The sequence below is a fragment of the Sycon ciliatum genome, chromosome 10 (assembly GCF_964019385.1).
Source record: "Sycon ciliatum chromosome 10, ocSycCili1.1, whole genome shotgun sequence".
NCBI classification, from domain to species: Eukaryota; Metazoa; Porifera; class Calcarea; order Leucosolenida; family Sycettidae; genus Sycon; species Sycon ciliatum.
Window position 1 is genome coordinate 16,386,766 of NC_088652.1, and position 70,815 is coordinate 16,457,580.

General features: G+C 47.8%; 4 protein-coding genes across 9 annotated transcripts in view; 2 read left to right on the plus strand and 2 right to left on the minus strand.

The window, feature by feature from the left end:
- The first annotated feature begins 6,101 nt into the window (after positions 1–6,101).
- LOC135825811 (AF4/FMR2 family member lilli-like) lies at positions 6,102–15,664 on the plus strand. 2 transcript variants are annotated; one of them, XM_065338436.1, is made up of 5 exons: positions 6,102–6,319; positions 7,076–8,078; positions 9,345–9,545; positions 11,960–12,157; positions 13,784–15,664. In XM_065338436.1, the coding sequence occupies exons 1-4, from the start codon at positions 6,213–6,215 to the stop codon at positions 12,119–12,121; spliced, it is 1,473 nt and encodes a 490-aa protein (XP_065194508.1). In that variant the 5' UTR covers positions 6,102–6,212; the 3' UTR covers positions 12,122–12,157; positions 13,784–15,664. The 2 variants fall into 2 exon arrangements, with proteins under 2 accessions (XP_065194508.1, XP_065194509.1); XM_065338437.1 differs by lacking the exon at positions 9,345–9,545 and having other exon boundaries at positions 6,103–6,319.
- Positions 15,665–17,016: 1,352 nt separating this feature from the next.
- LOC135825810 (cell adhesion molecule DSCAML1-like) lies at positions 17,017–33,283 on the minus strand. Its single transcript, XM_065338435.1, has 13 exons — positions 33,269–33,283; positions 31,097–31,154; positions 28,839–28,939; positions 26,720–27,076; positions 26,267–26,361; positions 25,689–25,863; positions 25,107–25,253; positions 24,716–24,880; positions 23,397–23,699; positions 21,194–21,466; positions 18,928–19,014; positions 18,362–18,539; positions 17,017–17,577 (listed from the first exon to the last, which is right to left on the minus strand). Exons 3-13 carry the CDS (start codon positions 28,900–28,902, stop codon positions 17,214–17,216), a joined length of 2,208 nt encoding a protein of 735 aa, XP_065194507.1. The 5' UTR covers positions 28,903–28,939; positions 31,097–31,154; positions 33,269–33,283; the 3' UTR covers positions 17,017–17,213.
- Positions 33,284–33,764: 481 nt separating this feature from the next.
- Positions 33,765–48,834, minus strand: LOC135825808 (cell adhesion molecule DSCAM-like). Of its 3 annotated transcripts, none has more exons than XM_065338432.1 (11): positions 48,575–48,834; positions 47,839–47,939; positions 46,151–46,507; positions 45,417–45,511; positions 42,238–42,406; positions 41,690–41,763; positions 40,889–41,150; positions 39,592–39,900; positions 38,544–38,786; positions 35,866–36,121; positions 33,765–35,072 (listed from the first exon to the last, which is right to left on the minus strand). In XM_065338432.1, exons 2-11 carry the CDS (start codon positions 47,921–47,923, stop codon positions 34,646–34,648), a joined length of 2,277 nt encoding a protein of 758 aa, XP_065194504.1. In that variant the 5' UTR covers positions 47,924–47,939; positions 48,575–48,834; the 3' UTR covers positions 33,765–34,645. The 3 variants fall into 3 exon arrangements, with proteins under 3 accessions (XP_065194504.1, XP_065194503.1, XP_065194505.1); XM_065338431.1 differs by lacking the exon at positions 48,575–48,834 and adding an exon at positions 48,299–48,568; XM_065338433.1 differs by lacking the exon at positions 48,575–48,834 and adding an exon at positions 48,440–48,566.
- Positions 48,835–55,652: 6,818 nt separating this feature from the next.
- Positions 55,653–70,815, plus strand: part of LOC135826136 (cell adhesion molecule DSCAML1-like) — a 26,538-nt gene continuing 11,375 nt past the window's right edge. Inside the window, exons 1-5 of one of the 3 annotated variants that reach the window (XM_065338779.1) lie at positions 55,653–55,829; positions 60,331–60,431; positions 64,051–64,404; positions 67,057–67,151; positions 68,561–68,729. In XM_065338779.1, the coding sequence (XP_065194851.1) occupies positions 55,804–55,829; positions 60,331–60,431; positions 64,051–64,404; positions 67,057–67,151; positions 68,561–68,729 (745 nt within the window). In that variant the 5' untranslated portion in view covers positions 55,653–55,803. Of the gene's footprint in view, positions 55,830–56,264; positions 56,802–60,330; positions 60,432–64,050; positions 64,405–67,056; positions 67,152–68,560; positions 68,730–70,815 lie in introns of those variants that run through there. The other 2 variants (XM_065338776.1, XM_065338777.1) reach the window with 2 other exon arrangements.

Genomic DNA, 70,815 nt, shown 5'->3' on the forward strand with positions numbered 1-70,815 from the left:
TGCTTGAGACTGAAACGGAATTTTTTTTGAAGTTATTAGTTTGGGCCGCTGCATGGATTATACTTCAGAATGCTCTGTCTCCATATCAATGTGTTTGGCTACTTGTAGTTTCCTTAGGGCCTGGTCAGACTGCGGCAAAATCGAAATAATCCTTGGATTATAATCCGAATCTCCATAGTAACTTGCCGCCAGAGCGGCAAAAGCGAGAGTTGACGCTCCAAAAAAAAAGCAAGAACGGACCACGCTTTTCCGCTCCAAACAGGATTTGACGCTGATACGCCATTGACGCTGATAATCACTGATTTTTTCATCTCGATATCGAAGAGCTAATTGGCCACGGACAACAATAAAACTCATAAGGATGGTTGCAAGGATTGCACTGAAGGTGTTGGCGATCCCCAAGGTGAAGGAATTTGACGTCGTTCGTGGAGATTACCACTTGACGCTCCAAATGAAGTTTGAATTTTCACTCTCCCCACATGTGTAGTGTGATCGCGATTCAAATTCTGGACGCTGTTCTGTTTTCGTCAGGCAACCAAAATTTGCCGCAGTCTGACCAGGCCCTTACTCTTGATAGCTTTTTTGTAGTGAAAATTCATGAATTTTGTGATTTTATTTGAATCCTTGGTGTTAACGCATGCGTGGAACACCAGGTTTCGTTGATAAAAGCCCTTGTTCCCTCTATGTTCTTCGGCCTTTTTTCGCTCGAAGTAAGTTTCTTGGCAAGCTGTTCGATCTCGTTATCGACTGTTGTCTTGCACAGTACTTCCTCTTGATTGTATTTCTAACTTGGTGTGTCTCTGTGCTTACTGTAGACCGCCTTTCAATCATCAAACTGTCAAGTCCACTCTCAAGGATGGACTCGTCTGCAAGCTCCTTTACCTCTCCCGATGCTGCTGGTCAGTCATCGAGGATCATGGCGGACATGATGGGCCAGTTTGGAAAGGTCTCGCAGGTGATGGAGCAAATCGGCTCAGACGTTTCAAGTATTGCGGAACGAGTGTCTGCTCTGGAAGCGGCTCAATCCCGCCCTGACCCGGCACGAAGTGCCTCTATTTCGTTTTCCGCTCTGGCGCCAAGAGCTTCTTCAACACCGGGTAAAACCCGTGAGATCCCCAATACAACCCCTCGGACTGTGAGTCTGAGGAAATGGACGAGTCAAGCTTGCTTGACAAATCGTCTCAGGATTTCAAAGTGTCCTCGGATACTTTGGAATTCTTTCGGGAGAAATTTACAACAACTACCTCGAACGAAGTTCGGCGCCAATGGCGTAGTCGTTTTGGGCGCCCCAAAGTAGATGTGGCCTCTGCGCCCATCATGGACAAGATGGTGAAGTCCCGATTACACCCTGCGACCAAGTCGCGAGACAAGGCCCTGTCGAAACAACAGGCCTTGCTTTTGGACGCCGTAGGTCCTTTGACCTACGTACTAGAGGAAGCTGGGAAAGAGACTCTCACCGTACAAGCCACGGTCGAAGCATGCCAGCAGACGTTGGCTTTTATTGGCAATGCAAATATGCATTTGAATAGAGAAAGGCGGCGAAATGCCATTCTTTGTATGAATCGCGACCTTGCCGAAATGGCAGAAGATGACGATACGTTCAAAACGTCTGCACCCCAGTTGTTTGGAGATGGCTTCTCCAGAAAAGCGAAGGAACGGAGCGAAGAGCTCAAATGTTTGTCGCAGGCGGCGTCCTCGCGAGGTGGCAAGGCTTCCACCGGATCGTTTGTTCGAGGAGGCCGAGCCAACCATGCCCCACGGGGAGGCCATTCAAATCGGGGCAGTTTCAATCAGAACGGCAACCGGTTCCGACCTTACAGCGGAAACCAGTACAATCCCCAGTTCAACAGGAAGCCCAACGACAGAAGTCGTCAGGAGTCAGCAAAGTGAGCCATCCGCCTTTACCCCTTCCTCTAAAGGAAATAAGTTTTCAAAAGGAGTTTTCAAAACTACTTCTGTTGTGAGTGCTCTCCAGCAGATGGGTGTAAAAGACATGACAGAAAGTGTCGTATTTCACCAGTTCTCGATTGCGGGAAGAGTAGCAATGCTTGCACAAAACTGGAATGCAATCAGCTCAGACCAGTGGGTCTTGAAATGTATTCGGGGTTACACAATTCAGTGGCTTCAGAAGCCCTTTCAATCTCACTCTCCAAGAGAGATAGTGTTTCGGGAGGAGGAGAAATCAAAATCTCCCTCGAAATAACTTTGATGGCGAACAAACAGGCCATTTCAGAAGTTTCAATACCCGAGCTTGGAAATGGGTGTCAGAGACCTGACACAAAAGTGTCTCGACCCAGCATGGTTGCGGGGTGTTCAGGGTTACAAAATTCACTTTGTGCAAAAACCCTTTCAAACCGTCTCCCCAAGGGAGATTGTATTTCAAGAGGAGGAAACGAAAAAGATCTCCTCAGAAGTTGTCGCAATACTGAGCAAACATGCGATTTCCGAAGTAATGCCTGCAGATCAAACGAACAATCAGTTTGTGTCTCAACTCTTCGCTGTCCCGAAGAAAGACAGAGCGATAAGACCGATTATCAATCTGAAAGCTCTGAACCATTTGTGGAAGTGTCCCATTTCAAAACGGAGGGTATACACATGTTGAAAGATCTGCTGAGACCAGGCGATTTCATGACGAAAGTCGACCTGAAAGTTGCGCACTTCATGATTCCCATTGCCAGGGAATATTGCCGCAGACCAGCGAAAGTTGCTGCGTTTTGCATGGCAGGGAAAGATGTATCAGTTCAACCAAGAGTACATGAAAACCCATGTACTCTTGGTTCAACTGTCTGCCGTTCGGACTATCGTCAGCCCCGCGGGTTTTTACCAAGACCTCAAGGGCGGTGATAATCACACTCAGGACTGAGGGTGATCATTCATATCGACGATATCCTGAGCTGAGATGATGGCGGAGAACGAGACAAACGACCACACGGCCGGTCTGATTTTCCTCCTGGAGAATCTAGGGTTCATTGTGAATTGCCAGAAACCACAACCGAACTCCACCAAGGAGATAGATTTTCTCGGCTGAATACCGGTGAACTCCGAGAATCTGACAATCAGATTGCCGGGAGATAAATTTACCGTGAAGAAAACACGATCAGATGCAAAAAATTGCGAGAGGAAAAAACACACTCAGCAATCAAGTAACTTCTGTAACTCACCTGTTGGGCAAACTGAGCCATGCTGCACATGCGATTCCACCAGGTCCTTTGTTCTATCGAAACCTTCAGGGCTGTTTGCAGAAAGCCCTAGAGGAGGGATCTCAGAATTACGATCATCCTTGTCTCTTGAGCAGCGAAGCTCTGGAGGAATTGGACTGGTGGATCGATCACCTGACAGACTGGAACGGTCGTCGTCTTCTCACGCCGAAACCAGACCTGGTGATAGAGACGGATGCCTCGACAGTGGGCTGGGGATCATCTTGCCAGAACTCCCAAACAGGCGGTCCGTGGAGTTGTCAGGAACGAGAGATGCATATAAACTGCTTGGAGCCGTTAGCAGCCTTCCTGGCTGTAAAAGCATTTCTGAAGTCAAGTCGAAATCTTGTGGTTCACCTGAAGATGGACCGTGAACACCACAGCATTGACGTATATCAACAAGTTCGGAGGCACTGTGTCTCCCGACCTCAATCGCCTCACCAAAGAGGTGTGGACATGGTGCATGGCAAGACAGATAACTCTCCAGGCCACTCACTTAGCAGGATCACTGAACACAGTTACAGACGAGGAGTCTCGCGTGATGAAAGATCGATCGGACTGGATGTTGCATCCAGATGTATTCCAGGAGATCTTTGCTCGAATGGGTCCCATGAATGTAGACCTGTTTGCCTCTCGGCTGACACATCTCCTGCCGATGTATGTGAGCCGGCGTCCCGATCCAAATGCGATAGACGTGGATGCCTTCTCGGACTGGACAAAGTGTCAAGGTTATGCCAACCCACCTTGGAACCTGATAAGCAGAGTAGTAGCACAGGTCTGCCCTCAGAAATCTCGGATAGTGCTTGTTGCACCGGTATGGCTGAGTCAACCGTGGTATCCAGCCCTCCTGGACCTGCCGGTAGAGGAGCCCCTGTTGCTTCCCAGCACTCCAGATCTGATTCAGCCGACGCACAGCGTAAACGAACCGGAGATAGTCCCTCGTCTAGCCGCGTGGAATATCTCAGGAGAAAGTACACCAGTCAGAATGTTTCTGAGGAAGCTTCAGAACTCCTCCTTGCATCATGGAGGCAGAAATCTACGAAGACGTACGACTCCCTATTCAAGAAATGGATGGGCTGGTGTCGTGAACGGAACAATGATCCCTTTTCAAGTGATATAGCCACGATTGTCAACTTCCTGGCATCATTGTACAAAGCTGGTTATCAATACCGCTCTATCAATATTGACAATAATTACAGATCAGCAATTCCTGCCGTCCAGGAAAAAAACTGACAGGTATGACACTGGTCAACACCCAATGGTATCTCGTGCGGGTATCGATACTAGTATCTTCAAAGCACACTCTGTGCAGAGTGCTTCTGCATCCGCAAAAGCGGATGCTGGTACTACTACGAATGATATCTTGAAAGCAGCAGACTGGAGCAGCCAGTCGGTCTTTCGGAAGCTCTATTATTAAACCCCAGCATGATGAGAAATATGCTCAGGCAGTTCTCTCGAAGCTGTCAACCACTGGCAGAGAGCTACAAAATCACATTGATATGGAGACAGAGCATTCTGAAGTATAATTACAGAATGGCTCAGACCACGCAGTGGTTGCCAGCTATTCTGGATTATATGAAGAATGCCGGTGATGTCGAACATATCAATGTCCCAACCCTGACCCTCCCTGTGTTATAATGCACATAATATGCTTGTTCCGAGGCTCGCTATTCAAAAGGCCGAAGAACATAGAGGGAACAAGGGCTTTTATCAACGAAACCTGGTGTTCCACGCATGCGTTAACACCAAGGATTCAAATAAAATCACAAAATTCATGAATTTTCACTACAAAAAAGCTATCAAGAGTTAGGAAACTAGGCCAAACACATTGATATGTTCGACATCACATTCTTCATCTATTCCAGAATAGCTGGCAACCACTGCGTGGTCTGAGCCATTCTGTAACTATGTTACCTCTACTCTACAGTGTGTGTGTTGTAGTCTATGTAGTCTAGTCGTAGTCTCACTCGTAGATCTACAAAAAACTTGCACTGCACAGCCTAGCCTACGTCATTGTGTACAGTCATCATGCGCGCATGCATAATTATCATCGTCATGTAGCCAGACGAAAATAATTAATTCAAATAATTTTTACAAAGAGGCTGTTTTTTATCTCCAAAAAAATGGCACGTCACATGTACGTACGTGACCAGCTCAGCTGGCTGCACAGTCATAAAATCATTGCACAAACCTCAGTACGTGTACAGTGCATGCTGGCAACTGAAATCCGACCCCGGCCCCCCGGGCGGCGCGGCACGCCGTACTGTATAACCCACCGTACTCTTGCACAAACTCAAAGCGGCCCTGCTGCTGACGTCATCCATCTTCCACACAGTACACACAGACAGTATGTAGGTCTACCATGATCCTGATGATGTGATGTACAGAGTCTACAGACTCTTTCCTTTTTTTCTGGTGATGTACGTCATCACTGCTTGCACTTTTGTACTTCTCGATCTCACTACTTGTAGTGACTTGTCTTTGCACTGCACTTCTTCTTTGCTGTTTGCATTCACGTGCCTGGATCAGGCTCAGCTGGATGGCCTTGGCCTACCACGTCACAAATAAAATCGGCCTCATCAGCGACTTGGCGGATCGACTGCACAGAGCTAGAGCTAGAGAAGACTGCACAATGCACGCACAGTGCGATTGCTATTTTTATGCGAATTTTTGGGGATCTCTGCATATGGCATTCACTGCACTGCATGCACTGGCGGGTAGGATTTTTACATAACCTCTACATCTGCACTGGCGGACAAGCCTGATTCCAGTGATTGAAAAGAAAAGTGGATTGGACTTCAAAATTTCCCAGGTGGAGACCAAGTTTACGTGTGAAATCGAGTGCTGTCGTGATAGTGAGTCTAGAGTGTGTGGGTGAAGAGTCTTCAGAAAACGCACAGTCGTCCTCAGGCTCAGTGCAGTGATTGCGAAGTCGACTGACAAGCACTGGAGTGTGTGACTGTGAGAGAAAGAAACACTGCTCGCGCAAACGCGTCCAAGCGCGATCCTGGAAGCATGGAGACGAAGAAGGAGTTCACGACCATGGAGAACGGATGGAGGCGCGAGGTGGTCTATCGCAAGTCGGGTGCTACTGCGGGTCGTGCTGATGTTTACTACCACAGGTAGGCCTGGAAAGCTGCAGGGCAAAGATTTTTTTCAGTGCCAACTGTGGACGGCTCCGAGGGCAAGGTCCCCGAAGGGCACCTTTAGTGGTATATTGGAGGCTGCATGTTTCTTGATGAGCCCGAGCAAAGGCCCAACCAGTGTGCCCAGGCATCACCTAGAGCTTATCGGCCGCCGGGAAAGCCGCGGCCGCCATGGCTGGTAGTGTCCTGGTGCGAGGTCTAGAGTCTGACCTGGACAAAATGGCGGCCGCCTCAAGCAAGTTGGCCATTGTGTGAGCTCTTGGAAATCACGTCCAGGCTTTAATTTGCCCTTCCGCCGCCTCGTGGTGCTTGCGTAGCGTATCACGGCATTCGCGCATGTTTCCCGGCTGGTTGCGCACACCTATCTTGAGTATATTCTTACCTGGAAAGCCTGATTTTTTGGTTGCACAGGTAATGCCTTGCATCCAGCTCCGGTGCGGTGCACTTTCCGAATGGATCTTGAAATAGTGGTACAGCTGCATAGCTCTTACATGCAGTTCTGGACTTAGAGGCCACGCCTGGGAATATTTTATTGGATTTTTGCCAATGGATACATTTTACATCGCATTTGTTTCTGTTTCTTCTGTTTTTGGTTTTTTGTGTGTTTGTGATTTAAATGCATGTTGCTGACTTCATTGCTTTTGTGTTCTGCGTGTTCCTGTGTGTGTGTGTGTGTGTGTGTGTGTGTGTGTGTACGTGTGTGTGCTCATGCATGCGCTTACGTTTCCGCAGCCCGTGCGGGAAGCGCTTCCGCTCGCGTCTGCAGGTGCGCGAGTTCCTCGGCGAGGCGTTCAACCCGGCCGAGTTTGACTTCCATGCCACGCACGCGGCGGGCTACGTACCGCCAGCACGCACCAGCAGTAGCAGCGGCGGCGGTGGCGGAGCGGGGAAACCCCACCGCGCCAGCGCTCAGAGTCGGGCGCCGCGCCACAACGACTCGCGGCTGGCGCGCGCCGTGAAGAACCTTCAACATCAGCGGCCCATCAGCAGGCAACCGCAGCTGGAGCGCAACTACTGCGGCCTGGTCCGGCAGCCGGTCACCTGCCTGCTGCCCCAGTCGCACGACATGGTACTGGCCAAGTGCGCGCCCGCATCGACCGCGCAGAAGACCACGTTGCATCTGCGCGACTCGCAGTGGATGCACGAGCAGCGTCTGCACCACCTGCACCCCGTAGATGGCCTCACCGGCGAGGCCGTACCGGTTGAGCAGCTCGCCTTTCACAACCGACCCATGCCGCAGCTGCGCGCGCTAGCACCCAACGGCATGCCCGTATCGGGAGTCAAGACGAGCCCGGCCGCTGCCGTCAAATCGCCGTCGACTACAAGCGCCGGCGCTGGATCAACGGCAATGAACTCACCCGCCGGTCGGCAACACGTGGCGGCAGGAGTGGTAAAAAGAGAGCCGAATGTAACTTCGCCCGCCGCCAAACCCGTCGTCATTAAGTCGCAGACTGCGACGCCACCTCTGCATTCGCTCACGCCGCTCGTCAAGGCCGTGGCAGGAGCGTCACCGTTGCTATCGTCCGCAAGTCCCAAGCAAGGCGTGCCCGTAGCGTGTCGGACGAATGGACCGCAGGCCACTATCTCGTCAGCTGCCGCAGCGGCAGCAGCAGCTCTCGCAAACTTCACCGGGGCTCATGCGGACGCGAACGCATGGGCGGGCGCAAGAATAGGAGCGGCACCGGCATCGAACAGTCGGCAAATGGTCGCAAGTGTTGCCACGGCGCACGGCAAAGTAAGTCTTCTCCACCGTGGTGCAGGGAGTGCTCTGTGTTGGTTTGGCCCGTAGTCATTTTTTGCGCAGACTGCTTCTTCGGCAGTGTGCGAGTGTGTGTGTACGTGTGTAAGGGGGAGTTGATAAACTCTGTAAACTCCGTAAATTATATGTGTGTGTGTTGTGTGTGTGTGTGTTTTGTGTGCGTGCGTCTGTGTGTAAGGGGAGTGGACAAACTCGGTAAATATTTTTGGGGTGGGGTAGACAAACTCGGTGAATATTTCTGCCTTTGCTGCACTCGGCGCGCTGCTTTTCTTTCCGTTCATATGTCCTTGAACCCGGAGTGAACTCACCCTGCTTATGCACTGCAGCCGCCTCTGGACTAAACGAAATATTCAAGGTTTTCTTCGGTGAAAAAATTATGATGCCATATTCTGCCTACTTTAATGATTGATGAGTTTTAAATAACTAAAATAACTAAGTTGATTTTTGCTAATATGTAATGTGCTAGCACTGATGCTAATTCTGATTCTGAGGCTGATGTTGATGCTGATACTGAGGCTGAATCTGATGCTACAGCTGAATCTGATGCTAAAGCTGATGCTGTGGATGCTGAAGCTGTTGATGCTGATGCTGAAGCTGATGCTGTTGCTGTTGAAGCTGATGCTGATGCTGACAATGGCCAGTACCATAGCAACCACACCCTGCTTTGAGCGGTGATGGTCAGGCTGTGATACAGCTGTACACATGGTTTTTTGACGACAATGCTGCTGGTACTGGTGCCACGGCTGCTGACGGTGCAGGTGACCAGTTGTTGGTGGTTGTGGCGCTGGTGCTGCTGGCACCGCAGCTGATGGCAGCGGTGGTGTTGGTGTTGATGATGGTGATGGTGGTTGTGTTCTTGGTGATGAAGGCGGTGCTGGTGGTGATGGTGGTGGTTGTGGTGTTGGTGATCGCAGCAGTGGTGATGGTGAGGCGATGGTTGTGGTGATGCTGGTGCTGGTTGTGTTGATGGCGGCGGTTGTGTTGGTGGTGTTGGTGGCTGTGGTGATGGTGATGGCGGTGGTTGTGCTGATGGTAATGGTGATGCAGGCGTTGTGTGTATGCACATGTTTGCACCTCAGCTATGTTTGTACCCAGCTGATTGCAATTCTCTAAACTAACCATAATTTGAACCGAACATTGCTAATGACTTAATGTCTCGTGTCTCACTCCTCCTAATATCTGTACTATCTGTAATAGCTGACAGCTTGAATAATTGCTTTTCTTCTCTGGATCCCCTAACAGCTAATACTTAACTCTACTATCACTGAGCATGCGCTGCAGCACATACATTACATTCCACAGCAGCAGCAGCAGCTGCAGCAAGAAGAGCAGCAGCTACAGCAGCAGTTACCCCAGCAGCTACAGCAGCCGCCGCTGCCACCAGCAGCTCACTTTCAGCTAATCTCTACCCATGCTCAAACCCCCACTCTGCTCCTTCTGCCTGTAAGTGGCCCGGCCCGGGGCAAAACATGTTGTACGGGCTATCTGGTGGGTGCAACTCGCAGTCTAGCTGCTCAATCACCTGTGGACTCCATGGCCTCTCTTTTGCGCTTGGGCTTGGAGTCCTGGTAGGGGATCCTCCATGATGCATGCGTACACAGTCAGACCTCACATAACCGCACACATCCGTTTTCCACAAAAAAATATCCGGATAGGCGAGGGAACAGGATAATCGAACACACACACTGTATGTATGCATGGCATATGCTGGAAATCGGTAACCAACGATTTTTCTTCCGGATGGCAAGGGATCCGGATAACAGAAGACCGGATAAGCGAGATCCGACTGTACATGTCTGTACAGTCAACCTTGTGAATATCGTCGTCGGGTATACCAACAACTCCCGAGTAACGACACAATCTTCAGACTGTGTCACCTTTTCACTGCATCCTGTGAGCAAACAGATATTCGGCGCATACCGTATTTTCCCCAATAAATGTACAGTACTTTTATTTTTTCAAAGGTGGTCAGACCTGTACTACTATAGGAGACTGTACTAGTATTGGAGACGTGTACTTTTATTGTTTCTGGGAAGATTGATTGCCTGGGTGGGGTGGCAAACAACTCGTGATAATGATGCTGTAAGGCTGTAAATACACCCAACCATGGTAGGAATCAGTGTACAAAGACACAATGACGATGAAAAAACGAAGTAAGGTGGACCCTGGTATCTGTACCCCACTAATGCCCATCACATCATTCCGGCATGTACTATTATTAGAGACGTGTCCTTTTATATTTTCGATCCACACCCAACATGTACTACAATTGGGGACGTACTAGTAATGGAGACGTGTACGTTTAATGGGGAAAATACGGTATCTATTTTCGGCCAGGTCATGTTTGGCCAAAAAATTTGCTACGGCCGAAATTTTGTTTTGCAGGGGGGGGGGGTCGTGTTCCTCATTGACAAGACCTAAGCGCTGTGGTGAGCACTCGCTGTTTTCTTTTGCTCAGGGGTGACTGGAAAGTGCACTGCAAATCCAGGTGTATTGTGTTTGTTAGGAGTGAACAGGTTGCTGGCTGTGCATAGATGCCAAGCTCCTGGCGAGCTACAGCAGCTGATGAGTACCGTACTGGCAATATATGTTGCCGCGTAACGCGTAACGCAGGGGGTGCGGCGTAACGCGCGACCAGGCTAGTGCGACAAATTTTTGTTGAGTTCGTAACGCGCGTCCGGCGGGGTGCGGCGATCTTTTTTTTTGAAAAGAAAAAATGATGCGGCAAAAGCAAAAAAATGATGTGGCAATAGCAAAAAAAGTGATGCGGCAATAGCAAAAAAAGGACTGCGGCAATATAGAAACCTGTGTAACGGCTCCTGTGCGACTTTGCATGTAACGCCATGCGCGCGGCAAACATGTGCCAATGTAACGCTTCATGGCCTCACTGCGGCAACATATATTGCCAGTACGGTATTATGTTGGTTCCTGTGAACTCTACGGTGCTGTCGGGTGTCGAAGAAGTGGGCGGTCAGCCTCGTAGCCTAGGCCGTTCTTATTTTCATGTACAGCAGTCCATGCGTAGTGGAGTCACCGCGCATATTGGTATGCTCTATTCGTTCTTCGGCGCCCGGCAGTATTGTACTTGAAAATTGTCTATCGGCAGCTTTCAGGCCAGGTCGATGTACTGATCGGAGTGTATGGGTGTGGGGGGAATGGGGTTCCTCATGAACGAAACCTGACCCCGATGTGTTGTCTTCCCTCGACGTATGACTATTCTAGTATTGTTTTTTGTGCAATGTGCGAGGCCCAAGGTATTTTTGCATTAAAAGAATTATTCCCTATTATTATTATTATCATGTTGACTACTCCCTCGACAGCCATATGAATATTGTATTGACTGGTTTGGTTGTTCCTAGTTCCGTGAAGAATTTCCACTGATGTATATCACACGATCCTTGATCCTTGAAGGGTGGCGGCGTTCCTACGGATGCGGAAAACCCGGTTTCCAGCCGAGTCTCGCGCGAACCGTGAAATTTTATTTTTATTTTTTATATCACACGAAGCCGTGTTTGGAAACCAGTGCAGTCTGACCTCGCTTAACCGCACGCGTCCGTTTTCCGCAAACGAAATATCCGGATAGGCGAGGGAACCGGATAACCGAACACCGGTTATGTTGGATACGCTGTAAATCTGTAACCAACTATTTTGATGCGGATGGCGAGGGATCCAGATAAAAGAGGACCGGATAGGCGAGGGATCCAGATAAAAGAGGACCGGATAGGCGAGGTCTGACTGTACAAGTATAATCTTTCACATTGTTTAAACTGTGATGGTTGCACAGTTTGTTTTGTTCTTTTGTTGCCCTTAAAAAAAATATTCCTTGTCTCTCGTGTGTTTTGATTTACCTTTTACAGACGGCGAGCTTGCCCCGGACGGACGCGAGCACAAGTCGTAGCGCGGACGCGAGCACAAGTCGTAGCGCGGACACTGCATCGATATCCGATATGGACATACACATACAGGAGGAGCGCGTACGGCAGCTTAAAGAAAAGCTCTTACTAGCGGCGGGCAAATAGCATACGCCCAGCCGGCCATCAGTTCTTTATCATAGAGTAAGTCCGTTGTGTGTGTGTGTGTCTGGGGCGGATGTGGGATGCGTGTCTGACTGAGTGAGTGTGTGTGTGTGTGTCTGACTGAGTGAGTGTGTTTGTGTCTGACTGAGTGAGTGTGTGTGTGTGCGTGTGTCTGTGTGTCTGAGTGTCGGTGTATGTGTGTTTGGCGTATGCTTCAGCCGATTGAGTATCTAGTGCTGCTGCTGCTGCTGCTGTTTTTGTCTGGGGTCTTGGCACTGAACATTTTCTTCTTCAATAAACTTCAGTGTCGCTCAATGAAATCTGATCATCTGATCAAGGTAGTGAATGCTGTGCCGGGCAGCGCTGTGCGGCCCTAGACCAGTGAACACTGGGATGATGAACTGGTGCAGGGCGCAAACTTTTAAATTCACGTGATCGGATTTCAGTGAGCAGCCCACTACCTCGTGTGTGCAAGTACCGTAAAGCACAGTTGATCCCCCCCCCCCCCCCCCCCCCCCACGCCGTGTCGCTTCCCAGCTAGTTTTTAGGCAGGGGGCGGGAATTAAGCAGGATTCACAGAAACTTTTTTTGCAATGCGACGGCCGCGAAACCGGGAAATCCCCAAATCGCATCCGTCTCACAGCTCACGCAACTGGGCCATCGCAGAAGTTCAGCTTGGCTCAGCTTTCGCGATGCGACAAGCGATGAGGCGCACAATTTTGACCTTTCCTGCAGCAAAGTTGTACGAAAGTTCAAGAGTTGCTTGTAGGTTTGTAAAAGTTGTACCAAGCCACACGAATACCATGGTGACATACTCACCTGCATTGAACGTCGCGCCAAATTAGCAAGGTGTCGTCGCATCGTTGACTTCTTCTTCTGTGAAAGATATTTCGCGAGTTCGCGTCGCGCATCGCATCGCAAAAAAAGCTTCTGTGAATCCCGCTTTAGATCAAATTGTTCACGTGCAGTACGATGTACAGCAAAGCAGAAGATCAGACCTGGAAAGCTGGATTGTGCACATTTCCGTCCTGCACCCGCACATGTTGTGTACAGCAGTACATGCGTCGGTTCAACATCGTACTTCGTTGTATACGCCAACGTCGCTTCACAGGCAGAAATTCGACAGGGGGCGGGAATTCGAGCCGGGGCCGATTAACGGTCCAGCAAAACCTTTCTCAAGGCCACTACTCGGATAAGGCGACCACCTATCCTAGAAGACCACTGAAACCAGGACCAAGGGATGCTATTTCCAGTCAAATGACCCTGGATAAGGAGACCACTTGGTAACGAGACCACGTTTTGAAGGTCCCTTGAGCGGTCGTCTTGGACAGGTTTCACTCTACTTGTTGTTTTTACTGTCATGTGTATGCCTTCTCCTCGTGTTATTATTGCTGCAATAGCGTGTAGGTTTGTCTGTCGTGTGAGCGCACCTACCATCTATACTGGGTGCACACTGGCTTGGTGTGGGGTTGCCACGGATACGGGTTTTGGGGTATTTTGCGCTTTTGCGCGCACCCGCACGCGTGTGTGTGTGTGCACGTGCGTGTCTTTGTGTATGTGTGTAAGTTTGCACGGCGTATGTATGTGTGCACACGCATCATTGATTCACTGTACGTACTCGTGCCCTGATCTCTGGTTCCACTTGTCTGTGTTTGTGTATCGCAGGGATCAAGTCTCAGCCGTAGTAGCCCTGTCAGTTGCTAACTCCGTAGCGTGCAGAATTCCGTCGGCCGGGCGCTACGCAGAGTGGATCTTTGCCGCGCCGGTGGTACACTCTGCCAATCCTGTTTGCCGGGCCGTTGGGCTAGAATTCCACACTTGCCCCATAGTGTGCTCGGCTGTTGATCCTGCATTCGTCTGTGTCTAGAATCGTATCCGCATCACACTTTGCAGCGCACGCCGAGGTTGAAATAGGGCCGCTGTGCCGTGCGCTGGGAAGAGAAGAGCTCTGCTGGTTTGGGTCCAACGCCAGCAGGATTTGATTGTGACCGAGGCACACGCGCCAGGGCGTAACACATGCCGCCACGCGTACGGGATCGTGTCCGCCGGGCATCTTCACGGTGTTGTTTGACCAATACTGCCCCCCGGTCAGTCCGCCGGGTGTTGGCCGTTAAGTTACCGTCTGAAAGCTCGCTCGCGCTTCTCCTCGTGTGTGCTGTGGAGCCCGCCTTGCCGCTGCTATTACGGTCCGTTGTCATCCGTCTTGCGGCGTAGCAAACGCGCACTTGAGATGTATCGCCGCTTCACGTCAACTATGCCTGCTTCCGCTTACCGCCGCTAGCGTTTGCCACCGCCGCTGCGTCTGGATTTCACATATGGATATATTGGTGACTACCTGCTCACGTGATGCGTGTGTGTGATTGTTTTTGTTGACGCATTGCTGCCGCTGTATTCCGCTTTCTCCCCTTAGTTCTTTTCCTCCTGTCTCCGTCGTCGCCGCTCGTCGTTCATCTTTGACAAAGCGTGCTGTGCCAGAGGCCTCTGCCTCCCGGACCATCAGCCCTTGTCCCAGCTTTAAGGAATGTCTGCACTCTGAGGACAAACCCTAGTTCGTCGTGCTACATCCCGCGCTCTGCTCTGTTCTCCTGCCATGCTCTTTCTTGTACTATTTACTTGTGTGCGCCGAGTTCTTCCTTGACCTGCGCTTCTAGATCTATTGTTTTATCTCCTTTCACGCGCTTGTTTTTTTGGTTTGCTGGCTACTTTTCTATCAGTGGTGTACCTCGTGCTTGTTGATGGATGCCCACCCTTGTGTGTGTGTGTGTGTGTGTGCGCGCGCGTGCGTGCGTGTGTGTGTGGCCGTGTATGCCTGCGTGTGTTTTTTTCTTCTAGTACCAACTTTATAGGCACCGACTTTCTGGAACTCTCCAACCCCTCTCCCCATGTTGTCTCTCATTCATGTCTTGCCGTTGAGGTTGCATTCTATCATCTCTTTATGAGTTCAAAGCCGTATTTGTGTGTATTCCGAGAGTACTATTGACATCTGGTCCCCCAGCCTTCCACTGCCTGACCGCTGCTCACTTTCATGTATGGTTTATCAGCTGTCTGAGCTTGTATTGTACCGCGTAACCGGTGTGCGATATTCTTACTTCGAAGTATTTGGCAAAATATTTTCCGTGCAGTATCAGAAGCAGCGTGTGTGCACCATTTACTGCTCCCTCTCTCTCTCTCTCTCTCTCTCTCTCTCTCTCTCTCTCTCTCTCTCTCTCTCTTTCTCTCTCTCTCCCTCTCTCTCTCTCTCTCTCTCTCTCTCTCTCTCCTGAGAACCGCTCCGCTAGGCCGCTGCGCAAGCCACTTCCTTATACGTACGATCACTGCTCTCTCCTTTCGCAGTAGGGCTAGGTGTAGGCTGCCTTTCATAAGGATCCCGTTGCGCACTGCTTCCTTATACGGATTGCCGCTGCTCTATCCTTTCTTGAAATGGCTGGTTGTGGTTTGACGTTTACCATTGGCTTGCAAGTCCTGTAGACTATTGGTCTCCAGTGCACAGCATTTCCGGCGAAGTTATGCAGTCGGTGACTTGGTCGTGTTACTGAACTCATGCTAGTAGTATTGTTGTCTTGGTGTTCACTGCTGCCTGCCTGCCTGTCGCCGCATGGCCCATGCAGCTGCACGGGTGACTTGCCACTTCAGCGCCACTGTTTCAGCACGATACATTTCAGCGCAGGATTTCACAGCGCCAGCTTCTTCAGCGCCATGACTGTCAGCGCGGTAAAGTACAGCGCCAGCAACCCCGCGCTAAAAAGTGAGGCGCGGTAGTTTACACCGAGAAAAAGTTCAGCGCGATCAAGCACAGCACAGTGCAGTTCAACGCGGTACAGTTCAGAGCGATAAAGTACAGTGCGGTACAGTACAGTACAGGGCGATACAGTAGAGCGCGGTACAGTACAGGGCGATACAGTAGAGCGCGATAAAGTACAGCGTGACACAGTAGAGCGCGAAGTCAATACTTGTACAGTCATAGTCATTACAGGCGATGTGACAATGTCCATACATACATTGTACTATAATAAAAATTAATGGCACTGAGTAACATGGCGCTGAGATCTGTCGCGCTGAGAAAGGTTGCGCCGACGTATGTGGTGGTACAATACATGGCGCTGAGATATTCGGCGCTTATCTGCTGGCGCTGTAGAATTCGGCGCTTATAATAATGTAGGTTCACGGCGCTGAAACGATCGCGCTCACCTGGTTGGCGCTGAACGCGGGGGAGCTGAGATGGAATCACTACACACACCACAGCTTGCCGGCTGGCTACGAACTCATCCACCAGCTTCCAACCTCTATAGTCTAGAGGGTATGTGATTGGTCACGTGACAGCATGTTTTCATCCTTATATGGTTTTGCCATCAGTCTGCCACCACTGAATCCTGCCAAATATGGACAGCGAAGCCAGATTGTCTTCCATTACTGGGTGTCGTGGGTGAAGTGTGCACAATCACAAGACTTTGATTTTCGATTTTGACAGCATGTTACAAGGCGAGGACGCGTAGTGCTACCAATCAAGGCTTCTGTGTTATTAAGAATATTGATGTAAGTATTGTGGGCGATAATTATCATGGATCATGGAACCTTATGGCAATGAGGTCATCATTCAAGCAAGCTATGTGCGTCTCTGTTATGGAGTGGCACACCGATGCTTATGCTCTCAACAGGGAAAATCAGCAGGATCATTCAGAAATCTGCGCAAGGACCTGCGGAGAAAAGTGGGCAAAATAGCGGGCCAAGTAGAGTACGTTCGCGGAACCTGCAGTATCAGAGCTCAGACCTGGTATGTGGACAAAAATGTAATGGTGATGCTTAGTCTTGGCCCTGAGAGCACTACAATAATGCGGTGCTCTTGGAACACACATTTCATTAGCCTACTTAATTTAAGCTCAACTTTAACAGCTGATGAGGGGGAGATATCCTGAAACATTGTTCATGCAGGGAGTGCTGCTTTCTTGCAGGTTTGCCAAGTGGAAGGCTCCATGGACTTCTCGTGTGCTCTACATGGCCGTTGTGGGTCAGACAACAAGCAACAAGCAACACGCTCACTCTCATACAAAAAACAGCTCAGTCACTCGAGAGATGTACAAATCCACTCCGCTGGCGTTCAGACCATTTGTTCGGCTTCGATCACTGACTGATACGAAGGTGGGTTGACTGGCTTGGGGTTGTTGGAGCCAATGCTAAGACTGCTAATGCTGCTGATACTGCTGTATGGGGGTGGTGGTGGCCGTGATGTAGTGCGGTAGGGCAAATATTCGGGGCCATGTAACGCATGTGCCGTGCTAAACAATGGCCTCTCATTGAGGGAGGCATCAGTCCCCTGTTGGAGCGCCGGATGCGACGTCCGTTGTTGTGCTCCCACCTGGCGTGATGAACTTGTCCTCCGTGGCGGTCCAGACGGTGTATCTAGGGCTCTGGAAGGGTTGCTGAAACTCGGGTTTCGCAGGCCTATGGCGGCCATGTTGTTCCTATGGCAACACACAGAATAGGTATTGGCAATCTTCATTGCTGCAGTAAACCTCATATTCTGATCCTGAGAGCACAATGGCGACAAGACTCCATTGTAATTGTTATAATAATTATTACTGTACAGGAGAACCTGTAACTAATGACCACCGTGACTAGCGACCAGCCTGATTCTACAGGCCACTTTGCCAGGCACGGACGGTCTCACATTCATAATTGTTATTGTTATGGTGGTGCGGTGCAAACCTCTAACTAACGACCACCTGCCACTAAAGACCGCTTTCTCTGGGAAGGTCGTTAGTCACAGGTTTTACTGTAAGTGCAAGAGTGTGCAACCGTATGTACCGTATGTACCGTGTGTACCGTATGTACCGTATGTACCGTGTGTATCCAGTGCGGCGACAGGAATGTTTCACATCATGCGACGCATCTAGTTCCGCAGGGCACGCAGCCAAAAACAGTCACCGCGGCAAAGTGGCCGGCAGAGAGTCGTAGCCACCACCGTGCCAGTGTATTTAACCCTGTCACCACGGGTACAGTCAGACCTTGCTTAACCGCACACATCTGTTTTCCACGAAAATATCCGGACAGACGAGGGAACCGGATAACTGAACACACATACTGTATATGCATGTGGCACATCAAAAGGGGTGGCATCGTACATACATGTATACGGGTCCTATGCAGTACAACTAGCGTGCACAATAGTGTAAAACAAGTGAGAAAACACACAGTATCCCCACCCACACACACACATCATTCACCGATATCCCAAATCTCACTTACGCGTCCCTTATGGCGTTTAAGTTGCGTTGGCTCTTGGATCGTTTGAGGCACTGACAGATTGTAACTATGAACACTAGGAAGAAAAGGGCGGCAAATCCAGTGCCTGCATAAATATTGATATGGTTACTGATGACTGGGTTAGAGGTGGTTTCGACAGCGGCAGTGCTGGGGCCGATTGCTGCAGAAACAAAAGCGTGCCCGAACAGAAACATTGCAACGGGCGTATTTATAGGAAAGAAAAAAGGACCAAGAAACTACAAGTTACGCAATAAATGACCATTTTCACTCTTCTACATCGCCCTCCACTAATTCTTGTGATCCTTGACTGGTCCTATATTACCCATATCGCCGTAATATCGACCGCTTGTATTGACCACTTAGGCATTGTAATCTTTCGACTTTGGAGGGACTTAGAAATTTTCTCTCCACTTCAAAAAGAAAATTTGAAAGAAAGAAGACAAAGGAAGAGAACAAGCAGGATTCGAACCCACAACAGTATGAATCTCAAGTAACCCCTTATACCACCCAGCCACTGTGCTGCAGACGCTGAACCATGTTGTTCTTACAAAATCCAGTGCCTGCATAGATATTGATATGGCTGCTGATGGCTGGGTTAGAGGTGGTTTCGACAGCGGCCGTGCTGGAGCCGATTGCTGCAGAACCAAAAGCGTGCCCGAACAGAAAAATTGTAACAGGCGTATTTGTAGAAAAGAAAAAGGACAAAGGAACTTCAAGTTACGCTATAATGCCCACAAACACCACCAGTCAGTAACAATCAGCTAATGCGATAACATTATAGCGTAACTTGTAGTTCCTTGGTCCTTTTTTTCTTTTCTATAACTTTATCCTTGGCTCTCCTTCCGAGTCCACTCAGGCGTACTTATGCTACGACATGCGTACAGTACACAGGTCACGACATGAATATACTGCTGTGCCCACTAGTGCATATTCACTGCTACCTTGCCTGTAATGATTATCCAGAATCATCCATTCGCTATCCACCAAAGGTGTGGGAAACGTAAATCCCTTCCAGTGGCGTGCACCGAGTCTTGAAAGGGGGGTTTCTAGAATTGGTAATTTTTTTCTGGGGCCCCATTGTATAATTATGAATTTTGTGCACATGTCATGCGCATCCCCCGAACATCCCGTCGGAGATAACGGCGAGGGCAGCCGGCTAGGGAGGAGGGAGGAGGGGGGACTCAAGATCAGGGGTGCAGGGCACCAATGAACACTGGTGCTGATGAGATGCGGGGCTCGTCCGACTGCTATCATCAGATCATGCAGGCACAAACGCGTCTGAGAGGGAACCAGGTACTAGGTACAGGGGTAGAAAGGACAGAAATCAGAATAAAGAGGAATGGAGGGAGGGGACGATGCCAGTTACATGGAAATGTTGGTACATGTATAATCGATAGCAGGATAAAACGGGTAACCTTTTACATACCAGCACTTCAAAAAGCATTTGCAAAGAGGGTGCAAAAGTCAATGTACACACTAGTATACATGTTTGTCATATTGAACACGTAAAATTTTTGATAGACCTAGCCGCCCGGGCTACACTGCAGTATAAAAGGTACTTCACTAGTCCACTCCAGGCATGTTCGTTTCATCAAAACACTGATTACATTCGACGTATCTTTCTTTCTGTTCTTATGACGACGTTTTCAGCATGTATTGGCAATGTTCCACATGATTTCAATAGAGAGTTATGGACCTTGCTTCGATGGAAACGCGCGGAAGAAAAGCGAAGCCCCGCGTCCTTGAGTCGCGGCCGGAGTAGCGCTTCGTTCTGAAGCAGCGCAAGTGGATCATGGACGCACATTTTTACGTCTTCCAGTCGACAACGTTTTTGACGAACATCTCTGCTGCGCACATGAGCGAGAACGAAAGGCTGTGGCGATCTTGATTTGAGGCAACGGTTTGGAAGGAGATATCGTCAATCATATCCTTGAACTGACTTGCATCGCGCGTGCTTGACTCAAATTTCGAGACAAAACGGATTTCTAGAACGTCATTGCCAATCCAGGAGCGAACCAGAGCTAGAGATCGATCCCTCCGTGGCTACTCTCCACTGAAGAAAAAGAGAATAATGTATTTCGAACTGCATGCAAAGCAACTCTCTCTCACTTCGAAATAAGGACATAGTCACTGTACTGTAAACCGCCCGTCGATCGATACGTTTGCAGGATCGATAACCAATCCAGTACTACACGCTTTTCTTTTGGCAAGATTGCCCGAAAAAAGGTGGTTTCCAGACACCAAAAAACTCATACGGTGCACGCGCCTGCCTTCACAACATATTCCGGCAAACAGCTCAAGAAGGGCTGTGCAAATCTTCCTGCAAAGTCACCTAGTATGGCAAAGTAATTTTTTTGTATAACGGAAAATAAGTACCCCTATGTTTCGTTGGTTCTGTTTGCTTGGATTTCACTTCAAGAGACTGCCCGAAAACTGATTCATGAATTTCCGAGTCCCTATTGCTGATGATGGTGAAGAATAGCTTGAGATTTGTAGTTTTCTTTCCCTGATAAGCTTCCTGTCTCCAAGAAAGTTATTGAAAACAAGTACAGGGAAACCTGTGTGAAGGACAGCTTCAGGGACCTTCAAATCACCGTCTCTGATACCAGGTGGTCTCCTTATCAAAAGTTAATGGATAAGAAGGCCTCCTGGTATCAGAGACCATGATTCCTCAAGCGGTCGTTTGGACAGGTTTCGCTGTACGAGTACATGTTCTGGAATGGTTATTAATAAGGCAGGAGTGGATGTTCACTTCCCGACAACTTAGTACCCGAAGCCATTCGATGCGGAACTTCTCTCAGCCGGTTCACTTACTGGGTGTTACGGCGACGGTGATCACCGCTGTGCTGCTGGCTGAACCCCACACATTCTCTACCGTGCACGTGTACAGACCGGCATCGCTTGGCTGGATGTTGGACAGGACCAGGCGGCCATCTGGGTCCATCCCCAGTGTCCTGGCGGACGTGGACGGCGTGTCCCAGAGGGTGACGGGGACGGGGTCCCCTTCACTAGAGCAGGGTAGAGTGATGTCTGTGCCCAGCGACACTGCCATTGTCTCCGGCGGTGGGTCAGTGATAATCGGGAATGCTGCGTGCAAGTAGAGAGAACATTCAGACAGGAGGACATGTTTCAGGCTATGTTGTCAAAATTATTCACTACTTGGACTCGGATGGAAAGCCAAGGATAAATTTATAGAAAAGAAAAGGACCAAGGAACTACAAGTTACGCTATAACGCTAGTAGACACCCTTAGCAAACAACGGTAACGCTATTTTTTACGGTACTCGTACCTTGATCACCCAAATAGCGTTGAAGCTGCAGCGTATAAATGTTATGGGGGCTGATTTATCGTTGTTACCAACGGTACGTGTTTTGGCCAAATATTGCATAGTCCGTACGCATTTCACCTTGTATCGCGTATATGGTGACAAAAATGGTTGTACCGCGCGAAATCAAAGCTATTCTCGTGGCAACAGCGTACTAAAAATAGCGTGCATCTTGCTAAAGGTCGAACCCAAATCACGGTATTTTCCCCCTTACGATAATACCGTTACAATGTAACGTTTTTTGCTAAGGGTGTCTAATATAACGTAACTTGTACTTCCTGGGTCCTTTTTCTTTTCTATAATTATAATCTATTTGCTAGGGTTAAGCGAAGGTTTGAGTCCTGGTGAGGATACTAAGTTTTTTCTTCAGACTTTATCACTTTTCCATTCCCACTACTAATGAATATATGGGTCAACTTGTTAATCGGCGAAGTCGACTGCTCCTATGTGGTGGTTGTAGCCCTTCCAGCCAAATCCGCTGACTCTAATTGCGTGACTCATGACTACTATTCGGAGCACAGAATGAGCGCGGACCAAAATGCAAGTTTTGCTCGTCACAAGTGGATCTACAGCTAGACGTGAACGTACACATAAGATCCAATCCAACCGCAGCAGAACTGTGATACCTGAACATCTGCCCGACGGGGGGGATCACAACTAGACGGCAAATACCGTAGTGTCTTGTATTAAAGCCTTCTATAGAAGCCTGTTTTCAATACACCCTGATTTTCGAGATACACTGTTGGCAAAATAATCATTGCGTTAGTGCCGACATATATGAAGTGCCTGGCATGAACAGAAGCCTAGACCAGAGATCGCCTTTCACAGGAATAAGCCCAGTATTGATACGCGACATTACGGTAGTCAAGATCAGACACAACTGTCCTTCCTAGAAAAACACTCTGTGCTGTTTGGATTGTCTGTCGGAATCGCATACAGTGGAGATTGGATATAACGACGCTCCTCCGGGAGAGAACAAAATGTCACTATATTCGATCTGTCACTAAACCCGATCTTCACAAAGGACTTGCTATACGACTTGGGCAACAGAATCGTGTCGCTGAACTCAATCTGTCGTTATATGCAAGGTCGTTATATCCGATCTCCACTGTATGTGAATGCACTGATGAGGCCTAGACGGCCGAAACAACTAGCTGTGTGCACAGCATGGTTGTGTAGCTGCTATTAGATTGCTGCATCTAGCTCACTACGAAGCCGAGACCTCAGGCCGGCCGAGTGCCCTAGGTCTCACCACCCCTTTGCTCCTCGATTCTAACCGGGACTGGAGCCCATGGGCACTTGTAGCAAATAAAAATAAAGATAAAGTAATTCCACCTGCGCCAAACGCCCTCTTTGGCCGGCCTCGCACACACCAGCAACATGGCTTCAAGCTTGTAACGGAATCGCAGCCATTCCGGTTCCCCGGGACGCAGGACACAACCGGGACAAGACTTGTTTGTTACGTTATCATCATTGACATGACGGAAATGCAGACTACACTCAAAGAGACGAACAAGAAGACTGACAAAAGGGCTGCCGTCTACAACATCGCTCATGCTCATATCACACAATGCATGCGACTAGACGAAGACAGTTTTGGGAATGTCATCACACAGGAAAACAACACATCATTTTACAACAAGCTGCTTGGCCTTTAAAATAAAGATGGATAGCTTAAAGAGAAACTCTTACCTTCTGTGGTGGCTGTTGTTGATGTAGCTTGACTGGCCACGCCATGAGAGCTAACGGCCCGGACTGCGAATCGATACTCAGTCAGCCGTCGCAGACCCTGCACGCGAACTTGGATGGCGGAACTGCCCGTGTTCTCTACTCGAAGAGTTTCGGGAGCGATCGGATGGTCTACGTGCACTGAATCGTACGTCAATTCATAATACTGCACATCATCGTTCGGTTCGAGCCGCACCCAAATAATCAGCCGCAAGCCGCTAACACCGTGCTCTGGAAAAGCTTGAACTAATGTCGGTGGATCCGGTACTGTAGAGATGGGTTCGATACCATCACATGCCCACAAACAGAGAGATGAATCGAAAAGATGATACACACACGCAGACGATCACATGATACACACAGACACACCGACATGCACACGTACATACACGCACGCACACACACATAATTATGTGCACATGCTGCACACATGCCGGTGCATGTGCGCGCATATACAAAGTTACAACCCGCCCCCCCCCCCCCCCCCCACACACACACATGCACGCACACACAAGCACACACACACACACACACACACACACACACACACACACAAATACACACGGACATACACACACACACACACACACACACACACAAAACACACACACAAACGTACACACAAGTTACGAGTTACCTGCTTTATCCAATAACACTGGTTGGAACTCAGACATCCCCGCATCGTGGCCTCATCTCACTCATAGAGACCTCAGCTAGCCAGCTAAGATGGTGAGCTATCCATAATTGCAACACATTTTTCACGAACAAAAGGACCAGTACATCCTTTGTTCCTAATGAACGTACCATATCTTCCGGAGTACATGGACAAGCCGAACTAGAGTATAAGCTGCACTCAGTTTTTTTGTCGTGAAATACTGACACCTATTCTGTATATCACCGTTCGTTTGATCATCATAGTACACGCCGCATCGACCTTTCTTTTTTTGAGTGAACAATGAGTGTTTAAAGTGCGCTTACACTCCGGAAATTGTGGTACACCTTCCTGTGACAAACAATTGGGAGGAAAGGAGAGGTCTCCAGGTTCCAGTCTCTGCGGAGGCGTGGGTACAAATCCCACTGCTGCCGCCAGTGTAATACCAAGAGTAGGTAAACAAGAGTGTGCAACTCCCCATCTCTGCTGCACAACCTGCAGATACCCCGGCCCATGGCGGAATGTTTTGTCGACGTCGCCTTTTTTTACAGAGCTTGCACATTTTTCCGCAAAGCAGTTGTCTTCAATCATGAGGTTGGATTTCTTTGGCCAGCGCTGTACATTCACTTACCATACTGCAGCATGACTGTTGCAAAGGCCGGCTGACTAACAGTGGAGCCCAGTGCGTTGATGACGGTCAGCGTGCAAGCGTACAAACGACCCGCGTGAAGCTCACGGAAGACAAACTGGTGTCGATCTGGTGGAATTAGAGCTGGACGGGAAGTGTGCAAGTCACCTGCCAGCAGAATAGAGTACCAGACATGATCATATTATTATTATTATGCTAGGCTTCAGAATACATACACGCACACTGCCGCACATGTGTATAGATTCACACACGCACGCACACGCACACACACACACACACACACACACACACATGCACATACACAAATATATACATACACGTGTACAAACACATTCAACACAACCCTTTTCTCGTATCCTTCGACACGACTTACGGTGAAATCCCACTCCAAAGCACTGTGTGTCGAAGCCTATTATCGGTGAGTTGCCATCAAAGACACCCGTCGGCCATTGCAGGATCAGTGTTTGACTGCTGTTGGAGGTAACTGTCAGTCGAAACGACCTAGCAAAGAAAGGCAACCCTGCAGAAACACAGTCATGGTGTTGCCATGAACAACATCATACAGATCCAAACGGGTGATCAGGTCGTGTTGGCAGACAGACGGATATACATGACATACACGCACACGCTTGCACACACACGCGCACACGCACACAAGCATGCGCACATAAACACACACACACACACAAACAAGCACACACACGCACACACACACACACACGTGCGGGCACACGCGAGGCTTTAGTTTGGCACCGTACGCCACGGAGCAACTCGCAGTATTCAAGAAATCACGCCACTTTTCTGAAGCGAACAGATTGGCCTGATTGGGCTGCAACTGCTTTGCGAAGACTCAAACAAGACTGCCATTATTGCCATGGTTACACATCAAGACAATTGCCTTCCACGTTTATTCAGGCCATTGGAAAGGATACAGATTCTGCATGTGATCTCTTACCTTGATTCACTACATTGACGACGGCTGAGCTGTTCGCACTGCCGAAGCGGTTGGTAGCGCGGCACGTATAGTTGCCTGAATCTGTGCGACTGACATTGGTCAGTGTGAATATGTTATTGTTGTTGTTCACTTCAGCTGTTGTCTGCAGAACGGTGCCGCCTCGACTCCACGTAAACTACACAGCAGAGAGGAAACAACCATGACACCAGCTGGAACATTTAACCGAGAAAAGGGCAAAGAGCCTATACATGTATTTTCAATTGCTACATAGCCTTTTTCTCGGAAATGACGATAAGAAAGGTGTGAAACATGGGACCAAGCGCCTCTCCACCAAACGACACCCGTTTTTCAGCTACTCATAACCTCTATGCAAGCTATTGTCCTTCAAAACCTTGGAGGCATTGGGGTGGGGTGGGTGAGGGGGGAGGAACATGCTGTAACATCACTTGACATTATTGGTGAGTTTTTTTGGAAAGGGGGAGGGGGGGGGGGGTGTTTTGACATTGCTTGGCAAATTCGCCAGTTCTTAGGGGTTGCGTGTAGAATGTGTATACAGCTGATGTCAAAGTGTGACTCACATTGAGAGGTAGCGTAGCACGCGTAGTGCAAGTCAGTGTGACCGTTTTTTGCAGTCCAACCTGCGCATCCTCCAGTGTCAATACTTCAGGTCGTACTGTACATGTACATGATTGTACAGACGTGCACGTGCACACACGCGCACACACACACACACACACACACATACACACACACACACACACACACACACACATACACACATACACACACGTGCACACACACACACATACACACACACACACACACACACACACACACACACACACAGTACAAGGTACTTCTGGTATGACCTACAGACAGGACGGGGTGGACCCCACCTCCAAAACACGGCCAAGGGATTGCGGTGGCGGTGGGGCTCTCTAGCGATGCCTAACGGTACATTTAAATCGACGAAATCGGGCAGTTAAAAAGCGCGGACACAGTAATCGGCAGTGTGGAGTCATCGTACTCACTATTGACAACCAGCTGGAACGTCATAGCAGCAGGTATCTCGTCGGTGTCGTTGGTTCGTGCCGTACAGCCATACGTTCCTGCATCAGCTTCCAGCCATGTTCCACGGACATTGAGATCTAGAATATTGGTGTAAGTAGTACGATTGCTCTCGAAAATGGTCTCGATCTCTTGTCGTTCCAGTGGAAGCGCTTCTCTATTGAAAGTCCATCGCAGCTCCAGCGGCAGGGCGTTATCATCGTCCATTGACACATTACAAAGAACAGCAAACCCCGTACTGCTATCTCCTTCCACCAAGTCCACTAACAGATCTGTGTCTCTGGCATCAATGCTTGGTGTAGTCGGGACTTGGCAGAGTACTGGAGTGAGAAAGAACGAGAGAGAGAGAGTGAGTGAGAGAGAGTGAAATAGAGAGTGGATGAGAAACGAGATTGAGTGAGTTAGTGAGTGAGAGTGAGTGAGAGAGGGACAGAGAGTGAGAGAGAGGAGAGAGAGAGAAAGAGAGAGGAGAGAGAGAGAGAGAGAGAGAGAGAGAGAGAGGGACAGAGAGTGAGAGAGATAGAAAGAGAGAGAGATAGAAAGAGAGAGAGAGAGAGGGACAGAGAGTGAGAGAGAGAGAAAGAGAGAGAGAGAGGGACAGAGAGTGAGAAAGAGAGAGAGAGAGAGACAGAGAGTGAGAGAGAGGAGAGAGAGAGAGAGAGAGAGAGAGAGAGAGAGAGAGAGAGAGAGAGAGAGAGAGAGAGAGAGAGAGAGAGAGAGAGAGAGAGAGAGAGAGAGAGAGAGAGAGAGAGAGAGAGAGAGAGGGACAGAGAATGAGAGAGAGGAGAGGAGAGGAGAGGAGAGAGAGAGAGAGAGAGAGAGAGAGAGAGAGAGGGACAGAGAATGAGAGAGAGGAGAGGAGAGGAGAGGAGAGGAGAGGAGAGAGAGAGAGAGAGAGAGAGAGAGAGAGAGAGAGAGAGAGAGAGAGAGAGAGAGAGAGAGAGAGAGGGAGAGAGAGGGAGAGATAGAAAGAGAGGTAGAAAGTGTGAGTGAGAAAGAGAGGGGAGGGGAAGTAGAGAGTGTGAGAAAGACAAAGAGAAGAGGCAGAGGAAGAGATAGAGGCAGAGAAGGAGGGAAGGGGAGGAAGAGAGTATGAGAAAGAGAGGCGAAGCGACCACGGAGTGCTGGCCATGCAGCCGTAGACACTGTCGGTCCATTTTGCAGTGTTACAGTGCGTGTACCTGCTAAGCAAGTAGGGGTGCCGGGCTGCCCAGGTCATTCCATTGGATTTCCATGTCCAAAACAGTACATGCTCTGTGCTTTAGCAAACATGTCCTGTCGCGCGCCGAAGAACTGGGGGGGGGGGGGGGGGGGTCAAGGTTCTAGCCTAGACCGTTCTCATTTTCAGCGAACACAGCAGCTTCGTTCTTCTTCTTCGATGCTACAGTCTTACATGTACATTTATGCAGAGCTACACGTCTGAGTGTACATTATAGTGTACATTACGGTCTTATCTGCAAGAAATCCAGCCTACGCCGTTCTTACAGATTGGTGAAATTGTAGCCTGGCCATTCTTAAAGATTGGTGAAAATCTAGCCTGGCCGTTCTTAAAGATTGGTGAAATTCTAGCCTGGCCGTTCTTAAAGATTGGTGAGATTCTAGCCTGGCCGTTCTTAAAGATTGGTGAAATTCTAGCCTGGCCGTTCTTAAAGATTGGTGAGATTCTAGCCTGGCCGTTCTTAAAGATTGGTGAAATTCTAGCCTGGCCGTTCTTAAAGATTGGTGAGATTCTAGCCTGGCCGTTCTTAAAGATTGGTGAAATTCTAGCCTGGCCGTTCTTAAAGATTGGTGAGATTCTAGCCTGGCCGTTCTTAAAGATTGGTGAAATTCTAGCCTGGCCGTTCTTTGGTGCCCGGTAGTACTATACCTGCCAACCCATGCAAATCTGAGATTGGGACAATGACATAACTAGGTATGAAAATGTATACAAAAGTACAAATGTAGCTGTGGGGCATGCGAAAAATGCACTTTTGGGTGCCTATTACCACCCTTGATATTGGGACGGTCCACGGCAGCCAAATCGGGCTGATTGGCAGGTTATGCATAAGCTGTGGCTGCACCAATGTCTACGCCAACACTTACCAAGTCCAAAGAGGAGAAGTGACAGGGTGAGGGTGCACACCAGCATACAGTATGGGGCGGCCATGGTGTGATGTCTCCGTGCCGTGATCGCCAGCCAGAACCTGTGAAAGTGGAATAGCGTACGAAAGGGATTTTATTTTTGTATTTGTATTTGTATTTATGGATTCTCCACAGGCCATAGCCTAAATCGAGGGAGTCTCCGTTTAGGACCATGTTTTATATTAATTGGGAACTCGTGGCCTGGCACGAGGAAAACATGGATGCAGTGAATGGGATTTTCGGTCTTTGACCACTTGCTGGTGAGCTGATCTACTCACCTCCCACCGCTTGAGGAGCTACATCTGCGCCTTGATCCTTGAAGGGTGGTGGCGTTCCTACGGATGCGGAAAGCCCGGCTTCCAGCCGAGTCTCACGCGAACCGTGAATTTTTTTCAAAGGTGAACTACTAAAACAGACCACTGCGTGCGTTTTCCCACATTAGTCCAATCACTATAGTCCTGTGCATAGTGGTTTTCCCCCGGGCTCCAACTGCAAAGAGGGGGGTAGTGCTACGTGACACCGATACTGTAAGACCAGTAATGTTAACGAACATTACTGGTCTTACAGTACTGTCGGGCGCCGAAGAACGGAGCGCCGAAGAACGACCAAGCTAGAATGTCGTCAAGCACAGCATACCAATGTATACACGGTGTCTCAACTGCCCATCAACTGTAGTACATGAAAATAGGAACGGTCTAGGCTAGGAGGCTGACCCCCCCCCCCCCCCCCCCGTCCAGTTCTTCGGCAACCCACAGTACTGAACAGTAGTTCACATTTCTTTAAAAGCTCGTAGCTGTACAGATCGGGCCTGCTGCAAGTCTACATGTTTCGGCCCATTCAAATTTCGGCCTCCCAGGGCGAAATGCCATTTTGGCCACATCAAATTTTCAGCCTGTTCTGCTGCCGCCTGTATACACTGTCACACTGAATCTTGCGAAACAAGATTCGGCCAAACGTGACCAGGCCGAAAATACAAATGCGGCGAATATTTGTTGACTTGCAGAAGATGACCGAAACAGCTTGCTGTCTACACGCTACTTGGCATTTGTCGTGTTGAGCACTCTCGGTTGGTTGCTTTGCTGCTGCTGAGTTTTGCATCGCTCGCTACTTTTCCTACTTAGTAGAAGCACTCTGGCACTAGAGCGGCGACGAGCTATCTTTTAAAAATATCCGTGGTGCCACCCTTGTGCCATGGCCGCTAGTTCGGCTTACATTGAGACCGTACTTGTAGTTGTGCTGATCAGGCCTAGATAGGCCGATGCGGATAATGCCGGCAGAAAAATTGGCAGAATTCGGTACTTTTTCTGGTAAGTTTCATGCATGTTTGGCATATGGATAAAGAAATGGAGAAGAATTCGAGGAATAGCCCGCCATAAGGTTTGTATGGTTCTGCCAATTTCACTGCTTTTCGAGCAGAATCTGCCAGCTTTTCGAGCATTATCCGCCAATGCCTAGGCCTAGATGGCCGAAACAGCTTGCCGTCTGCGGCATTGGACTTCATCTCTACCCTGTTTATCCGCACCGTTCATTTGACCGACATAGTAATAGGCATTCATTACCCTAATGACGGGCCAGGCGCGGAAATTTGGTGTAATGTAAATTTGAAAATGAAGCGCAGTGAAGAGACCGGTTTTGGAGTTTGGAGTTGAGAAGTGAAGTTGATGTGTAAGTGACTGCGTTGGAGTTTGGAGTTGAGAAGTGATGTTAATGTATAAGTGGCTGTGTTGGAGTTGAGAAGTGAAGTTAATGTATAAGTGGCTGCGTTGGAATTGAGAAGTGAAGTTGATGTATAAGTGGCTGCGTTGGAGTTTGCGGACAATTAGAATACTAGTAGAAATAGGCACACCGATTATTGGGGGGGGGGGAGTTCCGAGTGTTTAATCAAAGTGAGGCTTATACTCCTGAAAATACAGTACTTCTAAGTAGATGGGACACGACTTAGTCAATAAGTGGACTGGACATTAGATAAGGTTGAGTCGCTAGAAGGGAACCCCTTTTCAACTGGCACATAATGTCAACACATACATGACTGACTGTACATGACTGTATAAATTCCCAGAAGCACAGTCATCATCATTGTAGTTCATGCCCTGGACCTAAACCTACAATGTCCTCATATAGGGCTTGAAAGTGCTACGTCACAGCATAGCAACAATTTCAAAAATTCAAAAAAAAAGTTTTTGTATGGATCCAAGCACATTTCAAGCGGTCCTACTCACAGCAAGGTGATGTAGCCAGTGAAACTGACTGATTTGGCTAATAGGGGCGGGGTGACACCTGGTGGCAAAGTAAAAGTCACACATGCATACGACATGAGTGGGTTGCTATGCACCCACATACTGAGGCAATAGCAAAGTCACACCTTAGTGGATCCAAAATAGAAATCTGATGTCAACTTGCTACTCCCTGGCCGTTTTTGACGTCATCACTTTCAAGCCATATTGTGCTGCTGTTTGCTTGTGCAGGGCTGTGGGACCATGCATGTGCATGTGTGTACAGTCAACTTCGCTTATAACGACACTGGGCGGGGCATCAGAAAAGTGTCCTTATTCGCGAAGTGTCGTTAAACACGAAGTCTCATTATGTGTCACAGTGTTGGATGGGACTTTGCTTTGGGCATGAAAATTATGTCGTTATTCGCGAATTTTCGTTATATCCGCAGTCGTTATTAGCGAATTTTCGTTATATCCGCAGTCGTTATTAGCGAATTTTCGTTATATCCGCAGTCGTTATTAGCGAAGTTGACTGTATGTATATAATATAACCTAACCAGTTGATTATATGGGAAATATTAACCTGTATACAAACCGAGGCGAAGCCGAGGTTTGTATATTGGTTTATATTTCCCATATAATCAACTGAGTAGGTTATATTATGCTTATACTGAGCTGATATACAAACTCCCCTCTCCCCCACAAGGGTAGAGATTGGAATTCCAACCCACAACCATGGCTCGACGAGTCTTCCTTTCACCAACCTGTGCGGATCAAGTACAAGACTACCACTGACTCTGTGCAGTGCATGCAGTGCTAGTGCAGTACCATCACACACTCTTTGTGACTTCAGTTTAGTACTGAAGTACTAGTTACATCGGAAGTAACAGCTATGCGCCAAGTAAGTTAGTTTGAACCTCACAGTGCTAGTGACCGTTACCGCGCGCAGATCTCACCGCGGGCTCTGTAAAAGAACCGTTTGCTCATTAGACTTTAGAGACATAGAGTTCGTCTCCTTTCCAAAGTAAGAGTAAAATGAATCAGCACGAGCCTGTTGAATCGACTCCCAAACGTTTCTTCTGAGGACGACCACGAATCACGATGCCATTATTCAAGCAGCAGTTTCTAAGAACACTGGCAGTGCCACGGATTATGGCTGCGCATGTTCCGTCCGCTCTGCGAGGGATGCGGAAAGGAGAACATCGATTGGAAAACCATCAGTAGTGAAGTTCCGTCGCCCCTGCTATCTGCATTCTATGTCCATGCAAAAACGCAGGAGGAGCGGCACGCGGGGCTCTTCAGCCGCACATGTCGAGTGCTGCGCTTGACAGACGGAGTGCTGAAACAGCGAAAGAAGGACAGCCTCGAACGCCAGGTGCAGCACAAGGCACATGTTACAAAGGACGACGTTGTATTCTTCATCGTTGACGGGAAAGAGATCCTGAAGTTGGGACCGTCGTGCATGTCGAAAAACCATCAAGGCGGACTGCAGGTCACTAGTGTAAATCCTAAAAAAAAAAAAAAAAAAAAAAAAAAAAAAAAGGAGTTTATATACCAGTTTATACACCAGTTTATATACCAGTTTATATACCAGTTTATATTCTCGTCATCGAAGTACCTGTTATATGCAAAATACAAGTCTGGAGTGTTGTGTGGGGAGAGATGGGAGTTTGTATACAAGCTCAGTATAAGCGTAAATATGCAACGCATAATGGTCATGTTTGAGGACAATGTCAGTCGATAACCATTCGATCGTCAATCGATATTTTTAGAGATTCACGGATAAGGGCCAATCGGTTCACCCCTACTTCTAAGGCGCACCTCGTTCTCAAAAAATAATGCTGAAGAATCGGAACTGAAAACCAGGGGTAACACTAACAGACAACGCTGGCCGATGATCAGTCGCGATGAGTCTAACCGCATCTTGCGTGGACCGAGATCCTGACACCGTGGCTAAACTCACTTGATCTCAAGCGGAGTGAGGACAATAAAAAATATTTGAAATAACTACCGCAACCGGCGGTTAACCATGTTTGCGACACCGTCAGTAGTCGGAGAATGGATGTGGGTAAGTGTACTACTACTAGTTCACTCCAAGACAAGTACCGGGAATATTATTGCTCACCTGCCGATTAGCCGCCCTAGCCCTGAACCATGTGAAGGGATACCAGTAGTTACCTTGGCCACGAATCCGGTGGACTTGTCGCTGGTACCGGTCGCCTTAGAAAACAGGAAGCCGCTGAAAGGAAGGTCGTGCATCCGGAATAACAGCAGGGTACCGAATGCTGCGGAGCAAAGGCGGCACCGACTTGCACCATGTCATAACACAAGAAGTACACGACTCGCTAAGATATTGATTTTCGTATTTCGCTCCGGATAAAATTCTTTTCTTCCCACGGCATGCAGACGCATGCAGACGTAGACGCACGATATGCAGGCAAATACCGGTAATGCTTCCGGCTGCGCTGTAGCTCCAACTCCAACTCCGCACGCATGGTGCACACATCTGAATACAGTCCGTGTGACAGCTAGCATGGCATGCATGGGGACGCTCTGTCATTATTATGCAGCAGAACTCTGGACTTCGGTTGGTGTCGGAGCTCTGGTCTGAGTAAACTGAGTTCTAGGCAGCGCCAGGTGCCGATTGACGGATTGTACTGTCACAGCGCAATAATTGAAGTGTGGAACAGTTACACAGTCAGTGAAGTACAGTACTTTCGATTAGTTTCGTACTTTGCTGAGGTCTGGCAAAATGGTTCCTGCGCTAAACGATCCACTTGATTTCGTTGAGCGCAATCGTTGGCTATCATAATAATATTATAAAGTGTGGATGTGACATAACAACAACGCACGCACTGTACCAGCGCGGTGTAGTACGAGAAGATTTACGTACAGTCAAGTGTTAGTTCAGTATAAAGTGACCTAGATTAGTGCAGACTAGATAGCGGATAGATGAACCTAGATTTAGTCACTGTAGTAATTTAGTGCAGACTAGATTGATTCAGTGGATGGATGAACACATTAATTATAATAATGTTTATTTATATATAATAATATTATTGTTAAAAAAAGCCAGACTGTGATATTTTAACGCCTCTAGCCTAGGCCCTGCGTTATTATTCAGCCATGTGTGTCTGGTCAGTTGTATAAAAACTTAGTTTCATGCCAGGTGGCACTCCTCAGACAATTGATAGCAGCAATGTACAGTCGAAATGGTATAATTATATGCTGAATGGATTGATATAGAAGGGAGGTCTCGAGTAAATGTGGCGAGTCTTGGAGCATAAAATGTGCTTAGCCGAGTAAGCGCTTTGAATAAGTGATGAAATAATTTCTCTATAATGCTGTGTGTGTGCGTGTGTGTGTGCGTGTGTGTGTGTGTGTGTGTATGTGTGTGTGTGTGCATGCTTGTGTTTGTGCTTGCGATCACTAAAAATGAATGTACACTCAATATAATTGCTGCCGGGAAACTGTCATTGGTTATTTCCTGTGCTTCTCTCACATCAACCGTCTTCAATTGAATCTCTGCTGAGATGCAGATGCTGCTGCGGTTGTTCAAACGGGTTGTTCTGCTGCAAGGACAGATTCGTACGACGGTGGGTTTGACGGCTTGGCGTTGTTGTCCACAATGCTGTATGGCGGCGGTGGCGCCTGTGACAGAATGCTGGGACCTTCTGGAACTGAACCGCGTGCTTCGTACCCACGGCATTCACCAGGCATTGACGACTGCGCAGAGACGGTTCGATGCGACCGCATACTCCTGCGGACATCACTTCCCTGCCGGCGTGCGGCGCCTGGGACTCGCGAGTGCGCTTCGTCAAGGCTACACGTCGTCCTCTCTTGCTCCGGCGCCAGTCGTGAGCCGCGAGGTCGGCGCGGATCCATGTCCGTGCCTGCTCTCTCGGAGTGCGACGGCACGCCAAGCTCTCCGCCGGGGTCGTTGAAGCTCGGGCTATCCCAGCCTAGTGCTTCTGCATTGTGCCTGTGGCATCACACATAGCACACATGGCAACAAGCACCAGCACCCAGTAGAGTTAGCGCTCTGTTCACCGTTCACACAGTGCTCAGTTCAGCAAAGCTAAGCTGAACTTCCTTTCACGCGTACGCGATCACTAGGAAAATAAACATTCCCCCAAATCATCAGGCAACAAGCGACTTATATCGATTCTGTCATCGGTCATCACTGAGAATATATTTTCCCTCCTGCCCTAAAATATAAGTCGCTTCAATAGGTTTCGTCATCCTTGCCTTGGGAGCTGGTCTGACTTTGGTGAAATTGACTGCTTATCCCCCCCCCCCCCCCCAACACACACCATTTCATTGCTCTAACTAGGACTACAAGCCTCAGGCTTACATAGATACATTAGAGACATAGGAACGTTGCTCCACAATAGCCTTTCCAAGCGAAATCTACTGTCAAGGAGAAGAATTCTGAGCACATACCCGGTAATAGCTCAAGTAGTGAGGCAAGGCAAGGCATGGCAATATCACCACCCTCTCTTCCCTCCCTCTTGTGCAGAAAGATGCTACTTTGAAGTACAAGGATCAGAGAAAAATTTCACAATTAATAGTTGTAGTACTGAAGCGGTTGCTGGAAATGGCATTGGTTTGAGGGGGTACTAGTGGTTACTGACAAGGTATGTTCTATGGGAAAGTCTCAACACAGAGAGACAGCTGAATGCACTGCTCATGTTGCGAATGAGTATCGTTGTACAATTACCATTGCTGCCATCATATTATGATCACCCAGCCCAACTTTCTAAGATAAAATTTACCCTGGTTGGTCGGCTTGAGTGTTCCCGGATTGCATCCACTTTGAGAATCGCTTGCGGCATATCCAGACCGAGATGACGATGGCCAAGACGAACAGCATGCTCATGCCGATGCCGGTGTACAGACTGACGGCGCCCATCCTGCCCGGGCGCGAGGTCGTCCTGACGGTGGGCCGAGCGCCCGGGATGCTCGGCAGCGGGAAGCCATCCAGGAAAGGTGGCGAGTGCACGACGGTCGGACGCGGGCGGAAAGGAGAAGCTGGAGCAGGAGAAGCAGCCAGAAGACATGTCATATCAGGGATCGATTTAGTTTGATTTTGTTGCATAGCAGTCACTGCTACACAGTTTTACAATAGCTACTCCCAGTATTGATCAGCAGTTTTCCTTCATCAAAAGTTTACATGATTCTATATCTGTACAATAGCGTTAGCAGCAGATTTTGTACAGAAGAAGACAATAGCAGCAGTTGCTATTTGGGTTGACCTGAATATTTACGTCAGGGTTTTCGCTTGGGCTCGTTACATGTTCAGCGTCCATCCGACTTCGAGTTCTTCAAAACACAATGTCCTTGAACAGGGCAGTTCCACTGATTTCTTTGACAAAGAAAGCTCAGGAAAGTGCTCAAACGATCGTGACGCTGCGTGCAAAGCCCCCAGAATGTTCGCTTTTCTCCTTTTCTTCATCAAAACGAATCGACACTCCTGGCGCGTCCAGTTCTTTTTCAAACTTCTGGACAGTGATCAGATTCACTGACATGTTCGTTACATGAGACTAAGAACCATCTACTTCAACCGTGTCTTGTCGAACAGAAACAAACCGCATTGAGCTTGACAGTGAAAGAAGCAAGGAGAACTAACTTCAGGGAAAGTCGCCGCCGCGTACAAAACTTCAAAAGGCTGCAGTCATGTACGACCAGTACTAGTGCAGTGGACATAATCATGCAGAGTGCGACCCGCGACCCTGAGCTGCGCGGACTGAGCAGGACAGGCCTAATCAGCAGTGTGCACAACAGTCGCATGTAAACTGCACACAATCAGTACAGTTATGGTCTCTGTACATGCCAGTCGCGTGGCCAGTGCATCGCAGTTGTGGGCGATAAAAAACGAAAAGCGAATCGCAGTCAGTGAATTTCGGTTCGCAAACTGCGATGCAAACCCGGATAAATCGATCCCTGCGTATCTAGACTCGCATGGAGAGCCGAGGATTAATTTCTAAGAGAGAAATGAGGACCAAGGGTCTGCACGTTATGCTTTAATGTCTGCTAAATCCTTTATTTTTATTTCTCTCCTCAGCTTTTTCTTCTTCTTCTTCATAAGCTGTTGATGGAGACTCCCTCGATTTAGGCTAAGGCCTGTCGAAAATCCATAAATACAAAACAAAAATCACCAGTTATTGATTGGAGCGTAAATTGTAGCTCCTTGGTTCTTTTCTTTCCTATAAACACTTCATAGGGTCAGTAGAAGCCACGGCAAAGGCACGAAGAAACTTTGCTTTGGATTTCATTACTATAGTACAGCATGTCTTCCTTGAATAGTACCAGCCACAGGAATCGACTCCGCATGCACCAAAGTTTGATGACAGACTCGTGCAAGAATCAGCATAATTGACCCATTCACCAATCCGGATCAAGGTGCCACATGCAACACATGATGCTGTGTGGTTGAGTAGACTGGAAAGTGGTGTAAAATGAAATCGTTGCACGCACGTCCAGGCAGAGCACTTCGAAACATTGCTCTCAATTTGCTGAGAGCAAAGAGCAGAATACACAAACGGGAGGACGAACAGTTGCTATTTCAGTTGTAATTATTCGGCGTGCTTGTACACATCCTGAAGTGATGGGAGACAAGTAGTAGGGATCTCAGCGCGTGCAGTGCGCAGGGTGTTTCCGCATACATTGCGTCATCGAGTTTTGAGTGCAGCTCGCGGACACAGCAGAAAATGGCGACAGTCGATTTCCTGGACGCAACATTCAGCCATTTCTACCGTCTTCTTCAACTTGATTTATTTCGAATTTTTTTCTTTTCCACGGTTTCTGCACTGGACGCGTTTGGGATCGAAATCTCACCTGCGCAGACTGGCTGCGCAGTTCACGCGCTGAGATCCCCACTAGTAGACTAGCCCACCTCTCTAGGAGCTGCATCTGCGCCGCTTTGATCCTAGCATGGTGGTGGGGTTCCTACAGATGCTGAAACCTCCGCGTAACCGTTCTGCTAAGCGCGTAACACACGCTGGAGCCATTATGTGGAATAGATTGCCATCAGCAGCAAAATGTTCAAATAGGTATTTGGATCTCAAATCTCAAGCCTTGCAGTATCAGCTATGTAGGTTTTCCATAGCTCACTGGATTGATATCTGTTCGTTACAACCAACTTTCCGTTTTCCTTTCTTTCTTTTTCCTATCTCTACTTTTCCACAATAGCCATTAAAATTCTATTCACAGTGGGTCCAATGTTATAAGGCATTATGCCTGTTTTGATTTCCACTATAAATAAAGTATACAACAACAACAACAACAACAACAACAACAACAACAACAACAACAACAACAACAACAACAACAACAACAACAACAACAACAACAACAACAACAACAACAACCTTATTGGCCACTGGCTATCGTGAGAATAAAGATTTGAAACAACCGAGTCTCAAGTGAAGCGTGAATTTTTTTGTAAACTTACGGCGTACTATGATCCGTGTCACATGGGTGTCTTCACCCCACTTGTTCTTCGCCTTGCACTCGTACGTTCCAGCATCGCTCGGCTTCACGTCCACCAGACGCAGGTTGGCGTCGAGCGACGGCAGCGACGGCGTCACCCAGTACACCAGGGTGTCCGGCGTGCCCTTGCTGGTGCAGCGCAGGACGGCCGTGGCGCCGCGCCGAAGCTCCACTATGCTTGGCGGGGAAGTGATGACCGGGAACGCTGAGCGAGACAACACAAATTCTTGGTCAGTGATGGAAAGTTTACAGTTGTTCACATCGGGTGAATTTATGGTTCTGAGATCTTCAGTAAAGCAACACATTCATAATTATGCCCATTATTCCAAGGATAAGTAAAAGTGTATTAACCAGGTTTTAAATACAGTCGTCCCTCTCTAATCCGGCACTTGTTTATCCGGAACCCTTGCCAACCGGCGCACTTTCTGACGAAACCGATATTTTTCGTTCAATTCCTACATCTTAATCCGGCACTTGAATTCCACCTCCGGCAGTGACTTTTTGAAACGAATCGCTCAAACTGTACGTAGTTTGATTTCATAATCCGGCAGTCGTAAATCGACTGTGCGTGTGTGTGCAAGAGTACGTATACATGTGAACATGTTCTCTGTTTTACTTTATCACTGTGTATATTCCTGGAGAAAAGTTGAGAATATAAAGCCGTGCACCAAATACTGGGGTCGACACGGAAAAACCCTGCGTTTTGACGTATGATACATGCATGCAATTGGGTAGGGTCGGGTCAGAGGGCAGGATTTCTTAATCCAGCACCCTCGTTAATCCAGCAGAAAATGCCGTAGCAAAAGGTGCCGGATTAGAGAGGGACGACTGTATATCAAGACAGGTTTGGGGACCATGTACTCTTGATCACATGATCATTGATGACAAAGAATGAAACCTGGTTGATAGCTGGGGCATGTGAGTACTGGTATGCCAGCTGTTGATACTTGAGAGATTCAAGCTTGGAATTGCCATGCAATAAAAAAAAAACTTAATGCTTTAAGAATTACCTTCTGTAGTGCCTTCGATAGTCGCAGGTTGACCACGGCCGTACGAATTGACGGCACGCACTGTGAAGAGGTACTTTGTCAGCCGTTGCAACCCCAGCACACGCAACCGGACGGTAGCTCGACGGCTAGAAAACCGGCTGATGCTGTGTGTGATGGGAACAAACTGGTGGCCCGGCTCTAGAGACACGTACGTGAGCTCGTAGCGTGTGATGCCGCCGCCGAGTTTGGGCAGTGGCGGCGTGAAGGTCACTCGTATTCCACGGGCGCCCAGCTCCGGCCTGGCTTGAAGCGATTTGGGTGCATCGGGTGCTACATAGATCAATGAGAACCCCATGCAGCACATGGCCAGACAGACAGACAGACAGACAGACAGACAGACAACCAGAGACACAGCAAACACAGGCAGACAGCAAGACACCCAGAGACACAGGAAGAGACACAGCCAGACAGGCAGAGACACAGCCAGACAGCCCGAGACACAGTCAGACAGGCAGACAGTCAGACAACCAAACAGCCAAACACAGGACCGGCTTTTCGTGATATTGAAGCCACACATGCAGGTGGAGAAATTGACCATGACGGCCATTCCGTCAGAAACGTACGCATCATTTTTAGTGTAGCTCGTTCGCGAGAGGTCAAACACATTTACATGCACACTAAACATGATTTTCTTTATGAACAGTAGTTCGCCGCCATTACATGACATTTCCCACAACAGCCCATGCAGTGTACGCAAACGACCAATCTCTTCCATATGTGCATGATACTAGTAGCCGTGCATTACGCAAATCTACACATAAGTCTGGGTTCGTGGATTCGGAACTAACTTCGAAAGATAGAAACGGGCATCCTAGCATTGCAAAAGGCAGAGAGAACTGCCCGCGCAATTGGCGAAGTAAAATATAAGCAGGACATGATCCATGATTTATTTATCCATGATGATCCATGATTTATTTATCCATGATTTATTTATCCATGATTTATTTATCCATGATTTATTTATCCATGATGATCCATGATTTATTTATCCATGATGATCCATGATTTATTTATCCATGATTTATTTATCCATGATTTATTTATCCATGATGATCCATGATTTAAACTCGGATGGAGAGTCAAGGATTAACGGATAACTTGTAAACATATGGTCCTCTCTCTTTTCTTATTTTGATCCGTGATCCATCCATGATTACATTGGCCCATCATCCGAGTTCATCTTTAGAATACAACTCAACAATAACAACAAAAAAATAAATATTTTAAAAAGGTGATCATGGCCATGATCAACACTCACTCGCTCGGTTAGTCCACGCAGTCTGCGGCGCGCTGCGGGGTCCAGTACCGGCCTTGTTATGCGCCGCAACCGTGACGGAGTACTTCGTGCCGTGATGCAGTCCTCGCAGCGCATGCCGGAGCGGCTCTTTCGCATCGGTGGCAATAGACCCGTTGCTCTCGCACAGCGAGCGCCCGCAAATGCCACACTGCTTGCAGTTGATGGTAGTGTAAGCGATCGTGTAGCCTTGAAGGTCTCCAAATGCTGACTCCAGGGGAATTCCCTGTGGGGAGAAGATGAACGTCAAACGTTCAGAGAGAAAACACCAAATATGTACTTGGGGAAATTCCCTGGGGGAGAAAATGAAAGCCAAACACGGAGACTACAAGAGCGCCGTAAAATGACTCAGGGGAATTCCCTGTGGGGAGAAGATGAAAACCAAACGTGCAGACGAGAAAATACACCAAATATGTACTCAGGGGGAATTTCCTGTGGGGAGAGGACGAAAGCCAGACACGCAGGCAAAAACGTATGTAACTTTGATCAATCGGTGTGTTGGTGTCGGTGACAGGGTGGATGGAAGGGCTGGGGATGTATGGATGGATGCAGGTTTCTGCTTGGTACATGGTTGAAGATTGACAGACGGAGATGGGATGGGGATGTGGTGTGTGTGTGTGTGTGGGGGGGGGGGGGGGGGGCGGTGGCTTCGTTAAACATACGAGAAAATCACGACTGAAAACACACAAAGTGCTTGTGTATGTGCCATTGCAAGAAAACTGGATCAGAACATGAGCAACAGTATACTGGTATACTGGCACTCACGGTCCATTCTATTTGCAGAGACCCGAGAAAAATAGGCACAATTCTTGAAATCGATGGGCGTGCATCCGGAGCAGCTGCATGAAAGAAAAGCAGAGAAGAATTTCAACTCACCACTAGTGTATGTGTGTGTGTGTGGGGGGGGGGGGTGTGTGGGTGGGGGGGGGGGGGGGGGGTGTCGGGGGGGGGGGAGGGGGGGGGGTCCGTCGCCAGTACATATCACATGACTATGCAGTACACCGCCCCCTCCCCCCCCCCCCCCCCGCCACCCACCCCTTCCACATGATTGTACAGTCCCATCTTCAGCATCCGTTACCCGGAAGCAAAGCACAGTTGCAGCCCTCCCCCCCCCCCCCCCCTCAATACACACCACTCAATGCACAGATAACATCCTCAACCCCCTCCTCCCGGACGCACGTATACACCTTCTACGCAACCTTTCCGCAGCTCCGGAAAACACACACACACACCTCCCCCGAAAAGTTGAACCACTTTCGCCAACATTCATATCTTGAGATACGACATCAACACTTGGTAGCCCAAAGCCTCACCTATCAAATTGACGACTGCTGAATCGCTCGCACTGCCGAAGCGGTTGCTTGCACGGCATGTATAGTTGCCTGCATCTGCGCGATTGGCATTGGTCAGCGTGAACGTGTTAGTGTTGTTGTTCACTTTAGCTGCTGTTTCCAGAACGGTGCTGCCTCGACTCCACGTAAACTGCACAGCAGGTAACGTAGAACGCACAAATAGCAAGAAAATGTCGCCGTTGCCATGACGACTACACCATAGCTTAATGGTAGAGAATCGGTGGCCGTAACCGTGGTAACTGGTTCGAGTCCTGGTGGTGGCAGTCAATTTTTTTTCTTCAGATTTTTCCCGCTTTCAACTCTCTCAAATCTATGAGCAATAAATCAGTCCTGGTGATGTCCTAGATAGGACATCACGGAACCCAGCATGCCCCAGCATACATACTATGCTGTTCCCATAGTAATCGTGACACGTGACTCAAAACTTTGTGTCGCGTCCGAGGAAGATGAACATTTCGCACTACGCAACGAAGGCCTTTCGTCTCAAAAGTAATTATTATTAGTTGTCGTTCTCCTGGCGGCTTGCCTCAAGCGAGTCGAGATTCGTTTCTTGCCTCTTGCCTTCACGAATTTTATTTTCCTCGTTGTGGAGTACGCCTGGACAAATGAACTGGCAAGCGAATCGTTTTGGTCGCATTGAAAATTGCAAGTGCACAAGAGGATTGGCGAAGCAATTTGTGTTCGCACTTTCAGCAGAGCAGTAGCTGCTGCTGCGATAAAGTTTTTACTTTCGCCATTGGTTTCAGGCAGCAGAAGGATCTGGCTGAAAGCGATGGCGATACGTCCATGACCACCACGTCCTGGGGTGATATCCAAGAAAGACCGTCCAAGGTCCAGTTTTAGCCAAGAGCTGTCGTATCCAAGAAATCAAAAACGCCAACAGCAAGCTTTGGCCAAATACTATCTTCCAGGCAGTAATTTACGGGCCTAGCGCCTGCTGCCTCGTCTTCCTCCTCTGCATGGCCAGTTTTTGGGGCGAAATGAACGCACGGGGCGTGAAGAAACATTCCAAAGGCAAAATATTCAAAATAATAACCAATCGTTTCCAAAGAAGCGCCGCGTGGCTACGAGAAACCCCACATGAAATCCCCAAACGAAAACGGCCATTCGGTCGGGTATTCGATGGAGAATCGAATATACACTACCTCAATCCCCGCCGATGTCTGATATTCTCCGCCTATTCCCTCAAACTTGACCAATTCGGAAAGAAATCCATCGCCATTACGATCGTGCATCCTCCACATACATTCAGAAATGCTCACGCAGCACTTCTTTTCATCGCGTGTGCGCGACCGACGCTTCCATGACAACTCTGGGACAGGTAACCAATCAGACTCATTCAGAGTGCGATGTCCTAGATAGGACATCTCCCCGACTGATAAATTGATGTGTTAAAAACGTTTAAAGGGGAAGTAAAGCAAAAATTAAAATTTCACCAGTTGTAGTCTTCGGGGTGCTGAGTCGAATGGTCTTGGTCCGAGAAAGCTGAGACGCTTCCTTCCTACTTGAATCCCAATCGAACTCGCACACTTCCACCGAAACTGGGTGACTGCGCCCTACTAGATGGGCATTTGTATGCAAAATGTCACTAAAAGTAGTGACTACACCCAATTTCCAAAACTTGCTCCGATCGCTTCGATTTTGGTCTCATTCGATTCTCCCAGGCGTAGTACATAGGAAATCTGTAAATATTATTCGAATCGGCCCAGCCATTCTTGAGTTATAGTCATTTGAAGTGCGCCAACTTGGACTTTTGCGGAAACAGAAATGAATGGGAGCGATGGGAGAATCGAGAACGACTGCACAGTCCGTGCATGCAGTACAGTGTACAGTGCACACGCCTCGTCACTCGAACTGCGCGTACGAAATTGCATACTTAGGTATGCTGGCGCAGAACAAATTCGCTCGTAGAGGAAGACGAAAGCGTCTCACCGCCTTGTAATTTCACATGGCCAGTAGTTTTTTTTTCGACGCTGAAGACGATGGAATAGTCCGCGACGCTGCGACCCGACCAGAACAACCCGAAATTCATACCCTGAAAAAGCGCTGAGCGCAGAGCTCCTAAATTTTGTCGTATGGAAACGGGACTTCGGGTCTCAAGGGCACGAACATCTCCTCTCTCAGATAAAGCAATTCACTCGATGCGATATTCTACAATTTGACCTGGCCACGCCGAAATGCACTGCCATGTCGGATTCTCCCATCGGAAGTATAGAAACTTGTTCCCAAAAAATCAGCGTCTGGGTGCGAGGGAGTAAAGTCACTACTAAAAGCGCTATTTCGTTCTTATAAAAGCACGGATGACCACGATTGGCCCATATGTTGTAGTCTTTTGGACGCTGAGTCGACTGGTTTTGGTCCGAAAAGGCTGCGATGCAGCGTTCCTCCTTTATTCCCAATCGAACATGGTTGAACAAGCGGTCACGTGGTCCTGGGTGCCCAAATCACCTCGTCACCACGCCAGCAGGCGACAACTTTCACACCAAGGTTCAACTCGAGTTCAGCTCGAGTGACAGGACTGCACCCAAAAAAGGTCAAACAGGCTAGTAAGTTGTACCCTGCAGGCACGGTGACCTGGTGACTGGTGTACGCAGGAGCACGTGACCGCTTGTTCGACCATGTTCGATTGGGAATAAAGGAGGAACGCTGCATCGCAGCCTTTTCGGACCAAAACCAATCGACTCAGCGTCCAAAAGACTACAACATATGGGCCAATCGCGGTCATCCGTGCTTTTATAAGAACGAAATGGCGCTTTTAGTGACATTTTGCATACAAATCCCCATCTAGTAGGGCGCAGTCACCCAGTTTCGGTGGAAGTGCGCGAGTTCGATTGGGATTCAAGTAGGAAGGGAGCGTCTCAGCTTTCTCGGACCACGACCATTCGACTCAGCACCCCGAAGACTACAACTGGTGAAATTTTAATTTTTGCCTTAACTTCCCCTTTAACATTGCTTGCATCGGACAGTGTCACAGATGTGCCGCGCCCTAAGCAGGTATGATTGACACTACACACCAGGCTGGGGACTACCTGTAGCACTGTGGATGGGGCACGGGCCTTCATATCCACTCCTGGGATAATCGTGAACTAGGTGTTGTGAGTATAGAATGTGTATACAGCTGCTCTTAAAGTGTGACTCACATTGAGAGGTAGCGTAGCACGCGTAGTGCAAGTCAGTGTGACGTTTTCTTGCAGTCCAACCTGCGCATCCTCCAGTGTCAATACTTCAGGTCGTACTGTACATGTACATGATTGCACAGACGTGCACGTGCACACATACACACACACACACACACACACACACACACGCATATACACACACACACACACACATGCACACACACACACACACGCACACACGTACACATGTACAAACATCCTCACAATCATTATACAACCACAGACATACAGAAAGGCAGACACACAAACACACATTTACATGCTCGCACACACGTACATATACACGCATGCATGCACACACACACACACAGCAATACATACAACAAGAAGAGAGAGCATTTCTTCAGACTGGGAATGAGGGGAAAAGTTGATGCATTTAGCTTTCCTAACAGAGAAGGATTCTCTAGTTGCCATAGCAGTAACACACGTTGAAAACCATCGTCTAACAAACTATGGCTGTTTCCAGAGAAGCTTCACTGATACTGACTGCACTAGAACGTCCCATAAGAAACACCGCAAAGTAAAACAAAAACATGATCACATCCGATTGGACGCATTTCATTCGAACAGGCCATCTACCTCATGCTTCTGGTGTCTGGACATATGCATTTCACACACGGGGATTACACGCGAGAACTCATCAAATTCAGCAATTTCTTTTAAGATAGCAAGCAGTGTCAATCGATCACACTCACCATTGACGACTAGCTGAAATTTTCCGGGGAAGGACGTCTCGTTGGTGCCAGTGATTCGCGCGGAGCAGCCATACGTTCCAGCATCAGCCTCCAGCCACGTGCCTCGCACGTTGAGATCTAGAGTATTAGTGTAAGAGACGTGACTGCTGCCATTGACTGTCTCAATCTTCTGCCGCTCCAGAGGGATCAATTCTCCATTGAACGTCCACCGCAGATCCAGCGGCACGGCTCCATCGACCCGTAACGATTTTTGGCAATGCACAGTAAATCCTGTACTGCTATCTCCTTCCACTAAGTTCACCAACAGATCTGTGTCTCTGCTATCAATACGTGGTGCAGCGGGTCCCCAGCCGAGTACTGGAAGGAGAAGGAAGAGAGATAGGACAGAAAGGTTGCAGGCTGTCCAATAGAGTGTTTCATGCCTGTTGTCTTAAGATCGTCTACTTGTACATGAAATGTGGAGTTACAACACCCTCTACCCCCTCTTCAGGTTCAACTTGCTTGTTGGAGCCAGATAGCTCCACTTTCTTCCTCCTCATTGTGTAGGAGAGAGAGATTGATAGATAGAGAGAGCAAGGAGAGATAGATAGATTGGTAGATACTAGATAGCTTGTACCAGTTGAGCACTCCCATGTGGGGTAGTGCCTTTGCTGTTTGCGTTATACAGAGCTCACTGACTTGTCAGTTTGATCACTCTGGCAAAGTACGTTCGGGTCTGGTTTAAATCTGGCTTTGGAAATTTTATATTTTATTGCTATCAGGTTCGGCCTCATTTTCTCTGTGCTGCGCTGAGGAGTCCACAAAGGACGAAACAGGTCTGTCTGCAGATCGAGTATTTTGCTCCTGCTCTCGTAGCAGTTGAGCACTCCCATGTGGGGTAGTGCCTTTGCTGTTTGCGTTATGCAGAGCTCACTGACTTGTCAGTTTGAGCACTCTGGCAAGGTACATTCGGGCCTGGTTTAAATCTGGCTTTGGAAAATATATATACATGTTCGGCCTCATTTTCTCTGTGCTGCGCTGATGAGTCCACAAAGGACGAAACAGTTCTGTCCGCAGATTGAGTGGATAGATATAGAGATAGATAGATAGATAGATAGATAGATAGATAGAGAGAGAGAGAGAGAGAGAGAGAGAGAGAGAGAGAGAGAGAGAGAGAGAGAGAGAGAGAGAGGAGAAACATTGGAGAATTTCCCTCCCACCAGATCTGGTGTACACCCCTGAGCATGCTATTCAACTGGTCCATAGAAAATACATCACCGCTGCACACCGTCTCACACGTTTTTTTCGGTGTGACTTTAATGGCGGTAATTTTGGTAGAGAAACCCGACAACTAAGTTCACATTACACCTAAAATGCACAGGAGTGTAGGGAGATGCTGGTCGCCTAGCTCAACGTTAAGCCTGACACTCAGCAGGTGTATGACACTGAAATTAAAATTGTTTTAGCGCACAGAAAAATCTTTCCTTTGGAAAATGTGCCAATGCAGGAACTTCATAGCGAGGAAAACCCTACACCGTACACCATGGTACCATCACCAATTATTGGCCAAAGGAAGTCAGTGATCTCCTTGCTGCCAAAATATTCATGTCTCAATTGAAGTAAATGTTCTCCTAAAATAATAATCACAGTCATATCCATGTACTTGTATACTGGTACTCCTGGTTGTGGACTCTTGCTGCAGCACTTACCGAGGTCAAGCGAAATCAGCGATAGGATGAGAGGGCACACTAGTAAACGGTGTGAGGAGACTGTGATACGTCGTCGCTGTGCCATTGTTGCGCGTCCGCATCTGCGAGTGTGACCAACAGGAAAAGAAGAAAATTGGGGACCGATTACAAGCCATCTGATTAGTCCTATCCACGGAACGACGTGTGAAACGTCTCCAGCGGATGCGTAACGTTAGTATCCATTTACGGAGGGCGCCTGATATTCGTTCCATCGCCATTGACATTGTGCAGATGCACAGCGGGTCAAATACACATGCATTCCTAACAAACTAACAAAAATACGTCTCAGCACAACGACGAAGGCTCAAAAGTCGGAAGCCCAAACCCTGAGCGTTTGGTTTTTAGTTTCGCATACCGGTAATAATTATTATATCTTGCGTGGTCGCGACACGCAAATTGAGCGGTCCCAAACTCTGCTTACCGTTCTTCGAGCCCAAAACGGAGCGAAGACGATACAACTACAGCCTACACTGCCAGTAATTGCCACAAATGTTGTGAGCCACGCTCTGAGCTATTTTGCCAGCGTACTGGAGGTACATGTACATCTACAGCGCCTACAAACCTCTCGCCTGATCTCCTCCGACCTGAACTAGTGAATTGCTCCCATAGACACAGCACTCAGCAGCCAGAGCACCTAGCTAGAAGCTGCTCGGCACCTAGTAGCACTAGTAGCAGTCGTTCGCTGCTATGGACTTACCGGCCATTAGTCAAGATAGAACATGCGGAACAGAAAGTACTAAGAGTGTGTCTAGGAACGACAGCTAGCAGCGTGTCGCATGCTGTGAATGGCACAGTAGTAAGGCTGCATTGACTTGCACGATGCCAACCAAGAAATGTTACCGGTATCTCGCTACGATACTCTGATTCATATCTTGTTCTGTATTATTATTCTGTCATCTTCCACCGGTACGCGATATATATGCAGTCGTTCCAGCTTCCAAGTAATACTAATACTTCCAGCACCGGAAGAAAGCTTCCAGAATCCTTACAAATCAATAATCATCGCATGAAAATATTGAAACGCAGAAAATCTGAAGCTTCACTATGTTACTGCATAGCGCATGCAATCCGTGAAAAGTCGTTGCACTTGAATGGAAGAACAGTGAGCTGAGTAGTGAGCTGAATAATAATGAATCGTTTTGTATGATTTTACAAGTCATGTGTGCCTACTGGTCATGGTCGCCCCCGCCGCCTCGGCTTTTGGACTCGGAGTTCTGTTGTGACAGGAACGACGTTACATGTATCGTTGACGTCAGGTCTGGGATGCCACACCTGCCGACAGGTCAGTAGCGTGCTGATTTTTGAGGCCCGTCAAGTGTCATGACCTGCAGACAATTGACCTTCTCCTGCCGACAACAGCCATGAAAGTGTCCAAGTAGTTAGTTTGACCTTGTGCTTGGTTTTGAAGTCCCCACTTCCATCCAATATGCCACCGCCCCCGCTGTGCAGCATCTGATGGTTCTGTGGTATTCAGAAAAAAAGAAGAAGAAAAATGATCCAGATTTTCGCTTTTGACGAGTGTTTCCATAGCTCATTCCTAAGGTGCTTAGCGAATCATCAGCTGTCTGGGATTAGGGCTTGAAAGTGATGACGTCAAAACGGCCAGGGAGTAGTAAGTTGACATCAGATTTGGATCCACTAAGGTGTGACTTTGCCGCCTTTGCTATTGCCTAAGTATGTGGGTGCATAGCAACCCACTCATGTCGCATGCAGGTGTGACTTTTATTTCGCCACCAGTTGTAACCCCGCCCCCAGTAGCCAAATCAGTCAGTTTCACTGGTTACATCACCTTGCTGAGAGTAAGACGGCTTGAAATGTGCTTGGATCCATACAAAAACTGGATCCAAGTGGATCCAATTTTTGAATTTTTGAAATTGTTGCTATGCTGTGACGTAGCACTTTCAAGCCCTTAAACTCAGCCTGAGTCTCACACAAAGCCATGGCTGGTTAAAATCGCCCACATCACATGCTTATTGGCACTATGTTATCGTGATTGTGAAATAATAATAATAATAATAAAGCCGTGAAAGGTTTTCATAACAGTTCCGAGTGCGCGTGTGCGTGTGCATGTGTATTGGGGTTACCCTGAAGGGAGGGGGGGGGGGGGGGTCCGGGGGCAAAGCCCCGGATGATGCATTTTTTTTTCATACTGCTGATATTTGGCTATATTAATGATGTGGCAACACTGCAGGTGCAAATGTCAAGCAGTTGTGAAAATCTGAGAGAAGCATGACTCGAGCAGAATCTGGCTTTATCCGCCAAGGCCAAGGGCTATTTGGCAGTCGTGAATCTATCAAGCCGTGCTCAGGGACCGAAAGCGTGAGCTTCCACTTTGAGGGCAGCTCATTTATACAATTTTGTAACGAATAAAAGGGCTAAAAGTTCGAAGGGTGTTAGCGATCTCGGCGACAATTTTATTAGGAAATTGGTTGCTCCCCAAACTGGAGCTCGCGCATTTTCCGCCGATCTGGCTTGACACCTTTTTTCAACCATGTTCACGATCACCATCCAGGGCTCAAGAGACCTTTATCGAACCTTCTACTCTAGCCATTGGCGGACTATGCTCGGCCAATCGTCAAATTATGCTTTTGATTATGCCACAATTATGCCAACAAATATTCTGAATTACGCTGAATTATGTTCGGTTCCAGTATGTATTCACGCTGAACATAGAGGGTTGAGAAACCACGCATACACACACGGCCATGCCCTCAGCATAATTTTTGGTCTAAACCGAACGATTATGCCGACCTTACACGTTGGAATCCGTATATTATGCCAGAGCATAATTTTTTGACGAAATCCCAAGATTATGCCAAATATTATGCCGGCATAATCCGCCAAGGGCTATGACAAGGAGTCGTAACTGGGGTATTTAAAAAACAAAAACATCTGCAGGCTTTCTGACAAAGCTGTTTTATGCCCCTAACCAAGAGTACATAACCCCCCCAGAGTGTGCAACGCCGATCGAGCTCTGCATAGGGTCTTGGTCGAGCGGAATCGGATTTTCTGATGTCATGCGTACATATACACTCCACACCAGCGCAAGGCCGGTCTCGAGGCAGGGGACCATTGTTTTTGATCCAAGAGTACCCGCGACTCCCAGGGTTCCCCTCAGATGTGTACGGTATTATGACGCAAAGATCCGATTCCGCTCGACCAAGACCCTATCCAGAGCTGGATCAGGCGTTGCACACTCTGGGGGGTTATGTACTCTTGCCCTAACTAACTTGCCTAAGCATAATTTTTGTCTAAACCCGAAAGATTATGCCGACCTTACACGTTGGAATCCTTATATTAGGCCGGAGCATAATTTTTGACGAAATCCCAAGATTATGCCAAATATTATGCCGGCATAATCCACCAAGGGCTACTAGTATTCTACTCAGAAAATCTGGAAGAAATGACCACTCCCTGAGCTCGCGCTTTTCCCGCTGACCTGGCTTGGGGGGTAGTAATCAGTGGTAATAGTTGGCACGTCAGTGATTCGCAACTGCCACCCTGCAGAGCATACAAGAAGTCCATCGAACCTTCCACTCAGTCAACCTGCCAGAAAGCACCACTCCTTGCTAAAATTTGTACTCTGTGTTGGGGGGAATTCACCCCTCTTCCTCCCCAAGTCCCCAGTTCAGCTTGAGTAGGCTGATGAAGATTATGTTTGAAGAGCACCACCTACTGTCGTGGCCATGGAAATCCGGTCGTACGTCTAGCGGCCGCAGGGCGCTGGCCATGCAGCCATGGCATGCATTATCACGCGCTGCTGCTGGTCGCATCGTACCAACATGTGCGCTGCATGCAACGACTTTGTTCTGTACGCGCTGAGGCCGCCGGCCCCGGTCAATCGACTGGATTTCCATGTCCGCGACAGTACATGTACACTATTATGATGTAATCCAACACTGGTAAACCAGCATTAACAATTACATGTACAATACATGTACAGTCGACCTACCCTTTAGGCCTTGACAGATTATGCTTATATTTTCGTGAAATTATGCTTTTCGCATTGCTGAAAAAATTGCAGGATTATGCTATTTTTATGCTAAAACTTATCAAATTATGCTCACATATGCTGCTTATGTACAGGTACAGTGTACATGTATATGATGGTTCTGTGCATGCAAAATGACAGGGGAATTTTTTGGAGAGGGCGTTGTACTGTAGTAGCAAAAGTTCGTCGGGGTCAACGCACCGTCCGACCAAGCTACGACCGTCACTGATTGTAGTGGATGGGACATGTTATCAAAGGAGTCGTAAACCTACGACTTCCTGGTGCATCTAGTATGATCTACTTGTACTTGTACTTGTAGAACATGTACAACTGTATCGAATTTGATGCGAACAGGCGGATTATTCCAATTTATGCAATTTGCCTCGAATTATGCGATTATTCGATTTTGGTAGGAATTATGCGAAAAATTATGCTAGCATAATCTGTCAAGGCCTACTACCCTTATAACGATATTTGCGTCACACCAAGAAATATTTTTATAAGGGTAATATTGCTATATGGGTAACTGGCTCATTTCATACACATACGTCATAATTCATGGATTTGTTCATTTTTTACACTCTTCATAGCATAAAAAACTGGCGTAGATGCCCAGTATGTACACAGCAAGGTGCCCACTGGTGCCCCCATTGCATTTCGTCATGTCCCAGCGACTTATCAAGTGAAGCTTGCCCTACCTGGATAGTGGGCTCTACATTATTCCCTGCTAGATATTGTTATAAAATGGAAAATGTCGATTGGTCAGCCCATTTTTTATCGTTATAGGGGTAATATCGTTATAGCAATATTGTTATGAGGTAAGGCATTGTATGCACAAGTCAATGGAGTGATTTGGTTTGGCAGAAAATATCGTTATAAGGGTAATATCGTTATAGAGGTTATCGTTATAAGGGTAGGTCGACTGTACATGACTATATTGACTATTGACGTATTGCTCTCCAGGCTAAACCATCACCAGGGATACATGTACATGTACAAAACTAGTCCAGAGAGTGAGACGCTCCGTTTCCAGCGAGACAAACACCTCGTGAACACCCGTAAGCAGCGTGAGTCAGTGTCGTCCACGGACGATGAGAACAGACGTTGAACTCATGACGATCCTCGCCCTCGGTCATTCTCAACGCTGTCACCTCCAAACAAACCAGTCCCAAGCCCGCGCTGGGCACAGATCTTGAAAATAGTGTTTTGTATTACATGTATTTGTATTCATTTATTTCAGGATAGTGGTAGCGACTTCGGCGATGATTTCATACATGTTGGAAAGGTGTTTGCTCCCCACACCGTTTTCACAGTCCAGGAACGACACTGACTCACACTGCTGTCTGGTGTTCACAAGGTGTTTGTCGCGCTGGAAACGGAGCGTCTCTGTAGGATTTGTATCCCTGGACCTGGTGATGGTTTGGCCTAGAGAGTAGAGATCACTACATGTACATGTACATGATGTTCTTCAGACATACATGTAATCTTCCTTAGCCAAGTTCAATCGGCTTTGGCCTCAAAGAAGTCAAAAACGGCGTGTTTAGGAGCCAGGCTGAGCTGTACTGACGATACCATGGGGTGGGTCAAAACTTTTGGCCACCACTGTAATCTTCGCCTTCTCCAGGTCACCTGATGAGGGGCGAATTCCCCGAAACACAGCTAGCTAATTATTCACTGATTGACTGATCATCCAAGAGAAATTGATCACCAGCGAGGAATCTTGTGAGCTCTGTGTATTCGCATCTGTGTCGAATATGCAGGTAAGTACATGTATATTCCGATCCAGCGCTAATGGCAGCTGTCTATGGGAAGAAACAACATTCGGTGCCTCTTGAAATCGGTACGCGCACAGTATTTAGCAGAGCTTGGAAGGGTCAAACATGGCCATCTCAGCACAGGGATAATTCATATTAGGAATGCGAAATGCACCAGACAAAACAGCAATGCAGTAATAGAATTAGTTGACGGGTACATTCAACCCCCCCCCCCCCCCGCCATTCGACCCTTACTCTTACTTTTCGTACACAAATCCTCTATTAGAAAGAACGCGAAAGGTGAATAGCAACAGGTGCACAACAAAGCAGTGTAAAAAGAAATCCAAAGTATTAAATAATGGAGGAACGACAATTACGATTCTAAACTCTTACTTTTCGTATTCGCAAGTTCTCGTGTTCTGAATGCATTTTTTCAGGAATTAGATAGGATAATTGTAAATAGTACGTTATCAGTAGCAAGGAGAACCAATGAAAATGACTGCTGTTCTTTAGCGTGAAAAAGAGACAGACAGATAAAGAGAAAGAAAGAGAGAGAGAGAGAGAGAGAGAGAGAGAGAGAGAGAGAGAGAGAGAGAGAGAGAGAGAGAGAGAGAGAGAGAGAGAGAGAGAGAGAGAGAGAGAGAGAGAGAGAGAGAGAGAGAGAGAGAGAGAGAGAGAGAGAGAGAGAGAGAGAGAGAGAGAGAGAGAGAGAGAGAGAGAGACAGAGGGAGCAGCTTTGTTGCGACTCAGAGCCTTTACATCAATTCACCAAAACACACTGTTCAACTTCTAATGCGGGCAGGGATATCTGTATCCACCCCAAACACACGCTGGTCTACAATTCTCTAGTATTAGAAAATGATCATGTGACCTGTGGGATTGTCTTCTACACCCAGGAGTTAATCCTGTGGATTTGGCTTTCCGCTCTCATTGGTTGTTTCCTATGGAATAGTCACGTGACATGTCTGGTACATGACAGTGTAAATTTGTAGTAAAAACGTACACAAGTAAAATGCATACAATGTACTTGCACATGTATCCACATGTGCATACGTGTGTCCTAAAAAGGTTGAGTAACTGTGTTTAATTGTCATCTGTGGCCTGTTGACAGACGAACCATCTGCGGATTTTCTGAATAAAAACACCGTCGTGAGTTGTCATGCTGATTCATGTCTTGAGTTTTATGCCGTATTTGCACATAAGGTAATGCGGGCCTGCTTCATTCATGATTTTACTGTTCTCACCTGGTTCCTGTTCTGCGGAAAGGCAACAGGAATAGACCTACATGATTGTACATACCTAGGCTAGAGAGTGTTGTAGCTACGCGGAAGGTGCACACGGTACGGATCCGGATGCGCATGCTTCCTGATGCTGGCAATGAATTCCTGCTCATATTCATAAACCTTTTTTTATCACTACCGGTAAAATTTACCTGCAGAATTCCTCATCCCGAGGATTGTATTGTTGTCGTTGTACGTTCATACTTCATGAGAAATGTTTATGAGGATACAAGCGGTAAAATGATGCGTGGGCGCTCTTGAATGCTCCCTGCTTTGAGGTTGCGTCGTCTAGTACTTGGTAATAGTACTTACTAGTACATGGAAGGCAGTGCGACTCATCTCCGTCTTCAGTCTTGGTCCTAAGGATTTGCTCATTCTGTGTCCAGTTTGAAACAAATCACTTGTGTTCAAAGCCATAATCTCTGTGGGCGGTTAAGTGGAGATCAATTGACTTCATGGAGAGGGTCTTGAGAGTCAGCTGTCTCTTGCTGTCGACACAACACAACTGAACACACATAACAAGCACAGGATGGCTAGATCTCTCAATGCAGCCTCACAGCTTAGCAACGTGTGCTGGGCAGTGGCATTGAAGCGCACCACTTTCCGCGCCACCGATCCGTCCACCGAGTGCCCAAGATCTTTGGGCAGTGAGCGATTCAACTACGCACAGGACATGGTGCATGTAGACATGATTTTCGTCTGTGCGCGTGTGCGTGTGTGTGCCAGCGTGGTGTATGGCAGATGCGTTCCTTCACTCGCCTGACACCATCATTGCAGGATCAAATGCACGGTTCCTGCTCTGTGGTGATGCATCCCTCTGTTTTGACCATCCGACGGCACGAATCAGCTCCGGCATCACCATGAAACCAAGAGAGAGAGAGTGAAGATTGGCAGCTTGAATATGGACGAATCGATACGTCCTGACCGGTATGTCAGTCTATTTTGTAGTCGTATCAACCCAAAATTATCACTCGTATCGCCCATTGCATTCTCACTACTTGTCTGATAATAATGGGTGCTCAGTCTACATACGATACGCAGCATACCCGCCTATCGTGTCTGTCTCGCACCATAACGCAAACACCCCCCCCCCCCCCCCCCACAACACACACACATGCCCTCCGCACACACTGCTCTGAGGTCACACTCACACACTGCACTGCACACAAAGACAAACTGTGCTCTGCGTAGTCGTAGATCTACTACTCGCAGTCTACCACGTCGTTCAATGAATGCCACTACGGCACTAGATCTTCACTGACTTCAGTGCGCTATCGGATTATCACTGGTTTACGTGGCTACATACATGTGGATCTGATCTGAAGTGGCCAGTGCAGTGCCAGTGCTAGTGCCGCAGTGGTGTGGGCGAATGCACGCGTTGACAGCGCAAGGCCATACTTTCTGTTCGTATCCTGACCTTCCTTTCAGTGCAAGCCAAACCTATCCTGTATCCTTACTTGACCTTAGTAAAATAGGAACTGATTTTTGTTGGAGGACATCGTTATTACAGGACGAAAAGGACCGCCGGATAGTAGTGAGAGATTCTGACTCCCCTCCACTGCAGCCATCATTTTGAAGCTACTCAGATGTGTTAACGGAGTAACGCCGTAGTCAAATGTTGGAAATCTTCGCTCAAATGTTGCGTGTTGCTTGAGACCTAAGTAAGTAGTTCAGGAAGTCAGTAACTGTCGCTCGACGCAGCAACGAACGGCATTTTCCTGTGCACACGGTAGATGAACTTCTGTGCTGGCCCAGTTTAGACAAGCTGCTGGTACATGGTTTGGCTCTGTCCTCGGTAGTATTCTAAGGTAGTGGCGGATTGTCCCTCTAGGCATTGTCGAGGGTGGAGGACGGACGAGAGTTCGACGCTTGTCGGGAGAGGAGCTCCTTCCAAAATAGGTTAGTAACTATTTTGTAATCTATTTCGAATCTCACTTACAAGGCTGGATAACTGGTGAAGTCTTCAAGGTGCTGGCAAACCCGAGCGATTCAGAAAAGGGTATAAAGAAACTGGCCTCCCTCCAGCTCTACACCATGTGTTGTCTCGTGTCTCGTGCGCCTGCTGGATTTGTGAACAAGGCAGGCCTATGTCTTGCCAAGGACAAGGTACTAGTAGTATCTGACGGTTTTGATTTTCATGCTCGTCAACATTCTGTGGCCGTATGTCTATTGACTTGTGGTGTCGAGCCGTTCTGGCAGGCACACGCATTACGTACTGCTTGATCGATACAATCTTTTTTTTCTTGATCGATACCATGTTACAGTTTTGTCAACGCGATCAGAGAGCAAGACGGGTGCTGTGTGTACGCGTACCTTGGTTTGCTTATCTATGTACCGAAGAACGTTCCCATCGTGTCGTTATCGAACAAAACATTTTAGAGTCGGAGTCTAGCGTATCTAGCGTTGCTCCCGACCAAACATGACCTAGTCTGTGCAGCCTTGTACTTCGTTGTAAGTACTACTAGTACTAGTACTACTAGTAGTGGTGCTTTTGTCAGACTCAGTGCCGGAATCGCCCACATCACTCATCAGGTCTGTGCGGAGCAGATTGCCAATCTTCGCAGGCTGAGCGCTGCTCGAGAAACAGGAAGTGTTCCATTTGCTTTGGACTTGACGACCTTCAACTAAGTAAAGTTACTTTCAAGTACAGTACTTCAAGATCTTTTCGGACACACACACGCATACGCACTCGTGAAAATTTAATAATAATTCTGCGAAATGGTCAGTTTTGTTGGTCGTCCAGATTTTGTGTTCCCTTGATGAGCATATGTTCGCGTATTTTTCCGCAGAAGGTCCAGATGGGATGTGGTGTGCTTTACTGAGTCTGTTGCACGCATGCATGTGCACTGTTCGGAGGTCGGAGCGGCACTGCGGCAGTAGGGACTCCGAGAGGACAAGGAAACCAAGAGCGGCAGATCCAGGACAGGACACCGGGCTGTCAAGAGTCCTTGAGCGTGGACATTCTTATCCCTGCCGGTATTTTTATGACTCCCTCGCGACGAACAAGAACCAAAACAGACGAGAGATTTCCGATTTTTTCCGACGTGCGGAAGGGAAATCCTAGTTAGTAAAATCTCGTCGATCACTTGGACAGACCACGGAGGGTCGCACCATCCATGTCCTCAGTGCAGTGGGCCATTGTGAGTTGTAACTCCAAGTTCGGAATATGCAGACGTTACATTAGATCATCTTGCAACGGCTGTGTCAGACGTTTTCTGAACTTTGCGAGTCGACAGGAATGAAGCCTGTCGCATCGATGTCCGAAATAACCAGTTCTGTTAGCACAGGGCCACCGTGCTTCACAAATTTATCGTGCTGGTTTCCACAATAACCAAACAAATATTTCTAGAGCCAAGCGGCTTCACTCATCTTCCGGCGTCCGCAGGCACGTTGCTTCATTTAGGTAGCTTGGGCGGTGAAGTGGAACAAATTATTACGGACTGATTTAGATCGAATCACAAGAGTCTATTTTTCACTCTTCCTCCCATACACACACACACACACAAAAGATACACATGCGCGTGTAAAACTATCATCATGGTCATGACACACATGTGTGTAGCTGGACTAAGTGGCTTCTTTGGAATCTGCACCAGACTCTGTAATGTGATCACTGTCAGCTGACAGGATTTCGTCCTGCAAGCACAAGCCAATCCACAATGATCGTGATAGAATTATTTCTATGTCCAGTTGTCATGGTAGTATCCATGATTTACTCCGCACTGTCTGTCTTCGGGTGCGAGGGGGTTGGTTGGGAAGCCGGTGATGTGCTCTTAAATTACATACAGTCATCAAGTCAGAAACATACAGTGTGGTGTGTTGTTGTATTACATGGTGACCAAGTGTGGTGGATTGTGGAGGGTGTAATTCAAATGTCACGTGGCATTGAATTTATTGTTACAGTGCATTGCTCGTAGAAGTATGAAGGGTTTGGCATCAATTTTACTGTAAAGAATACAGTAGGTATCGGTTATAGCGTGGGTGTTTGAAAAACGACTTTCTATTCTTATTTCCGATATTTCTTACACACGATAAATCAAGTGTGACATATCATAATATGCATGTGCGCAGAGTCAGGAAGATAATAATTATAATAATAATAATATAATAATCTTTATTTCAGGATTACCCAAAGGCTGACGCCTATCGGGGGGATCTCAATCAAGAGATCATCGTACATGCAAAGTAGTGCTACTATGCATGCGGCTGGTCATAGTCCCATAGGCTTACCATGTGGCTATCCAACATGAGTTACATGACCACAACAGCTGAACCTGCAGCACTACGGCGCAACGCGAGTCAGATAAGAACTGCATTGGACAGAATCTAATGTTATTACCACAGGCGATACACTTTGTACTAATCAGGCATGTTCCGTTACACAAAGTCCATTCTCAGGACCGATATATTCTACTGTACAATAAATTTGCTTGTAAGAATAAATGTGCACTTGAAACCCATGTTACGATTATGAGAATAAGAGAGTTCATTCTTGTAGGCAGCATATTCTTCTACACGACCACGCTATAACCGATACGCACTGTACATGCTAAGCACTGAATGGTTTGCCATGTCTGCATAATTATTTTTAGAAATTTCCCAAATTCCTCACTGCTGTTTGTGCACTTTGCCATTCCATGTGTGTGTGCATGTGTGTGTGTGTGTGTGTGTGTGTGTGTGTGTGTGTGTGTGTATGTGTGTGTGTGTGCGCGTGTGTGCATGCATGCGTGCGTGTGTGTGGCCCAAGTATCATGGATGAGTGGGTGGGTGGGTGGGCTGGGGGAGTTGAACGTACTCTTTTGGCCGATTTATCGTCCCGAGTCTTTGCAACTTGCAAGGCTGTACATCCGATTCAGACATTTGAGTAGTTCACGGAAGTCGGCTAGTCGAACACGCGGATAAGACAACCTCCATTGCCGCACAGTGTTACGTGTATGTCTATTGGCAGCAAACGCCCGACACGTCTCAGGTGTACACCTACCGTGATGCAATGATACACACCCACCACAGCCCAGCACATCGTCCCTACATCTCCCATGCATGTCTTGTTCCTTTTCTTTTTCTGGGGTTCTCCACATGTTTTCCAGCAGGGATGTGCTGATAGAATTTTCTTGAGAAATTAACTCACTTGTACACACGCCCTGATGCTGTGATACACCCGCTGTGACTCAGCAGCACAATACTGGAGTACAATAGGATGATGACCTGTCAGGTAGGAACATGTTTCATTTGGGGCAGTCAACGCGAAAGCAACTAAGTCATCACTTTACTTTTGCTGACCGTCCCCAAACTTAGCAATTATTGTAACCACGCACAGTTTCATCACTGTGCGTGGTTTGCATCCATCTTGTAGACCACCTTGCACAGTATGCGCACTTGTGTTAGTGTTCTCTCTTACGCCTTACGTTTCTTACTTTTGTTTCTGCAGACGCTTGCTGTCAACCATGGCGCGGCGAAGAAGTAGCGTTGCGTTTCGTCCCTTTTCTCCGCATCTTTTGCTGGTGATTCTACCCCTGCTGTGTGAAAACGGTGAGGAAATATATCGGAGCCTGATCTGAAAATCACGTGTTAGAAATGACAACTCAATGTCGTGTGATCTTGTGTCTGAGGAGGCAAATGCTGATTATTGAAAACTGTAAATCATTACGATGATGATGATGATTACATGGCCTCTTTTACGGGCAAACAGAATACAATTGACAGTGGCATGGCGAATGATTAGAAAGGGATGATGATGATTACGATGATGATGATGATGATGATGATGATGATGATTTTTTTTTATTTTTTTTTTATGATTTTTTTTTCTCCAACGCAAAGATCGTTTTTCCATGAAATACAACAATTGAACACAATTACATGCTTAAAGGCATGAAAGCAACAAAACAGCAACAAAAGGGTAAGCGCCATACCAATCCCGCATGCACAGTCAGGACACAGCACGATACTTAACAAACTAGACCTGACTCGGCCACGGCAATCGAGACATCATGAAAACATCTCGCCGGATGGTGGTACCGTGACCGAGCCCCACGTATGCACAACACAGCAGCACGCAGCAAAGCAAAAGACAGCCGACAGCGGAGTAAACCAATGACCTGGGAATAGTGAGATCCCGATGACTCGGCCTGCATCTGGCACAGTCTCTTGAGGAACACATTGCACAGCCTCCCACAACCACCATGCACAGAGAACACGAGAGGTGTGAAAGCGGCTCTTTCTACATTTGTGACTCTTGGCCCATATTCGTTCCACTTACGCCGCTTGTGCTGCTGGTACAATGCAGGAAGGGTTCTGGACCCGTAGGAAGGAGCATCTGGGCAAAATACCCTTACATCAAACAAAGCTTCCTCCCCACGGGTCCAAAACCCTCGAGCGGCTATGTCCAGGCGCGCATCCTCTCGGCGGTTCGTTGACCGAAGAGGAAACCTCTCACCAGAAAGAGGTTGCAGCGCTGGTTCTGTCGAAACGGCAGTGCAGACTTCAGTCAATTCCCTCGCCAGCAGGTCACGTATCTCGTTATGACGAAGTGTCGGGAAGCCGCCCCTGGCGCAACATAGCTGATGCTCAACTGAGAACAGCTCACCACACACACAGGTTGCTGGTGTATTGGCTAGCGGCCATGCATATCTCAATGCCAGAGCATCCCGGAAGTCACGCTTGGTGAGACGAAAGCCATGCTCCGCCAGGGGCAGCACGCTCAGCCATGAGGATGATCCTTTCTCCGTGTGTTCTTCTATTCGTCGCTTCGTCATCTCATCGCTCGTGTCCACTATTTTGTTCCTGGCTGCCTTTGCGCGCTCCCGGTTTTCGGTGTGGACGACACGCTTTTTGTGACGCATTTCATCGATCATCCTCTGAAAGGGGGTACCAGCACCAGCAACATCAGCAGCCACATCCGGTCCAGGGTTTGAGTTGCCAGCGACCTCCCGCGGCTGCACCTCCGTTGCCGTCATCGTGGGAGTGGGAGACGCTCCACCACGGTCAGCAGTATCTGCAGAAGCCGGCACATCTCCAGCGAGAGAAATTGGATCGCTATCCTTAGCGAAATCGCCCAGAACCTCCTTCACCATAGGTCCGGACACTTGCTTGGAGCCCTGGTGCTCAAACCGTGGTCGAGTCGTGAGGTCCGGAAGGGCCATCCCACCATCCCGTGTCGGGAGCTTTAGAATATCAATGTCTTTCAGAGGCACGCTCGGTTGTCCCACGAGCTCCGGTAGAAGTGAGGAGTGAAGCTCCCGCTCCAACGGCGCCAAGTCCTCCGCAGAAACAGACATAGTTCGAAACACATAGTTCCATCTGTTGACTAAGCCATGGGTCAACGCAGAGTATGCTGCATGCGGCTCTGATGCGGCATAATTTGCTAAAATCTCTGCATGTTTCACCCACTCTTCTACTTTTGTCTCTTTGAATTCTCCGAGGAATGCCTCAGTCCCGATAGCAGCGCCCAGATACTGTACGCCACGAGACTTGACGTGGATAGTTGTGTCACCAAAAGTCTCGGCAGCCAAGGACTCAAAGCCAGGCTTGAGAGTAGTTGCGTTTTTGTTTCGTTGATGTTGTAGCCGTATTTTTGGCCCTCTTCCTTAAGGAGGTTGTACCACTTTCGCAATGGGGAGAGCCCTCCGGCAGCTGCCGAGTCATCTGCAAACCATCCCTGGCACACATCTGCAACATTGGATGATGATGATGATGATGATGATGATAATGATGATGATGATGTAAGAGGATCTGATTAGGGTAGGCTACTGGGCTTGCTGTTTGGCTGTGCACATGTGGAAGTCATCACATGATGCGATGGACTTCGAACTGCTGTATAAGTATAAATTTTCGTTCACGAAATCTTTCGTTAGATCCCTCCACCAGCGGGCTTGTTACGTACTAAATTTCGCTTTTCGTCGAGGTCGGTCACCCCAAACGTTCAGAAAAAAAACTTTAGTGTGGTACAAACTTAAGTTATTTCGTGCCCCCTAACAAATATAGCGAAAGTTACTTCCAAACGAAAATTTGTACCTATACAGTAGTAGCAAGAGTAGATAAACAAGAGTGTGCAACTCCGGATCTCTCCTGCATAACCTGCAGATACCCCCGCCCACGGCGGAATTTTTTTGTTGACGTCACCTTTTTTCAGAAGAACGCGTATTTTGCCGCAGAGCAGTGTGAGAGCACGTGCTGGGCACCGACCTTGTAGTGTGAAGACGGCCAAGAAGAGCACGAGGGAAAACGTTCCGAAAGACTCGCAGCGCGTGCGTCGTCGAAAAGATTACGTCAACAAAAAATTCCGCCGTGGGCCTACCCATCCGCGAGTTGCACACTCTTGTTTATCTACTCTTGCTAGTATGTAGTAGTATGGCATAGTATAGTATTTATTCATATTTCTCTAGGGCAGTCCCCACAGACCTATGGTCTCCTTACGAGATACCCTAGCCAATCTAGGATTGCGATACGAAATTGACTTGGTGAAGCATATTGTATGCATAGTTACCGTCGCTTGTGGCTATGGCACATGGACATATGAGATAGATCACAGTAGCGCCTGTGGTGCCGTGTGCACTGTGGCGACATTTGTTTTCTGGTATATTGTATGCCATTGTGTAGCGCATGTGCTGTTTACTCCCCAAAGACATGCGCTGTCTATTCCCGATCACATGGGCTCTCCGGGTGACCTCTTACCCACACTAGAGTTATAATGTAGACAGCGTAACATAATTTTCAATGTGCCAATAACTCCACTGTAGCACTGTAGCATTGTAGTTCGTTTGGAGAGTATTGTGAAGATGATGTATATGTGTGAGCACAACGTATTCCTATTCTTCAAACTATTCCTATTCTTTTTATTCTTTTTCTCCCGGATAGCTGTTCTAGCTCTCACTCCATACTATCTGTCAACCGTTGTATAACTGTGATCTGTTATATGTCTGTCTGTCTGTCTGTCTGTCCGTCTGCGTGTCTGTCTGCATGTCTGTCTGTCTGTCTGTCTGTCTGTCTGCATGTCTGTCTGCATGTCTGTCTGCATGTCTGTCTGCAAGTCTGTCGGCATGTCTGTCTGTCTGTCTGCATGTCTGTCTGCATGTTTGTCTGCATGTCTGTCTGTCTGTCTGCATGTCTGTCTGCCTGCCTGCCTGCCTACCTCTTCCCTTCTCTGCAGTACTCTGCCAAGTTCCGGATACACCAGATATTGATGCCAGCGACACAGATATGCTGGTGAACTTAGTGGAAGGAGATAACAGTGTAGGGTTTAGCGTGCTTTGCACCGATGTAGTGCGTTCTAATGAAGCCGTGCCGCTGGTTCTGCGATGGACGTTCAATGGAGAAGTGCTCCCACTGGAGCGACAGCAAAGTGAGACGCTTGCTGGCTCAAATATATTTTTCAGCAATACTCTGGATCTCAATGTTCGTGGAACCTGGCTGGAGGCTGACGCCGGAACGTATGGCTGTACGGCACGAAATAACGACACCAACGAGACGTCCGCCGCCAGGACATTTCAGCTGGTTATCAACGGTGAGTATTGTCATCACTTCTCCCATTGAAACGACAACTGTCTACAATAAATCAGTTGAGCTTTAAAACCCAAAAGTAATACTGCTAATAAGGATGGGACTAAAATTATATTGCGTAAAATCGGAATAATATAATTTTACACGCAACTGAGTTGTCTGATGATTGCCTAGTGGCATGAAACTCAGAGTTACAACCAACCTGAACGTCCTCCGGTGAGTCTGCTATGTGCTAAGCTCTGTGTCTGACAATGAGCACTCTCTGCAGCTCGGGGATCAACGGATTTATTCCGTTGCATCCAAAATCCACTTTGGCAGATTGATCTCTATCATAATTGTTGCCACATGGTGACACCTCCCTTACTTTTCTTCTTTTGATAATGCTATTTTCCGTGGTTGGAGTCACCCTCCCTTTCTTGTATTGGCTATGTATTATTATGTGCCATGAAGTGGAGACGATAAATAAAAATAAAATAATGCTACTGACGTCCATTTGCCTGCATGCTAAAGTTTGCAATTGTGCAGCACATCGTCTACACTGAAGCAAAGGAACAGTCCATGTGTGGAATTGAGAGCTGAAGGATGAGGGTTGGACACCCGGGCAGGCGCCTGTGGAATATTTGCATATAATTATAGCTTCTGCTACTGTCGTGGACATGGAAATCCGGTCGCACGTCTAGCGGCCCCAGGGCGCTGGCCATGCAGCCATGCAGTACACACATGCGTAATATGCGCCGAAACGCGCAGGTCGCATCGGATCAACATGACTAGCCTGTGCACTGCACTGTTCTGTACGGGCTGAGGGCGCTGGCCCCGGTCAATCGACTGGATTTCCATGTCCACGGCAGTAGTTCCTTCGTGTTGTTCGCCGCCAACCGCTGGCAGCTCAAAATAGAAATATTCACATAACGGCAAATTACAGCTGTGGACATCGAATGACCGGGGCCGGCGCCCTTAGTGCGTACTGTGAGATCAGATATTTTAACGTCAATTGAAGTTAACAATCTCCGGTTTTTTGTGGGTTAGCGAGATGGAATTCTAACGAATTCTGCCTCAAAACCGTCAAAATTAATGACTGTAAATGTACATAATATCGTTTTGCACATAACGACTTCTAACGTTAACGAATTTCAAAAACCGTAAAAAAATCGTTAGAATTAAATGTTTGTAGAAAGGAAAGGGACATATTATGGATACGAGTTAAGAGTAACTCTCCATCACTGTAACTGGATACTATATACATGTACATGTTCAGTCAGAAAGTGCAATAACTAGGCACATAATTATGTCCTTTTCCTTTCTACATTTATTTATGGCTCAACATCTGAGTTTCAAATTAAATGTTTTTCACATTACTGGTCTTACAGTACACGTGATGTAGTTAAAGGGGAAGTTAAGGCAAAAATTAAAATTTCACCAGTTGTAGTCTTCGGGGTGCTGAGTCGAATGGTCTTGGTCCGAGGAAGCTGAGACGCTCCCTTCCTACTTGAATCCCAATCGAACTCGCGCACTTCCACCGAAACTGGGTGACTGCGCCCTACGAGATGGGGATTTGTATGCAAAATGTTACTAAAAGCGCCATTTCGTTCTTATAAAAGCACGGATGACCGCGATTGGCCCATATGTTGTAGTCTTTTGGACGCTGAGTCGACTGGTTTTGGTCCGAAAAGGTTGCAATGCAGCGTTCCTCCTTTATTCCCAATCGAACATGGTTGAACAAGTGGTCACGTGCTCCTGGGTGCCCAAATCACCTGGTCACCACTCCAGCAGGTGACAACTTTCACACCAAGGGTCAACTCGAGTTCAACTCGAGTGACAGGACTGCACCTAAAAAAGGTCAAACAGGCTAGTAAGTTGTACCCTGCAGGCACGGTGACCAGGTGACTGGCGTACGCAGGAGCACGTGACCGCTTCTTCAACCATGTTCGATTGGGAATAAAGGCGGAACGCTGCATCGCAGCCTTTTCGGACCAAAACCAGTCGACTCAGCGTCCAAAAGACTACAACATATGGGCCAATCGCGGTCATCCGTGCTTTTATATGAACGAAATGGCGCTTTTAGTGACATTTTGCATACAAATCCCCATCTCGTAGGGCGCAGTCACCCAGTTTCGGTGGAAGTGCGCGAGTTCGATTGGGATTCAAGTAGGAAGGGAGCGTCTCAGCTTCCTCGGACCACGACCATTCGACTCAGCACCCCGAAGACTACAACTGGTGAAATTTTAATTTTTGCCTTAACTTCCCCTTTAACGTACACGTGATGTGGGTTACGTACACACGGAACAAATGGACCAGCATGCTATAGGGTCATAAGAGAGATTGGAAGCTGTGCCGCAACTCTGAGTTTCACGTATTACTACGATCATCAGGCAACTGATGGCTCCGAAACGGGCAGCCCGAACATAAGGGGGAGCAAGGTGAGAAATTCTGAGGGGAATCATAGCGCACGAGTCAGGTGCAGGCATGAAGTTGCTATGTTGCTTTAGAGTCACAAGAATGTGTACCGTATGCGTACTCCCTGCTTCAAGGCCAGAGTTTGTTGGCCACTTTATGTTTCACTGGATTTCAATGTCCACAACCATACTGTGTGTGCATGTGTGTATGTGTGTGTGTGTGTGGGTGTGTGTGGGTGTTTTCTTTCTTCTTCCACGTACAGTACGACCAGAAGTGCTGTCGCTGGCAGGTCAGGAAAGCCGACTGGAGGAGGACGTTACATTGACATGCACGACACGTGCTACACTGCCACTCAATGTAAGTTCAGCATCATCTTGCTTGCTCAAACCTTTCATCACGCATATAGGCACTATCAACCCCATGAGTAAAGACCTCGCCTCGCGTATACAAAAAAAACTCGCAAATAACGAAACAAATTTCTCTCTGCCCGAATATTCTGTTCGCCCAACTAGGTCTTTTCCTCCCATACCTGAATATTTTGAGCACACAAGGCAGAACAACAGAGACCAAAAAGCTTTCTCGTTACTCCGAGTTTCGTGGTCAAAACACTCATCAGCCGAAGCTCGGAGTAACGAGAAAGCTTTTTGGTCTCTGTTGTTCTGCCTCGTCAGGCGAAATAGCGCGTCATAGTACATTTGAGATCAGCGGGAAGAAGATGACGACGTCCACTAATTTAGTATCTGTGCACACGAATCTGCTGTGTGTGTGACTCTGTGTGTCAGCTATGATATCATCTTCTGTGGTTCCATGCCTAGCATGTACGTCTGAACCATCCCGCAAAGTTTGAATGACGTAGGTTGAGCGATCGCTCCGCGAAACATACTTTTTGAAATTCTCTCCATAGTATATCTTCCACCATTGAAATTTCGAATTTCTTAAAAAAAAGTGCTGAGAGGGGTGGCTTGCAACCTCGATATGGCTTGTTCCAGGCATGCGTTGGAGCCATCTTCTGTTGAAGTAGTGGCGGGGATCTGCCCTGCAACTGCTACAACAAAAAAATGATTCGATCTGAGAAAGGGTGGGACCGCGAATCTCGGTTGAATATTGAGTATTTCAAGACTTTTCACGACGAAGATGGAGTTCTTTTTGGAGATGGACGTCGCGGCAAAGGACATGGTGTCCGACTTCTGGCGTCTGGTGAAGCCAGGGATCATTTGTCCAGTCAGGTCGGCAGCCTAACCGTCGGTAAGCTTGTGTTTGGATCCCGTTCTGCTCGATGTGGTAGATCACAAACAATTTGATATCGCACAAATTGATCTCAGCATCGTGCGTACGGTATTTTATATTCAGAAAATCCCAAAGTGTCTCTGTGTGGCCGTCCTATGCCACGAGAAACTCCAATCAGGCTCCTATGTCCTCTGCCTTCATGATTGAATGTCCACTTCGTTTGAACAACGAACACAACAATCGAGGACGGCTTTGCAATGAAAAATACAGCTATACTGGAGCTGAAAAAAAGAGAAAAAAACGTGCTCAGGATGAGACTCGAGTACATGCATACTCTCCCAGCAGGTGAAACGCAATTTTTTTGTGAAAAATGCGTGTCGCCGACTGACCAGTAATTTCGCCTGACGTGTGCAGTACGCTCTGCCCTTGTTACAGTATTGAGCACTGTTTGCAGCAAGGACTTCACTTTGTGAATATTTGGGCACGTAAATGTCTGAAATTCAAGTAGAATGTCCTGTCTTTTCCTCTCTCCTACGCAGTTTACATGGAGTCGAGGCGGCACCGTTCTGCAGACAGCAGCTGCAGTGAACAGCAACAATAACACGTTCACGCTGACCAACGTCAGTCGCACAGATACAGGCAACTATACGTGCCGCGCTACAAACCGCTTCGGCAGTGCAAACGATACAGCGGTCGTCAATGTGATAGGTGAGAGAGAGTTTATTAATGTTCTGGATTGGAGGTTTAGAGTTAAGGAGACATGCTGTATGCTTCCTGACATTGAAAAAAAATAGACCAAAGTTGATAGTATACTCTGACCCTACCGGTTCTGCGCTTCGAATTTTGGGGAAGCATGGAGAAAAACTTGACCGTCACTGCCAACTACCGTATTTCCCCGGTTAAAGGCCAACCCCGGTGATTGCTCGACCCCAGCTATACAGTTAGTCGGCCCCGGTAAAGGATCGGCCCCGATAATGGCTCAACCCCGTTAATGGGTAAACCCCGGTTATAGGTCAACCCTGGTTATAGGTCGACCCCGGTTATAGGTCAACCCCGGTTATAATATGAGGCATGGGCAGCAAAAACCAGGGTAAGGTGATATTAGGTGAAAATGAGTTTTTGATGGCTTTGAACTGTCCACTAAATGAGTGATATATGGGCCAAATTTTGGAGCTCTGGGCACCTTCCACGATGGTAAAAAGAACGCCCAAAATGATGGGTGACGGTCAACGAAAATGGTCAGCAAAAAGGCAAAATGGAACGCAGTTACAGCTAGCTCTAATGGAGTGACTGAGAACAAGTTAGCGTATTTATAGGTCTTCAGGGAAGCACAGAGTACTCTAGTTGATATTATAGTAACATTGTTGCCTGCACTTGCTGCAATGTTACTTGAAAACTCAATCCCTGTCATGTGCAGGTCTGGCGTTGTATGCAGATTTGTCAGACAGAAAGAAGCCAAGCAACTGACGTTTTACATGGCTGGGAAGAATCTGCAACTTAGTACAAGACTAGATATGCATGCTGGGCCAAGCCAGATACATCCACCAAGCATGTCTTGCTCTCCTACGCACAGAAGCTCGTAGATACATGTATAATACTGTGACAAATTTCATGCGCACCGCAAGCGTGCATGTATACTTGCAACAATTTTATTCACAAAATATCTTGTATCAAGTAAGGTTTAGTTCATTCAGGGCTGTCTCCGTATCTCACCAACTTATCCAGCTGCGAATAGTCGCCACGGAGTACTGAATCTCGTTCGTCACTCTCAGCGCTGCTGTCCGCGTCACCACTTCGTGTCACGGAGCTCTCAAACTCGTCGTCTGCGCTGCCTCCGCTGATGGCTTGTCATCTGAGCGAAACCTCTTCACTTTCACCTGATTCTTCTTGCGGGGGACTATCACAGGCAGCGGAGTATCTCTGGAGATCCAGCTGCCAAATATTCTAGTCGCTCGTGCTCCATCAAGAATTCGTGACGGGATCGTTCCGCCAAGAATTTATTTGTTCCGCTCTCTTTTCAGCGCATGATTTGCAGACGCTACCCAGAGCGCAAACGCCTCCATGGTGGCTGAAAACGCCTACCTGGACGTCCCAAGTGCTTGGCGGATAAACTAAAACTGCAATGACAACAAATTATAGCGAAGCCACCAAGAGGAAAGCACTTTCAAAGCGATATCGCAAGAAGCCTTTCCGCTTTGATCGCGGTGACTAAAAAACGACATCGGTTCGGTTTTTCGCAATTATTGGCATTTTGAAAAATCGCCAGGACCCCGGTTCTTGCTGCCGATGCCTCATATATCGACCCCGGTTATAAAGCATCTACCCCGGTTATAATATATCGACCCCGGGTTATAATTATATCGACCCCGGTTATTGGTCAACCCCTGTACTGGGATAACACTGGTGATGGCTCAATCTTGGTTACGTTGGTTGTATCGACATCATATACATTGTATAGGTAGACCTCGGTTTAGGTTGGACCTCGTTTCAGCATTTTTGCCCACACCTCTATCATCATGCATCTCCTCCGTAGGACATCGTTAGCTGGGCTTTTTGACACGTAGCCGTCACAATGTGTAGCTATGACTAGGAGACAAGCGGTCAGATCAGCCTCGCAGGCCCCGTCCGCACTTGTGCTCATTGTTGCCATATACCCCTTGTCTCCTATCCTATGTTGACGTTAACCCCTTCCCCTAGCCATTATCTCTGTTGGGCGGTGCATGAGTGTGTATTCTGATATAAAAAAAACAAAAAAACAAAAATTATAATGAAGCAATATACAGCGCTTGCATGC

What these genes read in the sequence shown, in the direction of transcription:
- LOC135825811 (XM_065338436.1), top strand. Translation starts at nt 6,213, where the DNA reads ATGGAGACGAAGAAGGAGTTCACGACCATGGAGAACGGATGGAGGCGC. An exon ending in TTGCCACGGCGCACGGCAAA is followed by an intron (nt 8,079 to 9,344) that starts GTAAGTCTTCTC and finishes ATCCCCTAACAG; the next exon opens with CTAATACTTAACTCTACTAT. An exon ending in CCACTCTGCTCCTTCTGCCT is followed by an intron (nt 9,546 to 11,959) that starts GTAAGTGGCCCG and finishes TACCTTTTACAG; the next exon opens with ACGGCGAGCTTGCCCCGGAC.
- LOC135825808 (XM_065338432.1), bottom strand. Translation starts at nt 47,923, where the DNA reads ATGGCACAGCGACGACGTATCACAGTCTCCTCACACCGTTTACTAGTG. An exon ending in TGCGTGGACTAACCGAGCGA is followed by an intron (nt 39,901 to 40,888) that starts GTGAGTGTTGAT and finishes TGATCTATGTAG; the next exon opens with CACCCGATGCACCCAAATCG. An exon ending in TATCGAAGGCACTACAGAAG is followed by an intron (nt 38,787 to 39,591) that starts GTAATTCTTAAA and finishes TGTCTCGCTCAG; the next exon opens with CGTTCCCGGTCATCACTTCC.
- LOC135825810 (XM_065338435.1), bottom strand. Translation starts at nt 28,902, where the DNA reads ATGGCCGCCCCATACTGTATGCTGGTGTGCACCCTCACCCTGTCACTT. An exon ending in GTGCTACGCTACCTCTCAAT is followed by an intron (nt 25,864 to 26,266) that starts GTGAGTCACACT and finishes TCTGCTGTGTAG; the next exon opens with TTTACGTGGAGTCGAGGCGG. An exon ending in CGTCAATGTAGTGAATCAAG is followed by an intron (nt 25,254 to 25,688) that starts GTAAGAGATCAC and finishes GTGTTTCTGCAG; the next exon opens with GGTTGCCTTTCTTTGCTAGG.